Below are 60,763 nucleotides of genomic sequence, written 5' to 3'. Positions count from 1 at the left end.
GCAAGCGCTGTTGAACGACCGACGCAATCGTGAAGAAATATTAATTTTTCCCCTGCTCAACGGGTGGCACGGCGGATGAGTGGTTAGCCCGTCCACCGCACAGTTCTAAGGTCATGGCATCAAATCCAGCTACCAGCTTTCCTGTGCGGAGTTTGCATGTTCTCCCCGAGCTTGCATGGGTTTCCTCCGGGCACTCCGGTTTCCTCACACATTCCAAAAACATGCATGTCAGGTTAATTGGCCCGTCCAGACTGTCCCTAGGTGTGAATGAGCTAGTGTGATGTCTCTTTATGTGTCCTGACACTGGCTGGCAACCAGGTCAGGGTGTCCACTGCCCACTTCCAGAAGACAGCTGGGATAAGCTCTGGCACACGTGCAACCCTACTGAGGATAAGCGGTGCAGATAATGGATGGAGGGTTTCCGCTCAGCAATTTTCACAAATAAAAGCCGAAAGAGAAAGAGATGGAAACAAATAGCATGTCTGAAGGCTTTTGGCCAGTTAAAAATGTCTCTATTAAGCTAGAGAAATAGTGACAGAGAGGAGGTAGGAATGGAGTTAAACAAGAGAAGAAAAGTATTAAATGCTGTCAGAGCAGTCAGGCCTGTCTAGTGCAGAGTTAGGATTGAAATAATGAGTTTGTGCTCGGGGAAAATGTTTCTCCAATGTCAAATCCTTAACAAAGGACCAAAGGGTACAAATGACAAAATAAACAACAAATTGTTCAAGCTGCTTTATCTGCAGACAATTTTTTGAAAATTTGTAGAGGACAACTAACAACCTTACCTGCTAAGATTAAAATGTTCATTTAGTGTGGAGTGACATGAACAAATGGGCGTGGCGATACTGGGAAATTTGGGATCAATCTGATCCAGGTAAATACAGGGTAATATCGAATAATACACATACAATACTTTTTGCTTGGAAATGTCATGATCATTGCATAGTTGAACCCCCTTGTGTAAGTTTCCAATTCCACAACACAAAGATTTGAGGCTCTCATTTGTTTTAATTTTTACAAGCATAGTGGCCCAGTAGAAGATTTAATTCGGCTGCTATGAGTGGTCGGTGGTTGGGAGCTGCAATACCTAATTTGGCCGCTAGAGGTTGTTAAAGCCCACTAAAGCAAACAACATGAAGGCAGATGTTTATCTATTTTCTTGGCATTAAAAGGCCATGCCTTGACATGAAATATAGCTTAAGACACTCGCAGGGGCCTTAAGTACAACTGTATACATTTTCATGGAATTTTTTTCAGCCAATTGGAAGCTTATCAATCACAAACACACACGCAAATTCAAACTTAACTTTCAAAGTAATTTGGATAGATAAAATGGATTTTATTAGATTAAGTAACTGGAATGTAAATTATAGCAGTATAAAAAGTCTACAATACAATCGTCCTTATTGTCATTGATGACGTCGTAATATTTTTTTCAGAGAGTTGACATTTTTTTAGGTACTCTATTTTGTATTATTTATTTTGAAAACATTGGAAAATAAACTAACTAGATAGATAGATGGATAGATAGATAGATATTTTATTCATCCCCGCAGGGAAATTCACATTTCCAGCAGCATCCCTGTGCTGAGAAACAATACAATAATAAAGCAAAAAGACTACACTATACATAATCCCCAATGTGACGTGCTTATACCCACTGTAGCGTGTTCTATAGAGTATCTAGATAGTGCTACACAGATTACATATTGCAATAAAATTCGGTAATATGCAATGTAGGGGGTGTGGTTTAATGTGGGCCTTTACTCTGCCGGGTGGAGTTAAAGAGCCTCATGGCATGAGGAAGAAAAGATCTCTTCAGTCTGTCCGTGGTACAAGACAGTGACAGCAGTCTGTTGCTGAAGCTGCTCTTCTGTCTGGATATAATGCTGTGTAGTGGATGCGATGAATTGTCCATGATTGACCGCAGCTTTTTCAGTGCCAGTCTCTCAGCTACTGTTGTCAGGCTGTCCAGCTCTGTGCCCACAACAGAGCTCGCTTTCTTCGCCAGTTTATTGAGACGAGAGGCATCCTTCTTCATGACGCTGCCTCCCCGACACGCTGCCGCATAGAAGAGAGCGCTTGCCACAACAGTCTCATAGAATATTTTCAGGAGCTTTTTGCAGATGTTGAAGGAGGTCAGCCTTCTGAGGAAGTAAAGTCGGCTTTGAACTTTCCTACATGGAGCTTCTGTGTTGGCAGTCCAGTCCAGTTTGTTGTCCAGCTGCACACCCAGGTATTTGTAGGTCTGGACAAATTCTAAACTAAAACTAGTAGAATTTGGTATTGCATCGCTAAGATGATCATTTATTTAAAAAAAAACACCTTCTATTTGAAAGAAACTAATCTTTAATCCTTGTTTGTTTCATTGTAAACAAAACAAATTAGGTGATTGTGACTTTTCTTTATTGCCGTGTGTTGTCGTCACGGTTGCTATAATTTTGTCCGGTTATCTTCCCGTTACTGTCGGAGCTGGCGAGGGCTTTCCTGGTTTGTTTGCGCCCGGTTGACGCTCGTTAGCTGCCCACCATGTGTTGTTTGGCCAGGCCAGGTAGCCTGGCGTTAGCTCTAGTTTTGCAGTGTTTCTTGGTTTCTACCCAGCCGGCTTTGCGTTTGTTGCCATAGCCATTACTGCTTTTCATTGTTTGTTCCTGGTTAGCCTGACTGCTTATTGCCTGTTTTTTGGTTGGCCAGCCTTGCGTTTTTCCACTGAAGCTGCAGCTGCCTTTTGTTGATCATCCAGGTTAGCTCCCGTTAGCTCTCGGTCTGTTACCATTACTGCACCCACCTTTAACACGCCTACGCATTCTCCACAAAAACTAACAAAACCTCACTTAAGACACTCAGAAACTTGCATGTTTAAGAATTTTAGAGTACCTTCAATGACCAGTCTATTTTGTCATCCAACTGGCATGCTATGGCCTTGGTCTGTTACAAGACCCTCACTGGACAATGTATTTGATTCCCTTGACAAGTCTTTGTAGCTATCTCTTGTCAACTCTCAGCGACCGCATCTGCAGGTCCGAATTGCTGCACTATCGGTCAAACAGAGTTTAGGCACTCAAGGCCGTGTTGCAGAACCGAACTGAGGCTGCAGTATCAGATCTTTAGTTGGAGGGTATTGGCGAGGGGCAGTGCCTTCAGAGTAGGTTTATTTCTCGTGTCGCTATCGCACCTGACAGTGTCTGGTTTGGGATCTAGCCGTGCATGCAGCGTAGGTGAGCGGCTGGTCATCTTTGAGGCGGAGTGATAGGGGGAGACATGTCACACACTACTAGAAAAACACCCCCCTTCCCGACCCACCTCCTTCCTTTTAACCTGCCCTTGGATGTGTTTGGCAGTTCGCAGGAACTTTGAGCTGACCGCGTGGAATACAAGTGGAGTGGGAAATCACATAAATACAGGAGTGTTTCATATTTTGTTTTTTTTCAAGTGAAATCACAACAGCCATGGTCTCGAGACTTTGTCCAATTTGTATGAGGCTTTCTTGTTCAATAAAATATTTTCAATCCAATCCAGCCTTCATTCAGATGGCCAAGGTGTTTGGTGACCTCAATCACAGTGCATCACCCAAATCCAGTGCTTCATAATAATCCAAAGAACGAACAACAGTACGAAAAAATACTCAAACTGACAAACTGCAGGTGTCTTAGATTTAAAACGGAACAAACTTATCACATAAATGAGAAACTTTATTTATGAATGTATTGATATTAATAATTTTGCGTGTATATGTATTTGTACATAATTGGAAATGCTAACTTCAAAGGGACACCATGTAATATTTTGCCACTAGATATTGCTGTATTGTGTTGTGCTACAAAGCACAAGGGAGAATACATACAATACAACGATAGGATGCATTTTGTTAGATATAGTGAACCTTTAAGCGTTACCTTGGGCGTTCTTCAGTGCTCAGTGCCTGGTCTCTTCTTTTCAGCATGTATATGCTTATGTTAGGTGATATAATTATAATATAACATTTGTTTCGAATGCTTTTCAGATGGCGATCTATATTCCAATGGAGAAAACTGCTCCATAAGTTGTGGAAATTTGGAGGCCTGCTTCGCTGAGATAAAAAGATGGACTGAAATGTTAATTATTGGTCCGGTGATACGTGACAAGTCGGGTAGCCGGGACAGGAGAACAAAGCGTGGTCGTGGATCGGAAGCAGGTTGGGTAGCCGGCACAGGAGAACAAAGCGTAGTCGGGGATCGGAAGCAAGTCAGGTAACCGGAGATGATCGGGAAGCCAGGGACTGGGGATCGATTCAGGAAACAGGGGACTGAATCAGGCAGGATACAGGAACAGGTTGGAATCAAAACGGGAGCCAGAGTCAAAAAGTGCTTGCCTTGCATGTGCTGAGGTTTGCTGACGGACTGACCAGGAGTGAACGAGAATGACGTGCTTAGGGAGAGAGCTGATTAGGGAACGGGTGGCAGCTGGGGCTGAAAAAGTGTGCACAGGTGAGGGCAATTAGCGGTCAAATGACAGATTCGTCACACTGTTGGTATCACACATAATTTTGCATGGACTTGCCCCCTTCATTTCTTTCAGATTTAATTTCCTCTTATGTTCCTGCTTGCAGGCTTGCTTAGAAAACGCTGATCTACTTGTGAACCCAAGAGCCAAAAGTAAATCCCCAAGTTCGAGAGTGTTCTCCATTGGGGCCCGGGTGCTGTGGAATGCTTTGCTTGCTGAGATTTGATCTGCAACCTCAGTGGAAATGTTTAAATTAAGGCTTAAAACACGCATATATTCAATAACTTATGAATGATGTCATCTGCTACCAGTGACTGAGACAATACGGACTAGAGCCTGCCTGCCTGCCAACCTACCTGCCAACCTACCTACCTACCTACCTACCATATTCCTCAAGAGGGGTGACCGGCAGCAAGACAACCACATACAATAACAACGAAAATAAAAAAGGGCAAAAGTAGCAAAAAGCACACACAAAACTTTTTTGACCATGGCCAACCAAAATGCCCAAACACCCAAACAAGCACCTCGGCACCCAAGTTGGTCATGCTTTCGTCCCTCCAGATGAAACGGGACACAAGAAAGTGGCCATGTCACTTGGGTCAGGGTGACACAACACACTCTTCTGTTCAACAGCAGGGCCCGACAGCTTTCGCTGGTTTACCCCTGCCGCATCATACAGGTGCCCGGCCTATCCCTTAGAAAGTGTCCAAACATCCCACCATCCCCTCACAACACCTCTCCACTCATTCCTATCACCAACAAGAGCTCTAGCTTCCACTATATTTAGACCTCTTTCCTGCAGCGCACTCATAACACCATCCATCCACGTCAATCGCGGACTTCCTCTTGGTCTCCTTCCATTGACTTCTGCTCTGTAGATCCTCTTCAACATTCGCTCCTCATCCATCCTCTCCATGTGTCCAAACCAACCGAGTACTCTCTTATCCACACGCTTGCTCAGTTCCACTACTACTCCAGTTCTGTCTCTCACGATTTCATTTCTCAATCAATCAATCTTATCACTCCTAACATACTCCTTAAACACTTCATCTCAAAAACATTTAATTTGGACTAGTTTTTTCGGGGGGTGAAAAGAAATTCTGTGCAAAAATTGTTTTAAAGCGTACAGAATTTAAAATGATCAAAAACATAAACTATGGGAAGATATATACAATGACAGGTATGCTTGATGCCATTTAGCTTTCTGCAGGAATGGAGACAGTATGTTAAAGCAGTTGAGGCATTCACTGGCCCCGCTCACTGATTAGTGAACATGGCTCCCAAACTTCCCTGTCAGATCAGAATAGAAAGCATGCGCCACATCATTGGTATGAATCACAGCAGCCTGGAGTCGCCGTCTCCCATAGGGGCCTTCAGACCTCTTAATCATCATATGCATGTGTGTGTGCCGTTCAAGAAGCCACTGAGCCAGGCGAAGAAATGAGCGAGCTTCTTTGGGTATGAAAGCGCTTCTCTGAAAGTAGTTTATGTGTGCCATGTGTCCGGAGCGTAAACTCCAGAGATTAAGAACCATTTTGAGAGAGAATTAGTATTTGGAACTTTTGTTTTTTTCTCTATTTTTAGGGTAATACATCAACAAAGTGATTGATTGTTGGCGACCTCGCTATGAAATCCCATTGGAACAAAGGCATTTAACTTTGGGCTCAGAATAGAATGGAACCTTCAAGGTCAAATCAAAGTCACTTCCAGGGCTCTGGTTGTTCTGGTTTTCTTTTTATAGGTATTTATTTTATTTATCAAGATATTTTATCCGGGCAGCACTGCGGCGCAGTGGTTAACGCGTGTGCGGCACAGTTCTAAGGTCTTGGGAACCTCCTGTGTGGGTTCAAATCCAGCTACCGGACTTCCTGTGCGGAGTTTGTATGTTCTCCCCGTGCTTGCGTGGTTTCCTCCCACAATCCAAAGACATGCATTGGCCGGTCCAAATTGTCCCTAGGTGTGAAATGAGCGAGTGAGTTGTCTGTCCCTGTGTGCCCTGCGATTGGCTGGCAACCAGTTCAGGGTGTCCCCTGCCCACTGCCCGATGATTACTTGGATGGGCTCCGGCACCCCCGCGACCCTACTGAGGATAAGCGGTGCAGCTAATGAGATGAGATAAGATGAGATGAGTTGAGAAGATATTTTATCCATGAAAAAGAAAACACTTCCGAGCTATTCATAGAGATGCCTCCCGACTAAGCCTAACCCTCCCTTACATTCGACTTACATTCGCTGTGAAAGGTCACCCAGCATCCACACCCAAGAAGAAATCCGGCTTCTACTTTCTGGTTCGTGTGTAATCATAACAACGAGCAAATATACTGGACTGAACCCTGGATACAATAAGTGTTGTCTCTGCTTCGCATGTGCTACAATTGGTTCTGCACAGTATTTATTGCGTAAATTCAATTTGGTTTCTGAGCCAGATGTACTCATAAAAAGAGCCATTTATGGCTTGCGAGCTATAGGTTCCTGAGCCCTGCTATACTGGGTTGCCGCTTTGTCCAGGCAATTGACCAGATTTTCAAGTTCCTGTTTTTCTCTTGCCAGTCGGAAAATACTATCAGTAAAACGGAGGTAAAAGACTATATGCCACTCAATGCGTACTAGCTTTATGGTGGTCCAGGGTCTCATTCTCACACAATCAATTTCAATGGAGAAATTAAAACTACGATAAATACAATGAATGACTGGCCAAATGCAATTCAGTGTCACGAGGTGGACGGGACCAGAACGGAGGCAGGAGGCAGGAAGGGAGAACTCAATTGGGTTGACGATCAAAACTTTTATTTAGCAGAATAAAAGTCGTCCAAAACTCAGGGACAAGACAGAACAAACAGGCTTTAACTAAAAACATGCAAACACAGGTTTCTTCCGACTCAAACAAAACAGGACAGAGCAAAACAGAACGGGAAATGCAGACAGAAAATGCAAAACAGAAAATGCAATGAGCCAGCACCCGCAAAACCCACAACCCACCCTTAAGTAGCACACAGGCAAATTAGCTGATCTGCTTCAGCTGGTGCCCAGGGGGCGGAGCCAGCCCGTCGCCACGGCGACCATGCTGGCCATGATATTCAGAATTATAGATGTTTTTGTCTCTATATCCATCGTGATGGGACTTTGGAGAACTCTACTGTATATTATTCTACCACTCTACCATTTTGTGTTAAATACAAAAGAAAAAAAACTCTGAGATCATCTGTGTTGTTCATGACGGCAGTTGAAATGCTGCAGTCATGTGCAAATGATCAATCCTTTTTTTTAAATTTAGCTTACATGTTCAGGTCAATTTCCACCAAGGGCTGTAGTTTTTTCAGTACAATCAAACTGAAATGCACATGATTTTCTTCTATTCTACGTTTTTTCTTCTTCAACCTTAAGAGACTTGTGAGGCGAGACGCTTTGGCAGTAATCAAAGAAGAGGAGATTACTTTGAGAACTTCCTGCTGATCCATGTGATGGGCGGTGTTGGGAATAACGCTGTTATACATAGAGCCGTTAAGTAACAGCTTTATTTTTTCAGTAATGGGGTAATCTAACTACCGTAAATTCCGGACTATTGAGCGCACCTGATTATTATGCGCACCCACCACATTTTAAGAGGAAAACCGATTTTGTACATACACAAGCCGCACCTGTATATAAGCCGCATGCGCCCACATTTAAACATGTAACACAAACACAAACACAAAATTAATCCAAACCCGACTGCAAGTCCCGTGATTGAAACTAAATGTCTTTCGTTAAAGTCCACAGTCTAAAAATCCCATCCAGCAAAATGAACGGAAAATGATACCGGTACTTAAGGTTTGACGCAGACCTGCAGAGTCCAGGTCCCGTTGAAAGTAATGCATGGAAAAAAAGTGTATATTTCCAAAGGTAAGGGTGGGAAAAATATATCAGATGAACACATTTACTGACGCAACTCCTTTTTCTTTAACCAACTTTTTATCCCCTCTTTCCCTGTCCATCCCTCACCTTTAGCGGTCCCAACTTAAACTCTTTACCCCGCGTTTGTTTCGCCCCTCATTTTTCGTTCACCCGTATCAGAATAAGTGTCTAAAATAAATACGATTAAATACATTACAAAAATATACAGTTGTAAATACATATTATACATGGGTTACACATATTTACAAAGAAAGACGGTACACCGAGAGAGTTTTCAAAGCTTTAATAATAATAATATAGCTTTGACAGGGCAGTTGATGGTAGCAACACTTGAGCGCCGCTAGCGGCCGTTAGAAAAATTACATAAATTGGCCACATCACTGACTAAGCCGCAGGGTTGAAAGTTAGGGAAAAAAGTAGAGGCTTATAGTCCGGAATTTTAAAAAATGGGGTTTTCCTGTCTAGTCCAAGTTTGTTGCGCCACGTCTTTTTTGATCATGTCTCCATTTAAAATGGCGTTTACCATAGAGTAAGACAGCGATCACGAATATATTTAGTAATTCGCCAAAAGAAAAGGCGAATGACTGCTGGTGCAGCAACCGACTCGTGTCGTTTGCGAACGAAACGGCTTTGTGAGCAGTCTCTCGAAAGTGGGAGCCGGCTACCCACCAATCGAGAGCCTGGTCCCCTCGAGACGCTATTTTTCTCTTGTGATTGGTCGAAATCCATTTTTTAAGTCTGTGCTGTTGACTGTGAATTTGTTGAGTATACAGATGCTCCCCTACTTACGACCATTGGACTAATGCAAAACGGTAGATAGGAACATTTTTTCAGGATGTCGAAAAATATTCGGACATTGTTGTAAGTTAGATTTTGTCTTGTGTGCACCTTTTTACGAGTAGTGGATAGTACTATAGTGCTTTTTTCCGCCCCGTGGCGCTGTGTGAGGTCACCTAGCATCCACCCTAAAGAAGAACTTCTTTTTAAAGTAACGGAAATAGTTACTTTATCTGGTAACTAGTTACTTTTACTATAAAATAACTCAGTTACTAACTCAATTACTTTTTTTGAAAGAAGTAATAAGTAACTATAACTAATTACTTTTTTAAAGTAATGTGCCCAACACTGCTGATAACACACTGTCCGTTAGTTAGAGCGACGCATAAAAGACATATTTGGTCAGATTGGCTAAACTGGATATCTACTGCAAACAGCTTATCTACAAAGTAGGCCCACTCAACATGTTGGCAAAGCAGTTAATTTGGATTGTTGTGCAAGAAGTAGTAGTAAAGAGTAATTAGGTACATGCAAAGCCTAGGTAAAAGTCCAATGTGTGTGTTTTTTAAAACTAATAGCACATCTGAAAGGAAGGTGGAAAATTCGTTTAAACATTTCTGGATTTTTCTTTTTAGTTTATCTCTCTCACAGTGGACGTGAACCTACGATGAAAATTTCAGACCCTTCCATGATTTCTAAGTGGGAGAAATAGCAAAATAGCTGGGTGTTCAAATCCTTTTATTCTTCACTGTATCTCCATTCCGCAATGCAATTTTAGTCATTGATACCAAAATTCCTTTCAATGGTGATTTTCCTCTCAATAGGGCCATTTCTATCCACATCTGGCCTATTTTCGAGTTTTACTGAGTTAAATCAAATATAATACATGAAAACTCCATCAAGTTGTGTAAGAGAGCTTTCTGTATTGACTGGCTGTGCAGCCCATTGAGACTCCATCCATTATTGGCACTGCTTATCCTCAGTAGGGTCACGGGGGTGCTTGAGCCTATCTCAGCTGTTCTTGGGCAGTGGGCAGGGAACATCCAAACAGGGCTACAGAGAGAGACAACTTGCTCCTTCATTCACACCTAGGGACAATTTGGACTGGCCAATTAACCTGAAATGCAATTTTTTTGGAATGTGGGAGGAAACCGAAGTGCCCAGAGGAAACTCACGCAAGCACGGGGATAACATACAAACGCGACACAGGAAGGTTTCATCCCATGACCTCAGAACTTTGCCGCGGAGGAGCTAACCACCCTCCCACCGTGCTGCCCATAAATGTAACTTGACTTTTATAAATACGCAGGATCCGAGGGGTTATTCTGTTCTCATCTCATCTCATCTCATTAGCTGTACCGCTTATCCTTATTAGGGTCGCGGGGGGGGGGGTCTGGAGCCCATCCCAGCCATCTCCGGGCAGTGGGCAGGGGACACCCTGAACTGGTTGCCAGCCAATCGCAGGGCACACGGGGACACTCGCTCAGTCACACCTAGGGACTATTTGGACCAGCCAATTCACCTGAAAGGCATGTCTTTGGAATGTGGGAGGAAACCGGAGTGCCCGGAGGAAACCCACGCAAGCACGGGGAGAACATACAAACTCCGTACTCCGGTAGCTGGATTTGAACCCACGCAGGAGGTTCCCACGACCTCAGAACTGTGCCGCACACGCGCTAACCACAGCGCCGCCGTGCTGCCGGTTATTCTGTTGCTGAGACTCAAACTTTTTTCATTTTTGGGGCATTTTTACATATATTCTCTGTAATAACTAAATTCAAAAGGGCCCACCAGTTTCTTCTTTCATTGGAAAGGTGAAAAAAAGCGGTGTTTGTTTGTATACAGCTTACACAAAATAAACATCTTGACTGAAAAATGTCAACATTTTTTGACTCTAATTACCAAAAGAAAGAAGCGTCATTAGTAAAGTTTGTTACCGATTGATTCTGTTTTGTTACGACGGGGTCTGCCACTTCTTACAACCCGCTAGATCTGTCAACGGATGAAATGTTAAGTAGTTGCAAATGTCTCAGCTCTGGAAGATGTGTTGTAAATCACAGGCATCCATCACACATTTTCACAGTACTTGCGGTGAACCTGTCAGACTTGTGATAAATGACACTTTCTGGCTTGGCAATTTCATTTTATTCCTTATATCAGCATGCCTGAGCTGTATAGTATGGTCAAGATTCACAGCCTTTTTACAAAATGTATTGTTACCAACTCGTATATGGAAACAGCGAGCGGATCACTGATGGATGTCTGTGATTTGGTTTCACATGTTCTACCGCGGGGCGGCATGGTCCTGGGTGGTTAGCGTGCAGCCCCACGGTGCAGAGGTTCAGGGTTCAAGTCCAGCTACCGAAGCCTCCCCCATGTGGAGTTTGCATGTTTACCGCTATTTTTTTAACACGTTTTGAACTATTTGCCCAAGTGCACAGCCTTCCAATTTGGACCGGCCAATCAACCTGACATGCATTTTTTTTGGAATGTGGGAGAAAGCTGGAGTGCCTGGAGGAAACCCACACAGGCACAGGAAGAACATGCAAACTCCACACATGCGGTCCGAAGCCTTCGTTCTGAGAGCGCCGGTCCTCTGGTGATCCCAAGAGCCAAGAAGTGTTCCGCTGGTTCGAGAGCGTTCTCCATCCGGGCACCGGTGCTGTGGAATGCTCTTCCCCCTGACATCCGATCTGCAACCTCAGTGGAAATGTTTAAATCTAAGCTTAAAACTCACTTCTACTCTATAGCATATGAATAACCTATACTTTTCGTGGACAATATCTCTGTATTATTTGTGATTGCAACCTCCTTTGCTGTCTGGTAATCCTGGAAGGGGGATACCACATGTGCGGTCCCTTCTCAAGGTTTCTTCATTTTCCTCATGTTGAGGTTTTTGAGTTTTTCCTTGCCCTCATGTTGGTTCCAGATCAGGGGATGGTGTAATGATAGTCTGAAAAATAGTTTGTGTAATAACCTGTGAAGCCCTTTGAGACTCTTTGTGATTAAGGGCTATACAAATAAAAATGACTTGACTTGACTTGACTTGAACCCTGGACCTTTGCACCGCAGGGCCGTGCGCTAACCACCCAGCCGCCGTGCCACCTCACACATTTTCAGTCGTGGTAACATATTGTTTTTCATTTGATCAATTTTATCATTATATTTTTAACATTTTAGTTTGGCGGGTCATAGTTTCCACAGCCCACAACCATTACCCTTTTTTAAGCAGAGTTAATTTTTATATTACGAAATGGTGTCCGGTCAGAATTTATGCAGAGAGGCTTTGTATGCTTGGCATCCTCTCAGTCCCTCTGCTGGAAATCACCTCACACACAAATTCCTCTGACTTCATTAAAATGGAGATTCATGCATCTGCAAAGATTAGTTATTCATTAGTTATTTGCCCCGAATTGTCATGTGTGCGTACCTCAGACAGAAGTGTAGGCCGAATTGAACACATAAGATGAAAAACAAGTGGTCATATGCAATTTCCGCTGAAATACGCTCAGGTGCAATGACCCACAACACGGCGGCCAATAAGGCATTAAAATGAAGCAGAAGAAAGAAAAAAACAGAAAGCTATAAACTGGAAACGATTACCACCCTTTTCAAGTTTGCCATAAAAAGACCTTCTCTTGCTCAAAGTGGGCCAGCAGGATTAATCACTGCAGCCTGTGCGACTTCATGAGCGGTGCTGTTCTGTCATCCTTTCATAAAAGCATCATGGATCAGCAGTTTGCTTCTCCAGTGTCCTCTCTCACGGCCACACTGCCAGCAATTTTTGCATTTAAAAATAGAGTTCTAGGAGATTGCCAAGAAAATTTCAAACAATGTCCCACCCCGTCACTCCCGCTGAGCTCCGGACCAAAAAGGACCTGAGCAGCACAGTAGGAAAACACTGAGACACATTGATAAATATGGTTTCGTGTCAATTGACAAGTCTAATTGTGTGCATGGAGTAGTCGGGTTAAAGGGAATTGTAGAGTAACAATTTTCTTGTCAGAATCTCTAGCAAAGCCCAATTAATTATCGCCAAAAATGGGCTTTTGTCATAAATTTTTCATACATAAGGCGCATGAAATTGAGATTACAGTAAAAACTATCGGTTTATCCGTGGACAGTAATTGTCAGGACCAGAACGAAGACAGGACCCACTTGCGTGCGTCTCTCTTAGTTTTATTAGGAAGAAGGGAAAGGGTAGTATACACTATCCGTAGATCGTTGATCGCGGGGAGCAGGTTACTCAGACGCGAAAGTGGTATTTCCGTGGCGAGCGAAGGCGCTGTCGAGAGCGTGGAAAAACAGATCGATGGCCGGGACGGGGGAGCAAAAACGTAGTCAAGTTCAGAAAAGGGGTCGGAGCCCGGAATCAAACAGGAATCACAGGAGAGAGTCGGGGTCGAAAGGCTTGCCTAGCGTGAGTTGAGGTTCGCAAACGGACTGACAACCGGTGACAGGAAGATGGGGGTTTAAAAAGTGACAGGGAGCCAATCAGCTGCCGAGGCCGTTGGCGCCAAAGGAGCGGGCACAGGTGCCTCGCATCTGTAATCATGACAGTAATACTTGTTTTTTTGCCAGCTATAATCAAAACCAGTGAAGTAGAAACATTTTTTTAATTATAAACATAAGTAACATTCACAACTGTAACAAAAAACACTATAGATCTGCAAATAAAAACACAAAACACAGAATTCTAGTTAAATGAATGAACAGTCTTTATTGTCCTTATACCATAGTATGATAAAATTGGAAAGCTTATCCTTTCAGTGTCAGGTACAGAGAGGCCGGCTAGCTGCACACTAATATCGGAGATCCTTCAATTGAGGGAGGTCTCCGTGATGATTAAAATGCAAGAGTTACGAATATGCCAATTTCCCACAAGTTGTAGCCGAAAGTCGTCCGTTTTATCTGTAAAAGATATGGCCAGTTAGTGAGAGTTGTTCCGTAGTTGCAGCAATAGGCCCGACATTTAGCCCTGCTTTTGCTTTATCTCCTGTCGCCGCCTCAGTCTCTTCGCTGATAACAATCCTCGGAGCACCCAGTGGTGTTCACCATTTTGTTACTCTCTTCTGACTTTCCTTTGAGTTCGATTTATTTGATGAATTTATTTTAAAATGAAAGCTATCCTCGTGCTTTGCAGTTTGTTTTGGGTGGACACATTGACTTGTGCGCCCACCCATATCCAATGTTAAACTGAGTTCTGCTGAAGGGTCAAGCTAACTAGGGACAAGTGTGGGGTGATTGGACACACCTGTCCCAATTAACCAGCTAGGCGCCCTCTGGTGGATGGAGGTGCACCTGACCCCAACACAAATTCTGTTAAAAAGTACCGTACTCCTCAAAACTGCAAAAGAATCTTTGGAGCTTATTGTCCAAGTCCAGCAATCCTTTCAATGTAAATTATCTTACTCCTTCTTCTATGTGAGAGATATACAAGATATAAACTCTCTGTTGGCAGAAAACACTCATTTAGGTTTTAACTTCCCTCGCGAATGGAGTGTGGACGACCGAGCAGCCATCTTCCCACAATCTCCGGCCGTACACCCCCACTCGGTCAGAAGGCGTGGTTTATTTTCTTGACACATAAGCAGGAAATGAAGTCACACATAAGCGCGACTTGACGAGAAAATGAAATACAATTGAGAAACGTATTTACAAAGAAAATGGAATTAGACTGAACTTGGTAACGTGACCATGTGTAAGTGTGTGATGATGGTTTTTATATTCCTAAATATAAAAACAGGTTAACTCCATATTATTGAAGTCTGAGAAATACACATCCAAAAACAGTCAACTTTACATTTTACCAACCTCTTATTCACCTTCTCCCTCTGAACGTGCAGTCCATGATGACATGCTCCACTGATTCTTCCCTCCGAAACTCCGCACGCAATCCAGTTTTCTCATGAGTTTCAACGTTTTGTTTAAGGGCAGTGTGTCCAATCCTCAATTTTGTCAATGCAGTCTCCACTCTTCTGCTTTCGCCAGCAACCCTTGCTGTCCTAAAATTGCGTTGAATTTTATACAGGTGTCTGTCCATCCCACATGCTCTGCATGACAAAAAGCTGTGTTCAAAATGTCCTTATGAACGCTTAGGGTAATTAGACACAAGTGTGAGGTGATTAGACACAAGTGTACCAATTCCAAACCCATTAGGCGCCCTCTGGTGGAAAGGGGCTCCAACACAAAAGTTAGGGGCCGCTGGTAAATAAGGGAATATGGCCAGTTCCTTGTCAGCGAATAATTTATCCTAGTTCATGTATTTTTGCTTACTATTTGAATCAATATAGTTTTTTTCTTTCAAAGAAAATATTTTTTTTCCCAGTGGGATGCACTAAATAATACACACTGTCTCTTTAAGACCTTGTCAAAAATGATGAGCTATTCATGTGGTGGACTTGACATATATGGACTGTTTGATTGGAGACTGGTTAATGGGTAATAAATGATGACATTTGGGATTAAGGCATAAAATATATCATCCATCTTCCATCTGATCGTCCCCATCAGTTACTATTAGGGGGCTTTATTGAAACGTAGGTCTCCTCAAACTCAGCCTTTTCAACTCCCTCACTCACATACTCACACACACGCATATGAGAGGCAGTTTGCGAAGAAAATCGTTCTTGCTCTCACATGAAACATTATACTCACACATGCACAACTATACTAATACTATACTACTACAACTATAATAGTCATCATAGTGCAAAAAAATGTCGACCATTTTTTTGCACCAAATTCATATGTTGACTATTTTTTGCACTATGATGACTATTTTTGCACCAAATGCGTAATTGCACAAACCCTTACGATACCAAACTGTATTACGATACCAAACTGTAACATCCTACATGCCGACATTTCTTGTGTAAATATTGTGTAAATTATAACTATAACCTCATCCTCCTTGTTTTATAACCCTATCTTCTCTGTTCCTTTATCTTCTTGGCTTTTTTACCTCACTGTGAATGTGAGAAACTGGAGTGTCATGCCCAATTTTGTTGTCACAATATGTTAACCCATTTTGTAACAATGACAATAAAGGTATATTCTATTCTATTCTATTCTATTCTATTCTATTCTATACTTACAGACACAGTCACTGTCATGAACCGGAACGGAATCTCGGATCCAATAGCGTTAGTTTCAAAAGTGTTTTTATTTGAAAGAGTTGTTGGAGCTGGCTTGGGACGTCGACGCTTGTCGGTCATCAGCCTCTTCGGGCAGAATGGCAGCTCTGTGACGGGTGGACAGAAAGTACAGCTGAGCGGGTAAGTCGATGGCCGGGACGGGAGAGTAGGTCGCAAAACGTGGAACGGAAACAGGTCAAAAACGGAAGGCAGGCATGTATTAGACAAGAGGAGTCGTGGGTACCTTGTAGTCTGGAGAAACACTCAGGGATACAAAGAGTATACTCGGATGTCCATCTCTGGACGCAGACCGCTTAAGTGGAGAACGTCAGCCAATCAGAAAGTGCGCTCCAACGCGCCAAACGATTGCCCCAGGTGACTTCACTTAGGCAATCACGACAGTCACACCAATGCACGAGCGCTACTATACTCTCATTCATACTATTAGATTCTCAATGCACTATTATAGTCTCATTTACGCACTAATATACTTTCGTATGGACACTACTATGCTGTCACACACATACTACTATACTCGCTCACACATACTACTATTTCGGGAGTAACTCCAGTTTGACGTTGAATTGTTTAATGTATACACTTAAAGGTGACCATGACACTAGGTGTGAAAAACCCTTATAGTAATATCAATTTCAAAGGTGTGTGAGAAAGATTAGTTATGTGTTTCAGAGAGTATACTAATGTTTGTAGAGGCCGATAGTATTTTGTGGGTGGGAGTATAGAGGGTGTGTGCGAGAGTATAGTTGTATGTGTGTGAAAGCAAATCCGAGGGTATAATAGTGTGTGAGAGTACATAATTGTGTGTGGGGGGAGTATAGTAGTATGTGTGCGAGAGTATAGTTGTATGTGTGTAAAAGCAAATCAGTATGTGTTTGAGAGTATAATAGTATGTGTAAGAGAGTATAATAGTGTGTGTGAAAGTCTATAGTAGTGTGTGTGGGGGAGTATAGTAGTATTTCTGTGAAAACATAGTGTGTATGAGACTATAGTAGTATGTGTGAGAGAGTATAGTAGTGTGTAATAGAGTCTATAGTAGTGTATGTGTGTGGGGGGTGTTCAGTAGGTTGTGTATGACAGGATAGTGGTATGTGTGTGAAAGTATAGTAGTGTGAGTGTGAGAGTGTAGTAATATGTGTGAGAGAGTACAATAGTGTGTGTGTGAGAGAGAGTCAATTAGTGTGTGCATGAGGGTATAGTAGAATGCGTGAAAGACTAAAACAATTTGTGTGAGAGTTTATAGTAGTGTGTGTGCACGGGGGGTATAGTGGTGTTGGTTAGGGGGTTGGTTGGTTGGTTGGATCCCTTAACCACTAGAGTCATAGGGGCACCATTTCCTGTGGTGTGTCTTGGGCACAGACAGCCTATATGAGACTATAATGGTATGTATGAGTGAGTACAGTGGAACCTCGGTTCTTGACCATAATCCGTTCCAGAACCCTGTTTGAAAACCGATTTGTTCGATCACCGAAATCATTTTTCCCATTAAAAATAATGTAAATCGTTTTAATCCGTTCCAACACCCTGAATGTTTCCCTTGAATGATTAACGTAAACATAAAGCGAACCCAGGCTAATTGTACGTTCGCGTTATCGTAATCTTCCGTACGAAAGATTACGCTAACATGAACGTGTCAAAATAAAAAAATCAGGTCGTTTACAAGTCATTTAGCACCCTGATCTCCACAACAAGTGGTGAGCGGTTCATTGAAAAGGGGGCTCCGTTCCAACACCCTGAATGTTTCCCTTGAATGTTTAACGTAAACATAAAGCGAACCCAGGCTAATTGTACGTTCGCGTTATCGTAATCTTCCGTACGAAAGATTACGCTAACATGAACGTGTAAAAATAAAAAAATCAGGTCGTTTACAAGTCATTTAGCACCCGGATCTCCACAACAAGTGGTGAGCGGTTCATTGAAAAGGGGGCTCCGTTCCAACACCCTGAATGTTTACCTTGAATGTTTAGCGTAAACATAAAGCTAACCCAGGCTAATCATACGTTCGCGTTATCGTAATCTTCCGTACGAAAGATTACGCTAACATGAACGTGTAAAAATTTAAAAAAAAGAATAAAGAAAATAATTATGAATAGGATTTCTTACCTTTGTGGTGGTCAGCAGAAGGTGCAGGTGGACAGTGGGGTATTCCCTAGCAAGATCAGACACTCGCATACCTCCTTCATATTTTGCTATTATTTCTTTCTTAAATGCAATAGTTGTACGCACTACTTTTCTTTTATCACCTGTAGCAACTTTGCTGCTTGCGCTGACTTTCTACGGAGGCATAATTAAGGGCTAAAACACTTCGTACACCTATATTAAAAGCGTAAGCAAAACAAAGCACGTCTGCACGGGATAACAGTTGGTCACGAAAAGAGCGATCTACACCCGTACGCCGCTCAGCATTGCACCCTAGTGTACGCACTCACGCATTACCGGCGTTCGAACTCGGATTTTTTGACCGAACAGCGAAGCAAGAATTTCTCGAAATTTTTGGTCGGACTCCGATTTGTTCGAACTGAGAGGCGTTCGAAAACCGAGGTTCCACTGTATACTGTATTAGTGTTAGTGCATAGGTATGAGACTATAGTTGTGCATGCATGAAGATATGATGTTATATGTGAGAGTAAGTATGCTTTTCTTCTCAAATGGCCTCTCACACACTCGTGCACGCTTGCAAACACACACAGGCACGAGCCACACGCGTTTTGCCACAAGCGACTGCAGGGGACATCTCCCTCTTTGATGCATGGGGAGTCATTGTGGTGGTGCTAGCTGCTAGCATCTCTTTTATCACTCTGAAGCAAATGGGAGCAACGACTGCAAGAGGTGGGGAAGAAGACATAAGCGCGTGCACGTGCACACACAAACGCACGCACGCTAGCCTACGTGGGGGGTTTGTGAGCTCGCTAAGGCCCGAGGGCGAGAGCTGTTTGTTGGTGATGTTTTTTGCGTTGGCCCGGGTCTCTTAGCCAGACTCACTGCTCAACAGTTTTCTTCTTTTGATGTTATTTTTATATTTTTTTCCCCGTTACCTGAGTTGCCCCTCTAATTCAAATAAAACGGAACCTATAAAAAGTCTTAATTACCATATCTCCCAGAGAAGACCCACACACAATTAATTAATGTTTAACTGCAATGTGTTAAACCCAAGACCGGCTGGCCAAATGTGGCCCGCTACATCCTTTTAAGCGGCTCTCAAGACGATACTGAGGAAAGCACAGGAGACAAAATTTGTGACGTTGCGTCAAACAATGACATACAGTTTTAAATATGTCCGCTGGATGTCGCCATTGTAGCTGTATTTGCTGACTACCATTAACTCAATCAATGCCATTATGTAAAACATACGTTTTTGAAACATTGTCCCTGAGTGCCAAAATGTAAAAATATGTTTTTCTTGTTTTATTTTTAAAAACAATTTTTGAGGGTTTGGTTCTTTTCACGATTGCCCATTGCCCTCACTTGTGCCCGCCCGTTTGGCGCCAGCTGCTGCTCGTTACCTGATTGGCTCCCCTCCTATTTAAACTTAGTGCTCTCATTAACTCCTTGTCAGTCCGTCAACAAACCTCTGCACTTTCAAGACATGTATTTTGACTGTCCGGTATCTTGCTTGTGTATCCAGTATCCGGTATCGATCCCATCTGTCCTGTCCTATCCGGTATCTTGCTCGTGTATCTTTTATACGGTATCTATCCCGTCGGTCCCGTCCTGTCAGGTATCTTGCTGTTGTATCCAGTATCCGGTATCAAACCCGTCTGTCCCGTCCTGTCCGATATCTTGTTCATGCATCTTGTATACGGTATCTATCCCGTCGGTCCCGTCCTGTCCGGAATCTGCTCGTGTATCCTGTATTTGGTTGGTATCAATCCCGTCTGTCCTGTCCAGTTTCGATCTCGTCTGCCCCAGGCTTCTTGTTTGAGACTTCTCTGTCTCACTTCTTCTGCCCAGCAATCGCCAAATCCCTGGTGTTTGTGTTCCCGCGCATGACTGCCCCGTTTCCGTAAAATAAAGCTTGGTGTGAAAACGTTACGCGTCTGTTCGGGTTCTGACAGTTCTGCTCATTGGTAAGTATGAAATCTCTGCGAGTGGCTTTGATTAGATCTTTGTTCACACATCGAGGTAGGCCAACTTCCTATTTTTGCTTCTTGTATCTGGCGAATGAGTGCGGTGGCAGTTAACTGTTCAACAGAGTTTATTTCTTTCAGAAAAAGACAACAAAGACCTATCCTCTGAGAGGGATGACGTTTCGTGAACTTCCGGAGGAACGCAGTCACTCGAGAGGAACCCCATAGTGACAAAGTGCTGAAACGTTCTTGCAAAGTCCATGCGTCATTCATGCATAGTTCATGCATCAGTTAGTGTTCTTGCAATAAAATTTTATTTTACAAGCCAAGTACCTTTGTGTTTATGTAAAGCATTGTTTAGATATTGGAGAAAAAAAAGCACCTAAGTTCAGCTTGAAATGCATCCTTTCCCGAAAAGCCGTTTTTCTCAGTTTTTTTGGAAACATTTTTAAGAAACTTCAACCAGAGAATGTTGAGGAAACTTCACGCCAATGTTATTTTATTTAAGATGAAAGTGACGGACTGTTTAATTCAATATGAAAAATACAAAATTTAAAAAAGAATAGCAACTTAGTGTCTTTGCAAAAGTTTTAAGAAGATTTAGCTCCTTTCTATAACAGATATGAAATCTAACAGGGAAGTTCCTATATTCAGGTAAGCATTTATATAAAAAAAGTAAAAAGAAAAAAAGTTATACTTTTAAATTTGTCACTTTCCAGTCTACATGAGTTTCCCGTAGTTAAAAGAACTTGAGTGGAGATTAATTTAATTGTAGTCTTTTTACAATTGAACAGTTGATAAACAATACAAGACATTACATTTTTTTTTTAAATATTAAGGAAAATAACCCCCAAATATCGAATTATAATCAGATCTTACATCCCTGAATCATAATTGAATTATGAGCCTCCCAAAAGACCCCAAGCCCTCCAGCCAAGGCACACTTTTTATGCCATTGATTTACTAGACCGGCCCCCTGTAAAACAGCTATTTTCTATCATGTGGCCCCCGAGCTAAAATCAGTTTAACACCCCTGATTTAACCTATTCTTTTGCTTTATTTATTACCCATTTCCCTGAATGTGATCAACTCTATATAAGTAGAAATACTTAAATTTTCACCATAGCAAAGATTCGACTGTTCATCCGATTCACTGTTTAAAAAAAAATCACATGACTACAATTTAGCACACATTGTCATCATCAATTCCTATAACTCTTTATTTTTTTCATTTTTTTCTGTTTGTAGAACATAACAATCGTGCTTTATCTTTTGACACCATTAAAATACATATCATGTCTATGTAATGTTGTACATTAGGCAGTGAGACAGTTAAAAATATACAAAACAATATATTTACTAGACATAGTTTCTATTTTCAATATAATCATCGGTATCTTCATTGTCATTTTGTCGCTTCATATATTTCTGTCAGATATGTGCTTTAGCTTCTGTGACCAAAATATTATTGCAGAAAACAGCAACTCCATTTTTTTCAACATTTAGACATTAACTTCCAATGTGTTACAGACATCCACAGTTACATTTTTACACAGTACGGATTTACAACAAAGTTCCAGAGAAAACTATGGCAGAATAACTTTTTTTTTTTACAAATAAATAAAAATTCACAGGACATGAACTGTCGCCATTTCACATGTTCACTTAGTTGTTTTGATTCTCGCTGTAAACCTATCGCTTTCCCGACTCGAGCCTTTGATCGCAGTAGCTGCCGCAGAAGCTAACTAGCATTGTGCTAACAAGCCATGGTAAACATCCGGGCACACGAAAGCTTCGTGTTTCTCATAAATTAAGCCAAGACGGTGGAAACAAAAAGAAAAACAGACCATTTGCTTACTGGCCTGCACTTTTACTCATATGTATTAGGGGTGGGCGGATTGATCCGAATATTGATATTATCGATAATAAGCAAGTACTCAGATTGGATTAATACTATTGTCCTGGGACACCAATTTCGTCAAAGCACCACTTCTCTATGTAGATAGTGCAGTCCTTTTCTCGCTGTTACCCTCTCTAAATTTATGCCTGTTTGCAAGAATGACAGGTACAATTTAGCACCTCTCCCTACCTGACCTGCTGCTGCATCTTGCCCACCAGGCAGGAGAGAGGCCGCCCACACTTGGCAGTGCGAACCTTTTTATAACTACAGAAGATGACAATGCCAGATGTAATTTGTGTGGTAAAATGGTCCGCTACTTTGAAAAATTTACATAAACACACGAAAAAAGTTCACACTACAGAGAGAAACGAGCTGCCACCAATAATCTAAACGTGTTACTGTTTCTGAACAAAAACCCTTAAATCTGCTGTCAGTATGGCAACAGAGCCAGAAGGGTTTGTTTGTTAAATTGCTGATTTTTGGGTTTGACCCTCTTGACTTTTGCTCTGTAAAAGTTTTTGTGGTAGAAGTATTTCATATGTAATACTGATAAAGGTTTTTAGATCGTATTGATTACACTATTTGCACTTTCTGATTTAATATTCAAAATATTGTGCAACGGAAGTTATAGCTGACATTAATGTATTTTTCACTCGACTGGCTTTTGTTCTGAAAACATTAATATAATTATGTCTATTTATTTTGTTTATACAGTTAAAATTTGGATTGCAGTTATTTAAAAAAGGGAACATTTTTAGTGCCTAAAATCACTGCTGTGAGTATCGTAAACAAAAACCACCTCAAGGGGGCAGGTTCGATATCGGATTAATACCAAGAGTTGCAGGATTGCCCACCCCTAATATGTATTGCTGTAATACATATTGATCAAACTATAATTCATCGATACACGTACAGAAAAATCATGACTCAAACGAGGAGTTGGTCCAAGTTCTTGTGCTAACGTTGTTTTTTTTTTTTTTTGACTTGTTGTTGTGCCCAGTCATGTAAACAGACCGCGGCTTGCTTGAAATTGATGTTTTGGCTTAAGGCCATCTTCTTTTTTTGTCAGGAATGTCAGACATTTTTCACTGATGTTCCTGAGGAAAGCATGCAAATCGTAAACAGCACTGACTGTCAAGATTAAGGGACGGTCTGTTTGTAAATCACTTCCTCAACCGTGTGCTTTTTTCCAATTGTTTTTTTTTTTCGTACTTCTTTGTACCCTGTGCTTCTGCCAACCAGATGCTCAAATGGCATCGTTTTTGCATGTGTCTGCCTATTGATTTGGTCCTCCATCACATCGACAACATAGAGTATAAAACCTCCTAAAAATAAGTCTAAAAATGTTTCCATCACATAAAAGTTTTTTCATTTTTTTGTTTACTGAAAAAAGGAAGGAAAAATAACAGTCTCTCTCACACAAAACATGACTGGGTTGCTCCAGTGGACTTCTAAACATGAACTTCTTATTGGCATTGTGCTTTCTCAGGAGCTCTGCGACTGCGCTCTAGCCTTCGGTTTGCTTTGCAGAGTGCACGTTTTGAAAAAGAGACAACTGTGTGAGATTTAGTAAACATCCACGATAAAATTGACACGGCCCTTGCTGTTTCAGCAATGTCAATTTTGTTCACTACTTTATCTACTATTTTCACACAGGTATTTACTCGATCCATGAAGATATTCAACAAATTTCTAATCTATATCTCTATTCAGTTTTTTTTCTTTTCTCACAGTATAACACAGTATGTTTGTTTTTATTTTTTTTCATACTCAGATTTATGGTTGTAACCGGCACACTAACAGTCTTTGATATTTTTGGAATGTGAGCCAACAGGATTGGCTTGAAAAATGCAGGAAAATGAAATGGGGTTCGGAAAATTCTGTTTTGCCCTCGGAGGTAGGTGAATCAATTGAAATCTTGGAAATAAGTCCTTTGTCGTGTTCTCTTTTTGTCTACATGCTCCAAGAGGGGTTTTTTGTGGTTTACACGTTGGCTTCGGCGGCGGTCAGGTTAGTGGTCACGCTTGCCGGGTTTGGTGGGGTAACGGTATCCGTTGGATTACCCTGGTTTGGCGGAGGGCTCGTCGGACTGACTGTTGTTGCAGGAGGGTTGGTTTGAGTGACCCCGGTGCTGGCGGTTGTGGTGATGGTGGTCACGATGGTAGGACCCATGGCTGGGTTGGTAGGGCTAACGGCGGCGGGAGGGTTAGAGGGTGGTGGAGTCGGGTTAGCTGGGGCCTCAGGGCTGCCAACATTGGCGGGAGGAGGATTTGTTGGGCTGGCAGGATTTGCTGGATTAATGGGGCTGGGTTGGTTAGCGGTGTTGGTTTCCACTTGCTGTTCCGGTCCGTTTTCCTGCGGTCGCCTGACAACGGCTGGAGGTTGGAGCATTATCCGGAGTCGCTGGCAGAGAGACACATCCAGTTACTGTACAGTTAATGGTAGTGCCAAAGTAACCCTTTTAATTTGGCTTCCTCTGCCAATCCATTAAGGGCTCATTATAAGGCTAAAAATTATACTACTGGGAAAATTAGTTAATCGACATAACCTACACTACCTCTCAAAGGTTTGGGGGCACTGATAAATGTCGATATCTTCTTTTTTTTTTTGCTATGAATGTAACATCAGACTAATCTGAAATAAACCAGGTTTTTATTACTTTTTTTGTTGTGAATGTCTGTTTTTAAATGCAATTTTTACAAACGTGAATAAAGGCCTATTTCCAGCAACCAGAATTCCAGTGTTCTAATAGTTCATGGTGTTTTTTGCTAAATGCAGTATAAGGCTGATAGGTAATTTGAAAACCTTTGTGCAATCATATTAGTACAGCTGAAAACAATTTAGCTGGTTAGAGAAACTATAAAACTGACCTTCCATTGAGCCAGTCAAGTATCTGGAGCATCACATTCTCAGGTGTCAGAATGGCCAGACAAAGAGAACTTTCATGTGAAACTTGACAATCTATTCTTCTTCCAAGAAATGAAGGTTATATGTTTGAGTGATCAGAATATGTATTTTATAGCTATTTAGGGTTAACTTGGATGCTTTCGTGAGGCCAGGATTGCATTCATTTGTTTTTTTGTTATTTAGCATAAGGTAAAATTGCTTGGTATATGAGCAATTCTAGATCAGTGCATGATCAGAAAACTAATTAATATTCTATGTAGAGGTATCACTGTAGTTTGTCTCAGCACTGCCACACAAGAAAGCAGTATCACAGTGGCGCGATGGCTTTGCATTTGGAGCTACATCACCCCGGGGTTTTTCTGACAGGGGTGTAAATGCTTATGAACGTTTATGAGCAAGAGAAGACAAAAGTTGTTTCTAAGTTGTCCAGAGCCTCACCCGTTACGAGGGACTTTTATCTTGTTTGGTTGTACCAAGGTTTCAAACTCATCAAAGCTATCTCTAAGTTCCATGTGAGAATATGAATGTAACTTGAGCTTTAATTTAAAGATACAGGTTGAAGTTAGTCATTTTCCTATACTGTTTTTTTTTTTTAATTGACTCAAAAAAAGGAATCTGGGTGCCAATCATCCACTCTTCTTCCCTTACTCTGGTCTAATTGTTCTCATCAGCCATTCACTCATCGTCCTATTTTGCTCTGAAATCTCAAAGGTTAATTTGTTTGTCTTATTGACTGATAAAAATATGTTTTTTTTATATTCCTTAATGTTTTAGAATAAAGTGTGGTTCTTTGCGATGGAATCCACAGGTCTTTTAGCTACAAATAACCTATTTGTTGGAACTACAGTTAGTTAATAATAACCTTACAGCAGAACAGCAGAGGTATACAACCTGGTCCTTGAGGACTATATGTCCTGCATGTTTTTGGAGATTTTTCTCCTTCTACTCATTGTGATTCCAATCAGCAGGATTGTTAACAAGCTCCTGACATTGCTAATGGCTGATTATTTAATCAGATTTAAGGAAGAGAAACCTCCAAAACCGTCCTTGAGGACCGGATTGCCAATCTCTGCCTTAGACTATTGATGATACCAAAGCTAGTCTTGCCTTTAGAAGCATTACACAAACATTACTTGATCAAACTCCCGAATCATCATACCTCCTTGTAGGTGCCTTTGAGGCCAAGAAACATATAAATCATGTATCCCGGTATGAGAACCATAGACGACAGTGCCATTAGCCAGCCTACTCCTTGACCCCATCCAGGAAACACATAGTCCCCCATGGTGAGAGGAACCATTTGTACAGCGCTGAACAAGAACACCCCCTGTGGGAGACACAACATACGACACGCATCATGATGACAAGCAGTGGTGTCTCCTCTCGGGCAGGCAGCCAATATTGACTTTTGCCATGTTTAATTTTTCACGCCAAGTGTACAGATCTCACGTACACCGACGATGAGGGGGGTGAACACCACCCAGCACAATTTCCACCACAAGCAAGGCTTGTAGCCAATCATCTCCTGGATGTTGTCATAGAACTTGTTCACACCTGCATGAAAAATAAATCACATATGGACGCTCGCGACAATGATGTTTCTCAACATCCCTGTCGTCTGACTCGACATGATTCATTGTTTTCTGTGAAGTGAGATTGATATACGCACCGTAGCACCAAGATATGGAGATGCATTCAAAGAACACCAAGAACAGCAGACACATTCCACTGGCAGAATAGTAGTCAAACAGTTTGAAAACATAAATCCCGCCCTGGCGGCAGAAAAACAAAGTTGTGCCATTTAAACAAGATAACGCTCGATAGCTATTCATAGGAAATGCCATCCGTACCTGGGTAATGTTTGAAAGGCCGATCACATAAGATACCAGGCAGACGGCGGCGATGAAGATCTCTCGTCTACCTCGAAGCGCTCTCGGAAATTCATCAACCAAAGCGGTAATGAAACCCTCCACGGTGCAGAACTGAAGCACAAGAACGGTAGGAAAAGAGATAAATCTGAAACTGTTAAACCTTGCTACGAATTTGTCTTTATTGCTGATACTGATTTTTATTACTGTCTTGATCTACACGAGCTACCGTTCCAGAGTTCATTTTTCCACTTGTAACAAATAATTATGGTTTGTGAACATGACCCTTTTAGTCTAAAGCAAGGGTCTCAAACTCATGCCCGTGGGCCAATTGCAGCTCTGTTTGTTGCCCCTGCCTTAATATGAAATCAATGTAAGTGAACCCCGTGTAAGTTTGATATGGTCGCTTATTTGTTTGCCTTACTAATTGGTTAGGTAGGGTTTATGATTCACACAATTTTTTTTAGACCGATGTATGTCTGCCCGAGAATACTGTATATTTGGCGAGCTATTTTCATGGCAGTGATTACAAGTAATATAAGTGACAAAATAGATGATTTTACCCGTTTTGGATTTTAAAAGCATAGAAAATTAAATTCATTTGTTTAATGGATCAAGTCTTCTTGACTTAGTCACAAATGTTTACTTTTAAAAAATGGTAAAAAAAAAACTTACTATATTATAAAATGCTCTAATTTAAATTTTTACTTTTGTAATGTTCGGGTCGGTTGTGATCCGGCTATAAAAACAAGATTATAAACGACTAACCAAAACTGAAATCATAAGCTGGACTGGGCATATTGTTCATCGAGTAAACTACTTGCAATATCTCTGCAAAGAAGACACTAAACTGTCATGAACTGGAACAGGAGGAGGACCCAGATGCGTAACGTTTCTCACACAAGCTTTATTTTATGGGAATGGGGCAGTCATGCACATTAACACAAACGCCAGTGATTCGGCCATCGCTCGCCGGAAGACGAAAGACAGAAGTCTGGCGTGGAACAACAGGAAGCCAGAGACCAACAAGATCGATACCAGTTACACAAGCCGATACCGGACATATGGTGTCGATACCGGACAGAACGGGACTGACAGGATTGATAACAGATATAGGAGAATGGAGACAGAGATCAGACAGAACGAGACGGACAGGAACGATACTAGACACTGGAGACCGGAGACCGATATCAAAACAGGATGAAATAGACAGGATCGAAACCGGACAGGATACACAAACAGGATACCATACAGAGTCAAAACACACGTCTTGCGGGTGCAGAGGTTCATTGACGGACTGACAAAGGGTGAGTGAGAGGACTGAGTTTAAATAGGAAGTAGGCCAATCAGTCAACAGGCCACAGCTGGTGCCAAACGGGCGGGCCCAATTGGGCGCCATGGGCAACTGTGACATAAACGTGTTATTTTTTATTTGCCTCAAATGCATTTTAACACATACTTGTACTCAGGTTCTGGTACTCAGAGACTTTTACTATAGATGTGTTATTTTTTTGTATTTGTTCTTGGTCCTTCTTGCTAACTTATATTTGGTGTTTTCATCCGTTCGGCTTTTTATTTTGCATTAAAAATATGTTGCTGAAAAGTATTTTTTAGCCTTGTTCTTGAAGTAAACATCTTTGGATCAAAACCTACCCGTAACTTTTATTCCTGTTAATAACATTAAAATAAAAGAAATAAATAAATGAAAAATAGCAGAAGTGTTGTAATACCCCTTAACAAACAAACCAAAGAACGTATCATTTATTCATAAAATTCATTTGAGGTTAATTTTAACATTTTTTTATACTGGCAGAGAAAAGACACAGTGGTCCTCAACAAAAAAGGAAAAAACAATATTTCCAGACAATGTATTATTGTTTAAGTGTATTTCACAGCAGATTTCGGACACAGGTTGCCACCAACCCGTGTTAACTGAAAACGAAAACTCGGGAGGAAGGTTAATCATTTTTGCAATCTAACGCCAAATATTTTACTCGAATTGAAACCCATAATGATGAGCTTCCAGGGGTGAGAGTAGATCATCATTCTATGTTGAACTGAAGCTTAAAGGATAGTGGATGCACTTGAGGATAACTGGGTGAATTTCTGCCTTCAAGCCAAGTTTGCTTATCGGATTTTTTCAATCACTCTACAGTAAATTGTGTTTAAGACCCCTGTTTTAAAGGATTATGATCATTGCAAAGGACAAAAGACCCATTTTTGAATAAATTCAATTTGTGGAATAATTTAAGATAGAGGTGGGCAAGAAATCAATTTGATTCAATTCACTCATCGTTAAAAAATTGACAATTCTGCCTCTTTTCCTTAATTACCGATTCCGCACAGCACTTCACCAGTGGCGAAAGTAAATGCCCTACTTTGTTTTTCCAGTGCACAACAGCGGCTGAAAAGGAAGTGGCTGGGATTGTTTTTACTTTTGTTTCGGTCCCACACAACTTGGATAAAATGAATGTAAACCTGAGAAATGTGTAACACCTTTTGGTTGCCAATTTGTACGTTCGCAGGTTAACATTAAACGAAACGCAATATATTTTTTCCATTTACTTGGTTTTCATGTGATTGAGGGCACTTGTCTCCACTAATGAAGGGCATCATTGTTTTGTTCTCAGAATGTCATGTGGTCACTTTTAAAAAAAATGTGCTTTGTCCCTATTCCGCCAAGACCAAACCTATCCCCCTGAGGAGAGGTGTGTTGAAGTGAGCATGAAGTACACAATGGAAAGGAGCATGAAAGAAATATTTTAAGATGCTGAAGCCTCCTTATTTGACCAGGGAATAATAGCTGCGGGCGACACGACAGCTGAGTGGTTAGCGTGTTCTGAGGTCATAGGTTTAAATCCAGCGACCAGCCTTCCTGTGGGGAGTTTGCATGTTCTTCTCATGCTTGCGTGGGTTACCTCCGAGCACTCCGGTTTCGTACCACATTCCAAAAACATGCGTGTCAGGGTAATTGGCCTGTCCAAATCGTCCCTAGGTGTGAATGAAGAAGTGAGTGTTCTGCCCTGCAACTGTCGGGCCACAAATTCAGGGTGTTCCCTGTCCACTGCCCGAAGTCAGCTGGGATGGGCCCCAGCACCCCCGCGACCCTACTGAGGATTAGCGTTGCAGATAATGGATGACTGGATATTAGCTGCATTTGTCATTGCACCGCAATTTATGAAAGAAGACTCAAATATCCAGCATTGGCTCCAGCACTTGAAGTAAACAAGACAAACATCCAATTAAAAGGCTGAGCCAGAACCAACACCCACTTTTGTTGGCCGATCACGATGTGGCGCTGCTTTGCACACGATAGCGGCCAAGTGTCATGATGACTGATTAGTTTCACCTGTGCCCGCTCGTTTGGCGCCAGCCGCTGCGGGCTTCCTGATTGGTTCTCCGTTCTACGTAAGCACGGTCCTTTCACCCGCCTGTTGTCAGTCCGTCAGCAAACCTGTTTCTACAAGGCAAGCACTTTGACTCTAACTCTCGTCGGCCCGTTTTACACCCGTCTCTTCCTGATCTCCCCGTTTGTCTCCGGTTACGACCTGTTTTTTTTACCCCAACCACGTTTGCTCTCCCGTCCCGGCTCACGACCTGTTTTTGATCCCGACCACTTTTTTGCTCTCCTGTCCCGGCTATCAACCTATTTTTTCCGTCTTCAACACCATGATCTCCCGCTCCGGAAGATCCACTCCCCCATTCGGAATATGTTCCGATTCTATGAGCTGCTTGCTTCCCGCTTCCAGCGAGCACCGGATCGCGCGTGGCACCAAGATGGAATTCCGGCGGAGTTTTTGTCATCAAACTACTTTCGCGCGCATTAAGTGGAATATAAATGACGATATCTGGATTGTAGAATGGCCGGCTGCGCATGGTACCAGTACTATGGTAAAATGGCTTCAGAAAATTAAATCAAAGGTAGAAGTTTAATGGTCGAATTTGAATAACTCAAAGCTTGAGGTGAATAGCAAACAGGTTTTAATCAAATCCTTATTTTAGTTTGTCAGGTGACATACAGTATTGTGTTGGAAATTGATGAACATTATAGTCATCCAGAGTGACTGATAAAATCGAGATTTTGAGATTTTGGGTCATATCACTCAGCTCTATCTTTGAAAGAGCTGGATGGAATTCTGAAATGTTCCTCTAGTGGCCGCCACCTCTGTCAAGCTCCTTCATGATATTTAAGAACATGCATTTTCTTTAGACACACTCAAAAAAACTCTTTTTTAACTGTTTTTTAGTGTTTGGGTTGGCATTCAGACTATACTTGAAGCAGGCGTGTCTGTAGTTTCAGCATTATCGTACTACTATAACAAATAGAAACAAAAAACCCACAGGGAAGAGCATGACGTCACCCTGCAAACCAAACCCCTCCCTCCCCCTCCCCCAATTCCTCCTACCTAATGCGATCCACCCCAAACATGCTAAAGGTAAAATAAAAGAAGATAGGGGCGATGGGAAAAAGAGCATATGGGCTCTTTGAATTCAGTTGGGTATTGTAATCAGAGAAGACATTTAACACCTCAGACGATGCACCCCACTGTTAAATTTTAAAATAAACATTTTTACGAATTGTGCGTTTGGCCGAGTTACGGCTGCCTCAAACCTTTGTGTTGCCTTGTTTCAACTGGGAAATGAGGATAAAAATAGAGAATTTTCAGGCAGTTCCAACTGCAGACCAACTGAGGTGATAAAGTTGCATTAAAAAACCTTGACAGCTAATGTCAAAACACGGTTCTATCTGTGCCCAAGAGGCAAATTGCATGCTTATCATGCACCGAGCAGGAGGGGTGCCGCTGTGTGATAGTACCCACGTTAGACTATTTAGGTCAGCCCGTGAGCAGATTGTCACTGAGCCCACTTACCTGGCTGTCGATCCCCAGCATGAGCAGCATGGAGAAGAAGAGAATAGCCCACAGTGGAGACACAGGCAACTGGGTTACAGCCTCAGGGTATGCCAGAAAAGCTAAGCCAGGTCCTGGGGTGCAAATGGCCAAAGCGCATCACGTCAGTTGTCGGGCACAACCGCGCACGGACGGAGGAATAGCGATTACCTGAAGCCGCCACATCGGCAATCTCCTTCTTGGTCACGTGGGCCATAAAGCCGACGATGGAGAAGATGACAAAGCCAGCAAACATGCTGGTGCATGAGTTGATGAAGCACACAATAATGGAGTCTCTAGGGAGAGCAAGGGGAACATTTTCACATTCAGCTTTGCACACATTGCGGTTCGGTTAAATTTTCTTCAGTACATAAGAACCTTTCTCGTGTGCGTGCTGTTTGCCAGTCTCACCTGTAAACATTATTATTGAATGTGTTGTAGCTTCCAAGAGCTATGAGTGAGCCCAATCCCAGTCCATAGGAAAAAAAGATTTGGGTCGCTGCGTCCAGCCACACCTGACAAGAGGAGTGAAAATATTTCAGTCCGCTATTCCTGCTCACGCGGTTAAGGACCTCAGAGCATAAGCTTGTGGCTACCTCAGATTCTTTGAGCTTCTCAAAATCAGGGGTGATGTAGAACAGGATTCCTTCTCGTGCTCCAGGCAGGGTTACTCCCCGAATGAAAAGAATGAAGAGCATAAAGTAGGGATATGTAGCTGAGAAGTAAACAACCTGGCAAGTGGGAATCAGCAATTAGCCAACTTGAAAACAGTCAGCATCTATTTAGTATTTTTTTCTTTGAAGTACACAAAAAATTCAAGTCAAGTCATTTTTATTTGTATAGCCCTGTATCACAAAGAGTCTCAAAGAACTGCACAGGTTATTGCACAGATTATTATTTCAGACTATTATTACACCATTCCCTGATCTGAAACCAACATGAGGGAAAGGAAAAAGACAACAAAAACAAACAAATTACCGAGCGCATAACTTGATTGTTTAAAATCTGAACCGAAATAGAAATAATCTTTAATGACTGATGAGTTTATTGTTTAGTAGACACTCTAAATAAGAAGGGAAGACATGAATAAATTTTGAACTTGCAAGGAGAACAGAGGCCTGCACAAAAAACTCACAAAGTTCCAAATCTGTTTTAAAGGTCCTCCCCTGAGACCCCTCTATTTGTTAAACATTTTAAGTTACAAAAAACGGTCCTAAAGGGTGTGGAATATCAAAAAAAACAGGAAGATTATCGAACATAATCGAATAACAAACAGTACAAACAGTGCATGATATTCAAATAACGAACAACCCTGGCCTCTTATGCAATATCCAATTTGTCCATTTTTAAAACACAAACAGGAATAATAAACTTATCAGACAACAGGCAGAAAAACTGGTGCTAGCTTTTTTTATCTGATGCGTCTAACATTTACCCTAAAAGAATATTACTTATGTATGTGAGGGGCTTTGCTATAAATTGACAGGTGGACAATTCTTACAAATTATTCAGTAGCTAGCCAAACTCGTCAAGCACAATATTCAATGTACAGCATTTTTTATTTCCCTTCCCCCCTTGTGACCAAATAACAATCACAAAACTGTCACACTAACATACAGTGACAGCTTTGTAATGCATGGTATAGCATAACAAATTATTCAGCAACACTGAGAAGAATGCAGTAATTAAATATATGTTACTCACGTCACAAAATGTCTTTACACATAATAAAATTTTCCCAGTCGTGATTAATGGCTTATGTGTTCAGCAAAAAATGTCGTCCAAGACCTAATTGAAATAACAATTTTGTCTAGTGTCATGCAGATTCAAAACCAGACTGCCACTAAAGTCAACAGTTTCCTAAATAAGATTACTTCTAAACATGATTGAATATCTCGGAATCAATCTTCTCTTTTTTGATTGGTGGTTTGTGAGCACAAAGTACAAAAGCATCAATTTAATTTGGGTTTCTTTCTTTTTTTTGTAGATGCTAACATCCAAGCTAACAAATAAGGAAATAACACGTATAAAGTACAATATTAATGTCAGGGTTGTTCTTCACAATCCAGTTTTCCCCAATGCCAAAAGGTTGTGCTGTAGCAAAGTCTCAGATATTAGCTTCAACCAAAAGCCTTTAGAAAAAAATGTCAACCTTAATTGAATTGCTAACATTTTCTCATGTATTTCTTTGTTTGATGAGAGCGGCCCCTTTACCCAACAAGATAATGATCAGTAGAATTTAAATCAAATGGTTGATTGATTAAAAAAAGTGGCGTACTATTTGATCACGAGATGTCGCTTTATTGTATAGCGCAACCATAAATAGTGCTATAAAGGCTAAGGAAGAAAGCAAACTACAGAGACTAAGTGACTTAACATTTTTCTTCTATTTTTTTTGCCCAGTCTTTCACAAGGTTTTTAGTTTTGGCGGGTGCCCTGAGTAGCAAGGTGATGGACTATCATATCAATTCTCTCTAAGTGAGCCTTAGTTATGTAATAAATAAAACATTTTTGACTTAGGACTAATTTAAAAAATGCATGTTTGTATAATTGTTCATGTGTTTTTGTTTATTATACAATGGATGCTTCTTAAAGATATGCTCCTTGAATGTAAAAGGTTCACATTTCAGTGCTTGTAGCTAAACACAGTATTAGAACACACAATCAATTTTTCATTGTTTTAGTTTACTCCAGGCCTTTTGTGTCGAACTCATGGCCCTAGGGCCAAATGTGGCACGCCACGTGATTTTATGAGACCAGTGAGAGATTAAAACGCCTGAGTATCTAAAAACAAATCATTTAAAAGAGACAACCACAGTTCCCACAACGCCTGTCGAAATACCCACAAAGTGATGGCTCAGCGCCAGTACACGTCAATATTTTCATACTAATGCCATTGAGAGGAATTGAGGAAGAAATTATTCTAAAAATTTCAGAGAAGATTTGGTTATTTTGTTATATTTTCATTGTATGTATTTGTGAGGACAGCTTTTCAAGCATATTGTTATGTTTGTAACTTGAATAATGAATACATTCAGAGCTACTTTACATTAAGGAGTAGTTTTATTTCTTTTACATACCAATTACATTTAGTAACATTCATATGTTACATCAGGCCCTTTTAGGACAGCGGTTACGCTGATAAAGCCTTTGGTGACAATGATTTTGACACTCTTGCCCTAGGCAATATTATTTTCCATCCTTAAAACAAAAGAAAAACAAAAAAATGTAATGGTCTTAGCCTCAATCAAGTTATGGGCCACTGGTTAATAATTGGCATAGGTGTATACGGCTAGTTTCAAGACGGCGAGTAATTTTGCTGTTCCGTTAAGTAGTAACATTTAATCCGTTGATTCTTCCAGCAGCTAATTATGTGCGGCGAATGTCCACTCCTGATCTTAATGTGCCTTCAAGAGCAAACAGCTCACAAAACCGCTGCAGCCTCACTAAGCTCGTCCCCTCTCCTCAGTGAGCGTTTATGACAGCATGCCAGCTACTTATTTGCTCAACGTGCTGAGGAAATATGATGTTTTGTGACTGAGTCTAATTTTGTTTGCTGCGACCACATGACCAAGACTATGAAGGGGAGGGTGGGCAGGTCATTTTCAGAGGAAGGCCGTGAAAAACTCGGACGGCCGCCAATGGTTTTTGTTGCTCTTCTTATCATAGATCCACATGCGCCGCTAACAATGTCAGGAGACTATTAGTAAAGCTACCAAATAAGGGCGGGCGGATCGATCAAAATATGGATATTAGCAATACTAAGCAAGTACTTGGATCGATACTATTGTCTAAGCCCTCCACTAATTTCCTCAATGCACCGCTGCTACATGCAGACAGCGCAGCTCTCCTCTTTCATACCAAGCGCCTCTAACCACTCTCTAAATGTATGCCTGTGTGAGACATGCACACTTTTAGCACCTCTTCCTACCTGGCCTGCTGTTGCATCTAGGCTGCCAGGCAGAAAAGAGGGCAATATCTATGTGTGCACCATTTTTAGAAGCTAAATATAACAGAGGCAAACAACAGAAAAGGACAATCCCAAGTATAATTTATGAATTTACAGGAACATAAAAAGTTCACTCGACAGAGAGCAACAAGCTGCATTTGAAAGTGTAGCCATATTACTGTTCCTGAACAAAACCTGTAAATCCATTGTGACTGTTGAAAAAGCACTTCTTCGTTACGTTCCTTATTTTTTGGTTTGACTCTCATGACTTTTGCTGTAACAGTTGTTGTAGTATAAATATTCTATTTTTTTTATTGTTAATGGTTCTTAGTGCATTGTTTGCACTATTTGCATTTTCTGATTTTATTTCCAAAAACATGTGCAATGTGGATATAGTTGACGCGTTGACATTCTATATATTTGTATTTTTGTTACTTGCTGCTTCAGCGACAGACTACTGTCACAGTCTTGTACCACGGACAGACTGAAGAGATCTTTTCTTCCTGATGCCATGAGGCTCTTTAACTCCACCCGGCTATCTATCTATCTATCTATCTATCTATCTATCTATCTATCTATCTATCTATTCAGTTGACTCAGATAGCTTTTGTTCTGAAACAATTGTAATATAAATATTTCTATTACTTTTGTATATTGTTAAGGTTTGAATATTTTATCAAAAAATATGAACCAACTTAAGGTGGAGGTTTCATTTTTTTCAATTATCATGTAATTTCCAAACAAAATGTATCAGTACCAGAATGTTATCAGATCAATCATAAAATTCCTATCACCAATATGTATTGTGAGCCCGACCACCGCCTCTTATTTTGAAATCCACCGTGACAATGCTTGCAGAATCCTAAATCATGTATGAGGCAATATCAGATGGATTAATAATACATTCCGGTCACATATTTCTCTCATATCTGGAGTGCTTGCTATCCCAAATATGCAAATCTCTTACCTTCCCTGTCCAGCTGACCCCTTTCCAGATACAAAAGTAGACAAGGACCCAAGCGACGGCCAATGTTATTGCGAGTGGCACTCGAAGCTGTCCTGGTTTTTCCAAGCCATCGGTCATTTCGTGCACATTCCGCCTACAAATCAAAGCCAGTGACAGTAGCGGTTAGACAGCCCGCCGGCCTTTTTGTGTATCTTCGGGGTTCATACAAGGCCACAAGAGGACGGCGACGACGACGATATCTTACTCCCAAAACTCCACCACCGCGCTGGTGAGATTGGTCGTGTCTGCAATGGAATAATTTGTATAACACTTCTCTGTGTTCCATAAATTGTTGCATGAGCTCCATGGCAGCTCCTGGAATTAAACAAAACATCAATGTATTGATTCATGAATTTTATAGAGTGTCCCAGGAATGTGTACACTCATTAGATAGCCATTATTTCTACGTCAGATCGACTTTTTTAAGCAAGAATTGCAAAAGATGAGGTTTAGTGAAAAATGTTCTGAAAACATTCTGGAAACGTGAAATTAATAGCTGAAGTGCAAAGATGTGTTAGGGCATCTGTGTGTGGAACACTTTTCACCTCAGTTTTTCTTTTCCAGAATGTTTACAGAATATTTTTTCACGAACGTTAGCCCAGTATTTGCAACCCTTAATCCAAAAATAAATTTGAAATATATAAAAAGGTTTCTTGGCTGTGTATGTAATGACAAGATGTGTATACATTTTTGGGACACCCTGAATATTTCCTGGGAAAGTCAACCCCAAAATATTCTTTGGAATAATATATTCTTTACTGCAACTGTAAAGCAAGTTCAAATACAGATTTTGCTGAATGTAAATTACAAACAAAAAGCAGAATAAAAGACTTTACAGTGTTTGTTTACTGTAAGTTAACTATTCTAGCACTTTTCCCTCCTGGTTTAAAAATTAATGTCTTTTAACTTAAAAGCTGCATCATATGGATTTGTTTGCATAATGATTGTGCACAAATGATAAAAATAATGCGTGCATTCTGTGTTGTGCTTTGAGTGCAGTGTAAGCTAGGTTAGTCAACTTTGCCAAACTCTTGTCTTCTTCTACACTGAAAACTAGGCTCTTGTAGTATTCATAGTAAAAAACTACAGTTGCTGTCTTCGGTGCCGAAAACTAACTTTGTGCTTTCCTTTGCCGAAACCTGGAGTCAATTTCTTTGCCTATAACCGGCCATGTGCTTTGTATACTGCTAGCATTGATCATTATTTTCCACCCTAAGGGGTGTCATCTCCTAGAACTAGCTTTATCTCTTTCACTTTAAAAGCTAGCTTAATCTTGAAGCGAGCATCATCATTGTCAAAAATTGGCGTGGATTTCTCCTGCACTGAGAATCCACATTGTGGTTGTCATGTTAAGAGCTTAAAAGGTTTTCACAAGCAGCTAGATTAACCCACTTAAATATTACTTGGGGCAGCCATTTTGTCATTTATTGTCAACTGAAATATGACATTATAACTACTCAGGACCCACATAATGAAGCTTTGTTATTGGTAATTACAACAAAATGGCACCTCCATCAGATGAATAACTCTTTTCTACTACCTCTCAAATCATACTATGACATATTATTGAAAAGATTTTTGGAGGTTGTCTATCCCCTTCAGTGAACCAGGTTAATGTTTTCCCTTGTGTACTTACAGCAGTGAAGGAATTGTACAGGTAATAAATAGCCCAGGAAATAATAACAATGTAGTAAATGTTCAGCCAGAAGGAAAGGACAGCAGCTGCCAAGCCCACACCTGTCACAAAAAAACACACACAGACTTACTTGAATATATCTTCAACCTCCAGCATGCATGTGTGGGTTGATATCTTCTGGATTCGTCTTAAATATCTCCGCCCACCCAATACCTTTAAACATCGGAGCCAGTTTCCACACGCCGAGGCCCCCGATGGAGGTGTATTGACCCAAGGAGCATTCCAGGAGGAACAAGGGCATCCCAGCAAATATGAGAGTCAAAAAATAAGGAATCAAGAAGGCCCCTGGAGGGAGATGCGGGAACTGATCAGTACAACATTACCAGAATGGAATCATTGGGCTGAGGTTTACAAGAATAAGGTCTTTTACCTCCACCATTTTTGCCACAAAGATATGGAAATCTCCACACGTTGCCCAGGCCAATTGCATAACCCACGCACGACAGGAGGAAATCGAATTTCCCTCCCCATGTTTCTCTCTCTGGCAAGGCCTTTTTCTTAGTATCTTTGACGTCCAGTGACTTTGGCTTGTCGTTGTTGGCGGCCACCTCGTTCAGTTCAGTCACTTGGCTATCCATTTTGGTGCCGTTATTTGCCATATCTCTGGTTTTGGCGCAGGCCCTGGCAGTCGGACGAGGGGCTTCAGCACCGGTCCACGTAGACAACAGCTTCGCGGTTTTTGCACCGAACCTTCGGAGCGAGCGTTTGGGGAAATAAGCCTGCGTGTGCACGGATCGTCAGTCGCCGTTCACCTGCAGGTATGGTAAATAGAGCGGTTGGTCCAATTTGACAGGCTGACCGACCCAGTGGCACATCATGCACGTTTTGCGCCTGCGTCCTGCGCAAGAAAGCCAATTAATTGGGAAAAATTACCCTGCCTTGATATGTGCATTTCAAACACGCATTAAAGAACGTGGTGCAAATTAGGACCCTGAAAAAAAAAGAATCCATTCCAGGCTCGAACGCAAACTGAACCACATTGGATTGAACAAAGACAACAGATTGTGCGTAAACGTACCAAAGCCAAATTACTTTCACATTGCAAGAAAGAAAAATCTGCACGAAACAACAAAATATAACTACGATTAAAAAATATATAAACTTGGTTGAAATAAACCCCCGCACGTGCAAGTCTGCAACACGCGCGAGAGCAAATCGCCGATGTGTTTATACAGAATCGTAATAATGAGCTGTCTTCCAATTACCACCTACATCTACTCTTGACACCTCTTGCACACAGAAAGGTCTCGCTCAAGCCAGGAGACACAACACACCGTGGAGACAAAGGGACGTCCAAATGCGTAAAAGCCTTACGCATCTGTCCAACTCGTCCGCTTGAGCTTATTTGCAAAACAAGCAGGAAAACCGAGCTGCACATTTGACAAGATTGCGTCCGGACATTTGCAACGGTTCAAAGACAAGCCAATACATTCCTCTTGTTTAATTTTAATTAGCGTTGAGAAGCACAGATTTTACACACTCAGGCGGAAAAAGACACATTCAATCATAAACCGAAAGCCGAAACAAACAACAAGAATCATTCTAAACACGTGTACGCAGCAACACGCGCAAAAAAAACAATTCTTGGCGTGTATACTCACTGTGGACGTGGAGCAAATGTGGAGGTAGCGCACCCTGCTCCAAATCTGCGTGGATTCTTCCCCCCGTGGATGAAGTTGTAAACTCCCAATATGTCTTGGAACATCAATCGGTTTTACTTCCATTAAAAGCCTTAAAGGGACCATGCAGCGTCCAAAGGGTCCAGAGCACTGGAGCTGTCCAGCTTGGGAGCAGTGCTGAAAAGACTGAGATGGGAAAAAGAGGATGAAGAAGAAATAGAAGAAGGGGAGACTGGATCAACACCAGCAGCAGCCGCTTTGCCTTTTTACGCGACTGCCTAACATCAACAAGCAGAGACTCAAATCCCACCGACACAGCCTCAATGTCATCTCAAAGTCGAGCCCCCTCCTCCTCATCTTCATCTATAGGCTGCACTGACGTCAAACTTACACCCTTTGTATTTGTTATATTGTTGCACTCCTCAGGCCAATCAAAACATTGCATTTTTTTTTTGTTTTGGGTTGGGGGCATTTTGTCAAAATATGCCCAACATTATGAAGTCACGTTACAAGGCTTAGTCACCTCGTTTTCCGATATGATCAGCTTCACAGGTTTTTTGCACGCTGCAAAATATGCATTCAGCTCCCAGTGGCAAGATACATTAAACTAAAGGAAGAAATAAAGGAGGCTCATGGGGCAATGCAGACCTTATTATTTGAAAACTGAGGCCAGTCAGCTGTCGTCTGCAAATTGAGATGAAGGCTTCAGGTCAATAAAAGGAGGAGACGCTGAACAAAAGCAATGTTTCCCCTCTGAAAATTGAATAACGATGATGAAAGAGTTTGATTAAATTGTGTACAATAAAAACAACATTATTTATTACACCAAAAACACACGTTTTTTAAAGACCGATCCGGCCATTTGCAGAGATAAATGTAGAAATCAATAAATACCAGCAGATATATGCACATAAATAAATGAACAAATCAATAATTTACATCCATCAATCCATTATCTGCACCCCTTATCCCCAGTAGGGTTGTGGGGGCCTGGAGCCCATCCCCAGCTATCTCTGGGCAGTGGGCAGGGGACACCTTTAACTAGTTGCCAGCCAGTTGAAGGGCACGCAGTGACGGACAATTCACCTGCTCATTCACACCTAGGGACAATTTGGACCGGCCAATAACCTGAAATTTTGGGAATGTGGGAGGAAACCGGAGTAGGCACGGGTAGACCATGCAAACCATACACCGGGGGGCTGCTGTAGCTGGACTCGAACCCTAATCACCAATCCACCGCGCTAGCCGCCGCGCCGCAAATAAATCGCATAATACACCTAAATAAAAGACATGAATGCAATTTATTCATTTTCATGCGTTTGGCTGTGTTTTGTCATGCTTTTATATAGGTATTTATTTTGTCAGGAATTTTGTCGTCAATTTTGTCAAAACAACATGATATTTAAATGAGGGAGTGGGTCAAACTAAATGTGCTTTTCACCTACTAGTTGATCTGTGAACAAACTAATTGGTGAAAAACAGTCATTTGACTAAAGACATGTATAACAAAATAAATGACAAGATACTCTCAAAACTACGGGACAAATACATGACATGTCATGATTACCGATGTGAATGACCTGTGCCCGCTCCTTTGGCGCCAACAGCCTCAGACTCTGATTGGCTCCCTGTCCCTAGTTAAACCCACTGCTGGTTTAAGATCAGGTAATTGTGTAATTTTGTAACTGTAATCCTGTGCAGTCCTTTGAGACATTTTTGTGATTAAGGGCTATATAAATAAATTTGACTTGACTTGACTTGACTTGACTATCTGTCCCCTTTTGTCAGTTCGTCTGCAAACCTCAGTTAACACTAGGCAAGCCTTTTCTGACCCTGACTTCCACCTGTTTTTTGCTCCCGTCTGTCCCCCAGCTTCGACCCATTTTTGATCCTGACCATGTCTACTCTCCCGTCCCGGCCTTTGACCTCTTTTCTCCCCAACCACGTCTACTCTCCTTTCCTGGCTTTTGACTCGCTTCCGACCCGACCATGTTTTTGCTCTCCTGTCACAATCCTGACACCGCCAACGCTCGCCACGGAAGATCCACTTCCGCGTTCGGAGTGACCTGCTTCCCACGTCCAGAAAACACCGGATCGTGGGCGCAACCCTTTCTTTTTCTCCCAATAAAACTTGTGAAAAAGGCAAGTGGGTCCTGTCTCTGTTCTGGTCCTGACACGACAAACAACCCGACTAAACACACAACAAAATAAATGTCAAAATAAATGACAAAATGCATAAATGAATGAAATTATGCCATATATTTAGGTATTACGTGATTTATTTCTATGTTTGTTTATTTATATGCTATATATTTGTAAATAATTTTTTATTTATATGAATATTTCTACATATTCAGGATTGGTCCCCCGCAGTACATAACCTGACTTCAATAATCATGAAATGTCGGTTGTGTAAGTGACCATCCCTTGTTTACTGCATTTTGCCATTCAACTCCAGGTTTGTAGTTTACTTCCCCACACTTGTTGCCTGATCACCCCAACCTCTCCTGCTAAAAAGTAAAATCCAGTCGGTTAACAAAGGCAGGGACGGAGCCGTCAAATGCTGCGAAGGTCTTGGCAGCGAGATGAAGAACGTTTCCTGCATCACGAGCTGAGGGGGCACCAGATGGTGAAAGCAATGAGGGGTGAACGAACCTACTAAACGTTAGCGCATGAAACGCAGCGTTTAGAAACCCATCTGGGGTGGCCGGCGGCTTCGCCACATGATACATATATTTACACACCTGCTGAAAGAGCACACAGGCATGTCCAATCGGCTGGTGGCATGTGATCCCAAATACCACCTCCCCACTTCCCACCAGCCGCTCGCCAAGCTAGAAATGTTCATTTAGCTTCCGTGAGTTTCGCTGGATCAACGCCTCCTTAGGCCAAGGGGATTTCTGTCATGTGTTGTATTTTCCAGTGGTGTACGTTTGTGTTGCTTTCCTGGCTCACTCGCTTTAAAAATACTAATTGAAAGATTATTTATTGGACTTTACAACAAGGATCAATAGTTTTGGCATGGACGGAGGGAATGTGTACCTTCCAATATCTTGCAATCTTTGTTTTGTCTCCACCAATGCCAAGACAAAACCTACTGTCATGTCCTGCACGGTTGTCATAGCGCCCAGCTGGCCCCGCCCCCTGACACCGGCTGACCTGCATTTTTCCTGATTACTCCTATGGGTACTTTGGAACTGCCCTTGGCCAGATCATTGTTTACCCTTGTTGAAAACCTGTTCATGCCTGCTTGATACCTGTTTATTGTTTTTGTGCTTGTTGGACTTTGTTGCACTTCGGTGTAACATTCTGAGAGATTCCTGCAAGTTCTGTTTTATCCTGTTAAATGCCGAGTCTGTAGTTTTGCCTGCATTGGAGCCTGCTTTTTTTTGTTTTTGGTCCGTTTGTGTGTTGGGCAACTTTTGTTTCTCAATTAAAGTGACAGATCGTCTACGGAAATGAGTTCCAACTTTCTGCTTCCCGACTCGTTTCGTGACACCTACGCCCTCACTTGACATGCTTTTTGTCCCTGTCTGACAACTTGGAGGCCTAGTGGTTAAGAAAACGGTCCAAAAATGTATGACCTCAGTGATAAACAGGATGGCGGTTCCTAAATATGCAGAGTATTGTGTAAAATATGATTTGAATTTCATCTTTGCCATTTTGGGGGAATCAGTTGCATGGTAATGCTATATTTGGTATTGAGGTGAACGATTACTGTAGCGTTGAAATCCATCCATTTATTATCTGCACAGCTTATCCTCAGTAGGGTCGCAGGGGAGCTGGAGCCCATCCCCAGCTATCTTCGGGCAGTGGGAAGGGGACACCCTGAACTGGTTGCCCGACAGTCACAGAGCACACAGGGACAGACAACTCACTCGTTCATTCACACCTAGGGATAATTTGAACCACCCAATTAACCTGACATGCATGTTTTGGAGTATGCGGGAGGAAACCGGAGTGCCCGGAAACAAACCACGCAAGCACGGGGAGAACATGCAAACACCACACGGGGAGGCTGTGGTAACAGTACTTGAACCCTGAACCTAAGCACCGTGAGGCTGTGCGCTAACTACCCAGCCACCGTGCCGCCCTAGTGTTGTAATGTTGACCATTTTTGAACCTGAACCTAATTGAACGAACCCTAAAGCCAGTTCTGGGCCATGCATTACAAACCTAGGCCTTTAGTGTTGGCCTTTAGTGATGTGACGTTCTCGAACAAACCGGCTCTATGAGCTGGATCTTGGAATTGACTACCATTCAAGAGTCTCTTCTGAGACTCTTTTTTTTTCTTGTGATTGGTCAATATGCAGGTTTTTTTTGAAGGATTCTGTGTTGTTGACTTTAAATTGAATGAGTATAAAAAACGTTTAAATTGTTTTGCATTTTATCTTTTTTTTTGCACATATGTAAATATTTTAATTAATGTTACCTGTGTTTTTTCAGGAATAGTGAATTTTACATTTTACAAAACAAATGTAAAGTTTATTCTCGTATTTTATCGTCTTTTTGTTGCACAGAAAAGTCAATATTTTTTATTAACATTTTGTTTTTGCAGCGATTGTGAGTTTCTTGACATTACAGTTGCCTAGTATTAAAAAAAATAATAAAGTTTGAATTAGTTAAAAGTTGGCCGTAAAGTTAAAAAGTAAATGTTTTTTTAAAATTAGTAGTATAATAGATTTCAGACTTTGGTGCATTACTGCCCTCTAGATAATGTTTCCTCACACCTTCTAGCAGGCTTTGGTGTTGCCAACTTGAAATCTGATTGGCAAAACGAACAGCTACATCATCACCTTTGCATGCCTCAGGGCCTGTAAATCTCCTTGTGAGCCTGGCAACAAGTCATGGTTGAAGTATGATTAATAATACTTAAATATGAAAGCACAAATCTGGTAGCAGTGCAACCAGGATGGAAGCGTTGAAAGAAAAATTACAATTTGGAATTATTAGTGTTGATCAATAAAATACACACACACATGATTCAAATACTTTTTAGGCCAGCAAAGAAGGCCTTACAGGCGCTGACGGAAATGAACAGTTAATTTTAGTGTATTCAGTCGTAGTTATTTTAAGTATACTCAGTAATTGTGTTGATTAAATGTTAAAGAGTAAAAGTTTAACACTACCTCAGTGAACATAGGGTCCTTATCTTTGAGTTTTTCCCCTAGATTTATCCCAACAGTAGAACAATGCATTTGTTGTTTTTAATTACATTTCCATGAATAAAAAAGTACAAAGATGTCTTTCAAAATTAGAAAAACATCAGGGTTAATGATTCTGACATTTTCCAACTCATGTTTCATTGAAAATGTCGTTGCAGTCATTATGCCAGAAAGAAATCAAGTTATTTTAGTGTACTCAGTAATAGTGTTAATATTTAAAACTACATCAGTTGAAAAATGGTCCTTATCTATGAGTGTTAAATTAACACTAGCTATTTTTAGTGTACTTGGTAATAGTGTAAATTCAATACCTAAAAAGTAAATTTTTCTAACTACTTCGTCGAACATATATGGTCCTTATCTATGAGTGTTAAATTAACACCAGTTATTATACTGCATTACTAGACAAGGGGTCGGCAACCCAAAATGTTGAAAAAGACATATTGGACTAAAAAAACAAAAAAAAACAAATTTGTCTTGAGCTGAAAAAAAAAAAGAAAGCTTTAGATAAACCTTATAACGACTGCAACACGTGCTGTGAGTATCTATATTAGCGCTAGTAGCTTAGTATCAAAATGGCTAGGTTTAATGCAGTGGAGAATGTAGCATCACCGTGACTATTCTATTGTGGGATACCTCTTTAGCAGCACGGCGCGGCAGTGGTTCGCGCGTGTGCGGCACAGTTCTGAGGTCATGAGATCGAAATTTCCTGTGTGGAGTTTGCATGCTCTCCTCTTGCTTGCACGGGTTTCCTCCGGGAACTTCGGTTTCCTCCCACATTCCAAAAAACATGCATTTCAGTTTAATTGGCGGGTCCAAATTGTCCCTAGGTGTGAATGAGCGAGCAAATTGTCTGTCTCTGTGCTCCCTGGGACTGGCTGGCAACCAGTTCAGGGTGTCCCCTGCCCACTGCCCGGAGATAGCTGGGATGGGCTCTAGCACCCCGCGACCCTACTGAGGATAAGCGGTGCAAATAATGGATGGATGGATGGATGGATGGATGGATGGATACCAACTTAAGTTTAACATAATCTAATAACAATGAAATACAGTATGTTTCATTTTTGGGAAAATAACTAAAGTAATGACATTTTAAAAAACAACAACATTTTGTTATCATTTTCATTTTGAGGATTCGAAAAAAACAACAACCAAACGGAACGTGCATAACTTGCCCCTTATCTGGGCAACAAACGAGTGCAAAAAAAAGTAAAATGCATTTATAAAAGAAAACAGCGGCAGTTTGATAAGGTAAGGTAAATAAAATCGTATTATTCCAGTTTAAGTTTGATTTCTGTGCAAATGTCAAACAAGTCAGTGCATAGGTAAACACAACAGAGTCTTCTTCCCTCTCTCTTTTATTACTAAAAGCAGCCATCCTCTGGCCTGAGCAAACAAAAATAAAAAAATATTAACCCTGTGACTTCTGTGTTGAAATTATGAGTGCAGCGTTAAATTGTGATGCTGCCGCTTTAAAAGGAGCGAAGCTCGCTTTGAGCTCGGCTCTAACAGGAAGAACAAGAGAGAGAAAAACAAGCGAAGGAGCTGATTTCCCTCTCGTTTCATAAATACGAAGTAGCACTTGGAGTTAAAATGTAATATTTATTCTACGGTTTTTAAAGCATTGGAAAACAGTTTGTGTCATGTTTGTCCACCTGCATAAACCATATTAAAAGAAAAATATAATTCCCTCCCCCGATTTTTTTAATTTTAAAATATTTTTGGAAAAGAGCCAGGGAGCCACTTCGCAGCCCTAGCCGCGGGTTGCCAACCTCAATATTAGTCGATTCATACACAGTATTACAATATATTTTACCATAATATTTTTATTTAATTGTTTTTACTATTAATTCTTTAAGTACAAAAAAATAATATTCGAATAGCCAAAAAATGATACCAGTATAACAAGCTTAATTCAATCAAAAAACAAATGATTTTAATAGCCTTACGATTTTTTTCCCAAAATTTAATTCAAATTTAAATGTGGAAAATACATATACTACAACTTTAAATATTTAATTATTATGTAATCACTTTTTCATTTTACTAAATTCACTTATATAATAATTGCATTCAATATTATTTGCCGGCACAGTAGTCGACAGGTTACACATTTTACTCATCCAACCACATTTTCTGGGTGGAGTTTATACATTCTCCGGTTCATATTTCTTAACATTTCAGAATGTGCAAGCCTGAAGAGATTTCGGATGGTCTGTTGTTGGTGATTGAGCACAGATGGCTTGGCCCTCGTGTTCAGTGAGCTGTAAACTTTCCAGGTTTCTATAAGAATGACATTAAATCCATGAGTTCATCTAACTATGATTTTAAATGTTACTGTTCAGAACTTCTGCTCAGAAAATGCTTGTACTGTATACTTTTGACTCCAAGAGTCAAGAAGAAATCTTGAAGGCGTTCTCCTTTCGGGCTATATGCCCTCCCTCGAGATCAGATATGCAAATTACAGTGAATGTGTTTAAATCTAAAATTAAGACACAACTATATCATATTGCTTATGATTGCTATAGACCTCATACTATTGTTTTCTACTCCTTTCCTGCTGATGTTGACTTTATTTTGTCAACTGGTACCAATGCAACATACATTGCAGTCTGGTCATCCTGGAAGGGGACTTACCTCATGTTCAGCCCCTTCCTTAGGTTTCTTAGTTTCCTTATGCTGAGCTTTCTTATTTTTTTCCTGCTCTTATGTAGGTTTCAGATAAGGTTATGTTGGAATTGTGACCTGTGCAGCCCTTTGAATCTCTCTGTGATTAAGGGCAATACAAATCACTGTGACATGACCTGAATTGTATGAGAATAATAACATTGGACAGGAACCGGCCGCCATACAGTGTGGAAAAGGAAGTCTGCTACAACCTTGAGCCTGACAGGCTGAGAAGTGGTGAGTTGGTGATTAGCCGAGGCCACTCTTCAAAGTTGAACATCCAGGTTGACTGTCTGGGGCCGCAAAAATAGACACTGGAGGTGATTGTCATTTCAATATAATATCTCCTCACTTCTAAAAAAAAAACCATACATTTGAATCATTGTTCCATGACACCTGGAGACTGTGTATCAACTTTACCCATATTCTCATATTTCTGTCCAAATAGCAAGAGCCTCTCATGCCAATGTCCAAAGATCATAGGACCACAGTGGCACAGAGACAAGCAGTCAAAATGGTTGATACCAGGACATTGATCAAATGCTGAAAAACAATCCAGAACCTCCACAGCGGTTTTTAACGTCTCTGAAAAAAAAGTAAAAGCTTGTATTTTCTATTGCGTCAGATGTCACCTGCACACTGTTGCCAAAATGTAGCCGATGTTTGGATCAAAATGGTGTCTGGAATATTCTGCCATTAAAAGAAACCTCTCTGCCACTTCAGATATGACCAACATTCTCATCACCTAAAACTAAATGAAGTCACGTAGGACAAGAAAGGAAAACTACTACACTCCAACTCACCCTTAACATGTTGGGGGATTGGGATAATAATACAAAATATGGTTTCAAACTCACTTTTGAGACTTTAGTTTCACTGTTGCAAAGGTTCTGGGTGGAATCCAGTGCAAGGTTTTGGGGGACTCGAGAGAGTAGGTCGTTCCCATTTAAAAAGCTCCTCACGTAATCAAGCATTTCATGTTGGCACTTCTCCAAGCTTCTGCAGTTTGGGTTCTTTAGGTTTCTAACAGTGCTTTTTAACCTCTAGAAACCAAATCTGCATCAGTAATGGACTTTTTTGTAGAAGTTAATTAATCATTTTCGATGATAGCGGTGGAGTGATCCCAGATGAGAGCCACATGGGGACGGGGCGAGCGGTGGGGGGTCGAAGGGATGGGTGATAGAGACGGAGATTGGTTAAAGCTGTTGCCTAGCAACACTTGTAAAAAATTTGAAGTGATTTCGTGCCGCCATCCTGTTTATCACTGAGGTCATACATTTTACTTTTGTGTTTGATTTTTTTGGGTTTGTGTTTTTGCGCAAGCATGAGCGTCCACCTCGGTGTATGTTTACTTTCTGAAATTGCATGTTTTTCAAGATTTGACCAAAGTAATGTCTTCTAGTCGGCATCAAAGCAAGATGGGAGAAGCTTATGTTTAACAACACAATGATTTATCTGCTTTACCTCGATAAATTAGCAAGAGGATGACCAAAGATTGCTTTGAGCTCTAAGGTTAGCCTTGCAGAATCCTACAATGTAACTGCTTTGCAACCGATGTAAGGTAAATTTTAGTAGAATCTGGTTGCTATAAGAAAACGCTCCTCTCAGCTCCCGGCAAGTGTGTGCGCGCTCACAAGACTCGCAAAGGAAAAAGCGAGACGGAGATTCTGGGACACTTGATTCACCGCAATTTAGGTCATGCTAAACAAACGCTACTCCAAAGGAGAGTGGGCACGTAAGAACACTCTTTACAATGTGCAGCCGCATCCAATCACAGAGACCGTAAGGGCCTCGTGTCTCAGCGAATGGAAGTGGGAGCTATGCATCATTTCCCTCGTGAAAAATGGCGACGTGAAGACGCAAGTGGGCCACTTGAGTGTTATTATATGCTCATGTACAGCGGTGATAGTGTGGCAAAGCCTGATGGGAACAAGGAAAGCGTCAGTCCGTGTGGGATCACTTCATTAGATGTTCTTTTCATCTCAGTTCTGCGCTGAAGTGTGCACTTTGGTAGTTTTTTTGGTTTATACTTTACATGATATGCCATCTCATTGTAACAATCTTTACAAAACCTGAACAGTAATGTGTCATATTCTCTTTTTTCTGTTTTTTTTCTGTGAATAAGAAAAGAAAAGAAAGAGACGTCTGCACATCTTAAAGGAACGGAATTTTTTTGGGAGACAATATGAATAAGATAGGGCAGCACGGCGGCGCAGTGGTTAGCGCGTGTGTGGCACAGTTCTAAGGTCTTGAGAACCTCCTGTGTGGGTTCAAATCCAGCTACTGGACTTCCTGTGCGGAGTTTGTATGTTCTTTCCGTGCTTGCGTGGGTTTCCTCCGGTCACTCCGGTTTCCTCCCACATTCCAAAGACATGCATTTCAGGTGGATTGGCCGGTCCAAATTGTCCCTAGGTGTGAATGAGCGAGCGAGTTGCCTGCCCCTGTGTGCCCTGGCTGGCAACCAGTTCAGGGTGTCCCCTGCCCACTGCCCGATGATTGCTGGGATGGGCTCCAGCACCCCCGCAACCCTACTGAGGATAAGCGGTGCAGCTACTGAGATGAGATGAGATGAATAAGATACGTGAATTGCTTTTGATTCGCATACTAATGGGATGGCAACATGCTAATTACCTCATCTGTGGCCTTTAATTTCACTGCAGCATTGTGAAATAAGTACTGTTGCCAAACACCTGCTTAAACCAAATGCCCAAGTTAAATTGTATTCCAACAACATTTATTCAGCTCTTCACAGTGAAATAACCAGTGTTAACCCTCATAGATATCGACCATATGTCCAACAAGGCAGTGTTTCACGTTTACTCTTAGTGTTCAATTAACACTATCAACGTGTACGCTAAAATAACATCCTGTTTGTTTAATGGTTGTTGCTGTATTGTGTCATGCAATCGAAAAACAAGTTTACAAACCACAAGGAAGAATACAAACTATTGAGAGTCGAAGTGACACAACAGTACCATTTTCTTCTCATTATTTTGCCCAAGTACTCTCAAGATTTTTGGTTTGGGGGGTACCCATAGCAGCAAGATGTCAGCTCCCCTCTAGGTGTGCCTTATGTTATTTCAATTAATGCACATTTCACCACCTACAAGTATTTTGTTTCTTATTTAATATTATTTTTTAATGAATTATTTCTACCACTAGGAGCCACTAAACACACTGTTCCTTTAAATAGTTATACTTATTTATTCATTTGTTTGTTTTATTACATTAACAAGTAAAGAAGGAACACTCCAATTTTGCAAAATAATCTGGCAATCCATTAAAAATTAATTTCTGCAGTGATTTTGTAATACATTCCCTTCCATTTACAGCAAACCCTTATTTATCGCAGCGGTTATGTTTGAAAAAGAACCATGATAGGAATTTTTTTTTACAGTTAATAAGCAATTTTATGCTTTATTATGTACAGAAATCAAGCACCGAAAGTTTTATTTACAGGCATTTGTTTGACAAATAAAAGTACTGCATACCGTACCTGTAAATGTTTTTTTAGCCAATCAGAATGAAGAACACAATGCATGATCAAAATCTGGAAAGCAACGAGACAGTGATAGGTGAACTGCGTAATATCGAAGGATTACTGTACTCTTAAATGGCAAGTGACATAATTTATGTACTCCTTTTTCGTCATATTAATTCTAAAAACATTAGAAAATGAATTTGCTTAAAGTATTTGGTCCGGAGCCTTCACTCTGAAAATACTGGTCTATTAGTGATCCCAAGAGCCAAGAAGAGAACCACAGGTTCGAGAGCATTCTCCATTCGAGCCTTGGTGCTGTGTAATGCTCTGCCCACTGAGATTCGATCTGCAACCTCAGTGGAACTGTTTAAATCTAGGCTGAAAACACACTTAGATTCTATAGCTTATGAATGACTTATATTTCACGTTGACAATATCTGTGTATGATTTGTATTTGCAACATCCGTTGCAGCCTGGTCATCCTGGAAGGGGGTTACCTCATGTACGGTCCCTTTTTTTTCATTTTCCTCATGTTGAGGTTTTGAGTTTTTCCTTGCACTCATGTAGGTTTTAGATCAGGGGATGATGTAATAATAGTCTGTAGTTTGCAATAATCAGTGGTCTGTGCAGCCCTTTGACACTCCTTGTGAATAAGGACTATACAAATAAACATGACTTGACTTGGTATTGCATCGCTAAGATGATCATTTATACAGAGCTCAACACCTATTTGAGAGCAAGGAATCTTAAATCGTTTTTTTTTTTAATTATACAACAAATACATACCCTATAAATTATTTCAAGATGCATGCAGAAGAAAAAGAACGATTTTCCGTTTTTAGCGGGCACGTTCCACTCTGTATGCATTAGTGAGCACAGAAAAGAAGTGAGATGAGGGGTCTCGCTACAATGTGGGGAGGCGAGACACGGAGCCCTTTAAGTGTGAGCTGCAATCCTTTCTCACTGGCCCTGATAATCCCCTCCATTCGACCACATCACTATGGAAACTGACTGGGAGTCTCACCCTTGCAGCCTAGCCGTGCCACGCAACCCTTCTGCCACTGACATGAACATAATAGCGTGTTGTCACGGCGTTGATGCAAACCAAAGGTTGGGTTTTCGAAATGATGAAAACTTATCCGAACCCCAAAAATGTGGCTTCTGTCAAGCCTCTGCTACTCCCCGGGCAATATTGCAGGGGAATACTCGTCATAGTTTTTAAAGGTTTATCGTCTTCAAAGCGAGGGAGCTGGCCCTGCAATCCTTACAATAATGGGAAGAAGCGTTGGACAAAATGTGCTTTTGACGTACACTTTAATCCAGCTCTTCCCTAAAACATGAAACATCTTACACCGGAGCTTCACTGATTCTTAAGCACAAGCTTTGGATATGTCCAAGCTGATATAATTGAACCTCAAGCTTGGTGTGTCATTTACACAGGCTCTTATCATGTCATGTTCCAAAGACTTGTTCTGGCCTGAGAGAATAGAATGCCTTTCTGGCAAAGCTGCTGAGTCAGCCAAACCAAAGATGGTGAGTCAGATTTGGCAGTTTTCACATCTGGGGTAATCTACCTAACTGTCTGTAAAAGATGGTGTTGATATTCAATGTTGTTTTGTCCTGGTCAAATGTTGGGTCAACAAATCTAAAAGTGATGAATCGGCTATTTGAGGCATTTTCACATCTATGGTGTCCTACCCTAGTCCCTGTAAAATATAGTGTTGATTTAATATGTTGTTCTGTCCTGGGAAAGTTGAACGTCTTTCTGGTAAAAAAATGCTGGGTCCAACAAAAAATGCTGAAACCAACAGTGCCAAGTCAGCCTTTTTGAGCATTTTTCATATCTAGGATAACCTACCTGATTGCATGTGAAACATCGTGGGGATATTCAAACTCATTTCCCCATTTCTTGGGTGGAAAGACACACATCAAACAGACGAATAGACAAAAAAAAACAAAAAACAGTCAAACAGTTAAACATTCAAAGAGACAAACAGGCAGACAGACAAACAAACAAACAGACAAAATGACAAACAGATAAACACACAGACAAACAGATATACTTAGATCCGCAAAACCTCGCTTTGCTCTCGGGTGATATTAATTGAACCCTTCCCTCCATGAGTTTAAAATTAAGATCAACACAGTACAAATATATTAGGTACAAAAACTGATTATTTTCTATTAAATAACTACAATGCAAGCCAAGGGAGTCAAACCAAAAGAGGAGCAATGTAAAGAAAACATAAATAGACAAAGACAAAAAAAATACCTTCAACAAAAGTTTGAATATATCTATGATCTTATAATCCTTAGGGCGGCAGTAGCTCAGGGGGTGGATCGCTCGTCTTGGGATTAAGGGATCCCAGTTCGACTCCCGGCTTGTCCGTGTTACATGTCGAAGTGTCCTTGGATAAGACACTGAACCCCTAATACCCCCATTAAGCAGGTTAGCGTCTTACATGGCTGCAATACAAGGCCGCTATTGGGAAATGCGAAGCACACTGTAAAGCGCTTTGGGAAGTCATTGACTTCAAATCAAATGTATCAATTAGCGATTTAAAAGTAACCGTTAGTCGATTAGATGAGGTGTTTCCTTGAACATTAAAATCACCCATAATTATCACTTGTCTTCATAAGTTACTAAGTCAGTTACCAGGTTCGAAAATTCATCCAAAAATTTGAATATGGTCCAGGTGAGCGATACACAACTACTACATATGGTGACATAGAACACTTAATAATGAGTGCTTCGAATGTTTTCAAAACAGTTGATGTTCCGGGAGTACATTTCAGAGCAGTTTCCGATACAAAAGCAACACCGCCACCTTTCTGTAAAGCTGTGCTAAATGCTAACTCACAAAGTTAGGGGGAGGAGCCTCATTTACCGATACATTTAGTTCCAACCAGGTTTCACGAAGGCCAATTAGTTTAAGATTGTGATCACTGATATTGTCATTGAAAAGTAAAGCTTTGGAAGGAAGTTATCTAATATTCAGAAGACCAAGCTTCAGCATTGTGGAACAAGCTGAACCCGTAACCAAAATTTGCACCTTAGTGATAACCTCCACAAGAGTTTGCTGCCTCTCCAGTATCTTGTGCCTTGGATGGTGGTTCTGTGTAAACCAATAGGGTGACTGACTTTCTAGGGTGCTGGTGTGCTTCACATGACGCCAGAGCTCAGGACGAGACAGACAATTTTCGAAGTGCATTATCAAAATGCAAACCAGCTTGGTCATGAAAGCCTAGCCGGCTGCCATAGAGGACGAACCGCAGGCTAGCTATCTAGCAGACTACTAACAGGGCTAACCTGGAAGCCCTTCGGCAGCCTGCACGCTAATGGAGGAGCTATCAGCATATTATTCTATCAATTGCAAGGCACGCGGAAAAAAACATGAAAGGAAAAGTCACAATCACATACCTAAAAGGAAGCAAAGGGAAAAAAGGAACACAAGCTGGACACGACGACAGGAAAACTTACCCAACGCAGTTTTGATGATCAAAGCATGTGACTTTTACAAAACTGTCCGAATTCCCCAAGCGACACTGTAAGCAAATTTCCAATTATTCCAAACAAAAATGAGCGCTCATTTCCACAATCGCCATTTGTTTTTCAATGGGACCCGCCATTAAGTCCTTATTGTCATCCAGTGAAATCACAGCACTAGGGGAGATGAGGTCAAACTGTTAACTTTGAAAATGTATTTCTCATGATCTACGGCACGTGGATTTTGGAACATATCTGCAAAACTGTGGGTTAGGAACCCTACACCGTCTGTGCCTAACTGGAAAAAAATGGTCTTTTGTAATCCCCGCAAAGGTGGAGTCTGCACTTTAAAATGTTGCTACTCTCTGCTGCCATCTCCTGGCTTAAAGTCATGATGTTCCCCCATGTGCAAATAAACTTTTTTCATATTTTGGGGGGTTTGAGTTGGCGTTTGGACTAACGTTTTCTTTCTTATACCATTTTCAGGCTACACAAACCCAAAAACTGTGAACAAGCATGAACTCACACCTTCTTTCCTGCTTCCTTATGTGTTGCAAGTTTAGGAACAGCGGTGCTAAAAGTAAGATAAAATTAGAAAGGCATGGTGGAAAAAAAATTATTAAAGTTATTTGAACTCAGTTAGGCATCGTTTACACATACTGATAGAGAAAATATTTTACTTTCAAATTTTTAAAGACACCTCAAAAGACGCAACCCACCTTTGAGTCTTTGCTTTAATTGTACGTGTCTTGAGTACCATTTGGGTGCCCGTTTCCTTTTTACGGGTCAGATTTAAGCAGCACCCAAAATCACCTATAATTTACCTATTTTGAGGCACAAATTTTCGATTCATGTTCAACATGACACTCTTACATATAAGGGTGTCTCTCTTTTTAAAAAAAAAAAACATTTCGCCCTTCAACATCTGCAAAAAAGCTCCTGAAAATATTCTATGAGACCGTTCTGGCAAGCGCCCTCTTCTATGCGGCAGCGTGTTGGGGAGGCAGCGTCAAGAAGAAGGATGCCTCTCGTCTCAATAAACTGGTGAGGAAAGCTCTGTTGTGGGCACAGAGCTGGACAGCCTGACAACAGTAGCTGAGAGACGGGCACTGGAAAAGCTGCGGTCAATCATGGACAATTCATCACATCCACTACACTGCATTATCTCCAGACAGAAGAGCAACTTCAGGGACAGACTGCTGTCACAGTCTTGTACCACAGACAGACTGAGGAGATCTTTTCTTCCTCATGCCATGAGGCTCTTTAACTCCATCTATCTATCTATCTATCTATCTATCTATCTATCTATCTATCTATCTATCTATCTATCTATCTATCTATCTATCTATCTATCTATCTATCTATCTATCTATCTCAGTCTCATTTTTGTTATGCCCTTACTGAAGCTGACTTTTGAAGGTTAGACCTTTATTTATACACCTATTCAACAAGTTTAACCCCTTAACGTTCCGACAGTCATCTGGCGGGCCAGACTGTTGAGAAGCACTGAAGTCACTGAAATAGGTCATACCAGTCATACACCATTCTCAGCAAACAGTGTCTGGTTGCATTCACGACCGTTCAGTGAATCCAATTGTGTAAAATCAAAACCATCCATACTCTCCAAAGGCTCAAAGACCAGCATTCAAATGACTTTTGGTACGTCTTGGAATTGAATTTTTGGCGATATCTAAAAGATTTTAAGGGGTTAAGACAGGGGTGTCAAACTCAATTATTCAGAGGGCCAGAACTCATACCACAACATTAGTCGCAGGCCGAACAGGATAAATATTTATTGAATACACTTTCCTTTTTAAAAATAAAATAAAATATGAATTTAAAACAGTCAGGAATGGTATTCCAGAATAAACAAACTTAAACATTAAATGAATTAAAAATCGTTGCTCTCAAGAAAAAATATCCCCTGTCAAATCTTTAAAAATGAAAATATGAAAAAACGGAAAACATAAATACAATTTGTGTTTTTCACTTTGGGAATTTGCTTTAGTGGAAAACATCTTCATATTCTTCTTTATCATTTCTCTGGATTCAAGGTTTTTCAGCTTACTGTGAAGTTTTGTCTTGTAGTGCCGTTTTACATTAAATTCCTTAATTACGGCCACAAAACCTCCACAAATAAGACACACGAGTTTACCGGCAATGTCAGTTAACATAATTTTCTCGGCCATTGTGGTTTTTAGTATCCGAGTACAATTTGAAAGTTATCAGGGTTTCATAGACCCGGGCCATTACAGTAAATGTATAGAAAAGGATTTCGCGGGCCGGATATAATTGTCTGCCGGGCCGGATGTGGCCCGTGGGCCGTGAGTTTGACACCTGTGGGTTAAGAGAATAAGAATGATAATTTTTGGGGAGGGGGACGAAAATCGTGCCGAATCTCCTGCCGTGTCAACCCAGCTTCTGTGAAATTTTGTCTCCTTACTCTCAAAAGTTTGTGGTAGTATCATATAAACTGTGAAATAAATAAATGATGTGGTTTGTAAAAGATTCATAAGTCATTTGTTTTTACAAAATCACATCCAGTGGGCTCACGATCAACACTCTTAGAACATTTATGAGCCCTGCCGCTGCAGTTTGGACACATTGGGTCTCGGTGTGTCTCCAATTAAACACTCTTGAGTAGATTTTGGTGCTCAAATATTAAGAAGAAAGAACGACCTCATGTTTGAGGAGCTACTTTGAGCCATATCTGCAGTAGTATTGCGTTGATGGTGTGTCAAAATTGAGGACAGAATTTGTCTGTATTTTAAACAACAGGGGGGACATGGCTTACTGCTGACTTGCACGTATTGAAGACCTTTCTTAAACCTTTAGATTTTTTTAAAATTTTGTTTCAAATTCACAGTAATTATAAGAACCTGGGCGGCGGTGTGCGGCAGTGGTTAACGTGTCTTCGGCACAGTTCTGAGGTCATGGTATCAAATCCAGCTACCTGCCTCCCCGTGCGGAGTTTGCATGATCTCCCCGTGCTTAAGTGGGTTACCTCCGGGTGCTCCGGTTTCCTCCCGCGTTCCCGAAAACATGCATGTCAGATTAATTGGCCGGTCCAAATTGTCCCGAGGTGTGAATGAGCGATTGAGTTGTCTGTCTCTATGTGCCCTGCGACTGGCTGGCAACCAGTTCAGGGTGTCCCCTGCCCACTGCCTGGATATAGCTGGGATGGGCTCCAGCACCCCCGCGACCCTACTGAGGATAATCGGTGAAGATAATGGATGGATATAATAACTTGGTAAAATGTTATTAATAATAATAATAATAATAATAATAATTTCCTTTGTATTGTCATTCTTTGTAACAATGTACACAGAACGAAATGTCGATACACCTGACCCGTTGTAGCGAGTCGGTGCAGACGCAGCCAACAGAGGGCGCCGCCATTATACCAATTAGGTATGTCTCGGTCGAGGCGCAAACCAGCGACCTCCCAGTCTCAAAGCCGGCACACTACCATCTAGGCTACTGAGCTGGTTGTAAACTTACTTAAAATTTGGGGGAAAATAATGTCTTACTTTTAAAAAACAAATAAGTACATTAATAATATTTCTTGGATTCCAATAGCTAATGAATTTCACAACAGAAATTGTATTTTCGCAAGGAACTTCCATGTTTCGATTTTATATTATTTATTTCAATAAGTAACCATAACATTTTGTACATTTTTCCCCTTAAAAATCGATTAGTAAAAACTATAAGTGCCATTGGAAAAATAGATGAATAGTAATATCTTATTTAATAGTCTTTATATTTTACTTTATTTGATATTGCTGTATTTACTAAGTCAGTGTCAAGGCAACCTTTTACAATAGAAATCAAAGGGACATTGTGTAATATTTAGCACCTCCTAGTGGTAAAAAAACTTCATTTATTAAAGCCCCAGTATGTAATTTTTCGACCACTATAAGGCACTGTTTTCCAATGCAAAGAAAAAAAACAATGTCAAATGATTACTGCGTAGCAGCGAGATACCTGACAAACAAGGTATGTAGGTTTGGATTCAACTATGTAAAATAAATAAAAATTTGATTTTTTTGATGAAAAATAACATTGGTTATGATAGTTTATGTATTTTAGCTCAATATTCAAATCAATGTTTATTTATTTTTATTGAATTAAAGGTTTTTTTGTTCCAGTTGGAGGCACTAAATATTAAACGATGCCCATTTAAAAACAATATTGATGTGAATAATAAGCAAAAACATATTAACTATATAAAAAACATGCGTTTTTTTAACTAATCGTGGGTCCGAAAATATGCGCTTTTTAAATTTTACCTAACATGAGCCTAATCTAGAGGAAGCTGACATCATATTATGCCATTTTGCTGCTACGGGTACCATTAAAGACCAAAAATGTTGCGAGCGGCTGGGCAAAACATTTCCAAGAAAAATCGTGAGGTTTGCCGACCTTTAGTTTCCATACTTTGTATTCTTCCTTTCGCTTTGTAGCACTTATTTTAAGTTGCATGACACAAAACAGCAACATTTAGTTATCAAATATACAGCTTTCTCCTATTGGCCATCTTTCCCCCGCATAATGGCGTGCCGACTTCTCCCATGGGCGCGCCAAGGAAGCTGCCTGGGCTTCACCATATCGGTGAAGAGCGTCCCGATGTCTGGGGTACTCAAAACAACACCGAGCGTTTCTCAAAACAACGCCTGCCGTCCTCCATCAGAGTCCTGTTATCAACAGAACTAGACAAAATATTTTGCATTTGGAATAGCCTGACCTGTCAATGAGCTAAAGCCTACTCAGTGAAAATCTTCATTGGATTATGAGTCAATCGTATAAATTCCTTTATAGTACTGCAGTACATGAAAATGACAAGACAGCAATGACAACATGTCTCAGTCACTGTGTTATGTTGAAGGCTACAGACGCTTCGAAGACGTGTTCGCGCGTGTTGTCACTGTCAGACGACAAGCGTAGAGGTTGCGAACGCGCCACATGCCCCGTGGCACCAAGATTATCCCTGCACATTGAGGGACAGCACACGACCTTGTGTAACAAACCCCACGTATGTTCCTGCCGTGGCACCCACGAGCAGATCCCTTCATAACGAGACGGAAACCTGAGAAAGAGAACAAACAGCTTCATCTAGTCGTTGGAAATGGCATCAAGAAACGTTGACCTTTCCTAGGCTACTTAAGGCCATGAAGTGAGTCACATGACAGGGATATTTACAGTGCCGCCCGTCACTGGCCCTGTCAGATCACAGCATGCTTCAATGAAGGCCAAGCAGGCCCAAGGCTGGACTTGGGCTGCACTGACTGACACAAAGGTGTTTTTTTGCTTTAAGTTGGTTTAGGTGGCACTCGACGCAACCCCGCACAGGAGAGAACAACGCAAGGGCACGACGGGACACGCGTTTATGTTTGTGGCGGCTCAAGTTTCTGTTTGCACATAGGAGAAAGTGACTGACAGATGCGGAACGGGCCAGCAACAAATTTCGGGACAATTTTTCTTGTGAACAAGCCTGCGGCATGCATCCCCAGATAGGTCTGTGAATAATGAGACTTTTGGGCTCACATTCACAAGGTCACCAACCTCATTTTATTTTTTCAATGGTTTAAGGGACATAGTACAGCTTCCTGAAGACCAGGAAAAAATGTTGTTTAATCATCTTCATTTTTAAGTCAAGTCATGTGTACTTGTATTGTCCTTAATCACAAAGAGATTCAAAGGGCTGCACAGATCAAAGACTATTGCAAACTATTATTACAGACTATTAGAA

At 41.1% G+C, this 60,763-nt stretch overlaps 1 protein-coding gene across 1 annotated transcript; it reads right to left on the bottom strand.

Annotated features, from left to right (window-relative positions):
* Positions 1-21,579: 21,579 nt before the first annotated feature.
* Positions 21,580-40,546, bottom strand: slc6a1a (solute carrier family 6 member 1a). The gene is made up of 15 exons (XM_088330819.1): positions 40,194-40,546; positions 38,963-39,344; positions 38,746-38,877; positions 38,533-38,633; positions 37,102-37,211; positions 36,858-36,990; positions 32,538-32,672; positions 32,353-32,456; positions 32,113-32,237; positions 31,924-32,036; positions 27,035-27,166; positions 26,854-26,956; positions 26,638-26,738; positions 26,344-26,511; positions 21,580-24,680 (listed from the first exon to the last, which is right to left on the bottom strand). Exons 2-15 carry the CDS (start codon positions 39,189-39,191, stop codon positions 24,261-24,263), a joined length of 2,106 nt encoding a protein of 701 aa, XP_088186945.1. The 5' UTR covers positions 39,192-39,344; positions 40,194-40,546; the 3' UTR covers positions 21,580-24,260.
* Between the last annotated feature and the right edge of the window lie 20,217 nt (positions 40,547-60,763).

Source organism: Urocampus carinirostris, chromosome 3 (assembly GCF_059441175.1).
Source record: "Urocampus carinirostris isolate Australia breed hairy pipefish chromosome 3, RoL_Ucar_1.0, whole genome shotgun sequence".
Lineage (NCBI taxonomy): Eukaryota > Metazoa > Chordata > Actinopteri > Syngnathiformes > Syngnathidae > Urocampus > Urocampus carinirostris.
The sequence above is the reverse complement of the archived record's forward strand: the minus strand, read 5'-3'. Positions and strand labels throughout refer to the sequence as shown.

Excerpts from the sequence above, each read along its gene's own strand:
- slc6a1a (XM_088330819.1), bottom strand. The coding sequence starts at position 39,191 with ATGGCAAATAACGGCACCAAAATGGATAGCCAAGTGACTGAACTGAAC. Across the intron at positions 32,457-32,537 it reads AGAAGCTCAAAGAATCTGAG|GTGTGGCTGGACGCAGCGAC; the intron begins GTAGCCACAAGC and ends TCCTCTTGTCAG. Across the intron at positions 32,238-32,352 it reads TTCAATAATAATGTTTACAG|AGACTCCATTATTGTGTGCT; the intron begins GTGAGACTGGCA and ends TGCTCTCCCTAG.